A 72,089-nucleotide genomic window follows, 5' to 3' on the forward strand; every position below is an offset into this window, starting at 1 on the left:
TCATTATTCTATTTAAGGCAGCCTTGTGACCTTGGGCTTCCTGTGTTCCTATCAATGGTGTACCAAGGATGGGGTGGCAGGAGTTGCCTGCCTTAGGCAAGCAATCCAGAGCTACTACATGCCTGAGGAGGTTATCCAGAAAGTCAGTAGTGGGTATGAAGATCTTATGTCTATGTAAACTCGTGTGAATATGTGCATGCAAACGTGTCAGTTTGTATGCACATAGGTATGTTTATGCACTTTGGTTTTGCTCTTCAGGGAAATAACTTTTTTCAAGCATTTGGAGAGAAAATAACAAGTTTGCCTTCTGAATTCAGAAATGATAGGAAATAAGAATAATTCAGTAAGCACTTGAAGTCATAAACAATTGAGAAGTATAGTTTACATAAACAAGTATACACAGATGCAAATAAAAACCATTGATTTGGACAGAAAATTACAGAGAAAGACAACAATATTTACAAATGGGTAGGGACCGGGAATGTAGTTATCACTATACAGATTAATAAAGTTTAGTGGACTGCATAATGGTCTCCTTAAATTATCCTTAATCTCTGGCTCCCCAACATATTTTAAAGCTTCAGAAATGACAACTCCTAGAAGTGCTCCAAAGCATAAAAATGTCTGACTTCACTTTAAATAAATTACAATAGCTGTTTGTTAATAACGCCTTTCTGAAGAAAGTCTTTAATCTGCATTTTAAAAATCAAATACTTTATACAGAACAAAATATGTCTTCCAATATATATATATAATTAACAAATTTTACTTGGGCTTTAAAACTGGGTACTTAAATAACCTATTTTGATTTACTAGTGAAACTATTTTTTTCTAAAATGTACATAATCCTTGTTCTTAATAAAAACATATGTGCACATATTAAAGAAATACGTTCTGGTAAAAATTACTTAGGAAATAATGACCTTTCCATTAGAAAACCATTGGCAAAATCCCAAAACAAGAATAAAAGCTTCCAGAAATATTTCATTTACACAGCTCTGTTGTTTTTTTTAAACCTGACGCTTTCTCTGTTAACACAATAAATATTAAACAGTTCTGTTCGTGTATTATAGCCTTTAAACAAGCTTTCTGAATTATGTATTAGCAACGCAACAAATCACATTATCAATTAGCTTTTATGACAGGAATGGCATTTGCCTAATACATTTCAATAAAAGAAAAAAATTGCCCTACTTAAACCTATGTAACCTTTTAAAAAAAGTGAACAAAGGGACTCATGATTGAATTTTATTAATAATATTAAGGGAGAAGGCCATTATTTGTCATTTGTGTGAGAAGTGGTCTTCCCAGAATACAGTAGATTGCAAAATGCCGAAGCTTGAACTGTGCCAGACTGGAACAGTGATCTGAAGAATATAATTTTGAGTATTTTCATGCTGCATTGGTGCAAATGTCCTTATTCTGAAAAAGGGATCATTTAGCCAAGAGGTTTTTCATGGCCTGTTCAAGTATAAGTTAAAGGAATGTACTTTTAGGAAGTAGTCTCTGCTGCAAATAAGTACATATATGTAGTCCTCAACTTACAACAGTTCCTTTAGTGAATGAAGTTACAATGGCACTGAATAAAGTAACTTACAACCATTTTTCACACTTAACAACATTGCAGCATCCCCATGGTCACATGATCAACATTCAGACTCTTGGCAACTGCCACATATTTATGTGTCCCAGGGTCATGTGATCACCGTTTGCAACCTTCTGAAAAGCAAAGTCAGTGGGGAAGCCAGATTCACTTAACAATTGTAGCACTAACTTAACAACTGCAGTGATTCACTTAACAACTGTGGCAAGAAAGGTCGTAAAACGGGGCAAAACTCACGGTCTCATTTAGCAACCGAAATTTGAGGCTGAATTATGATCGTAAGTTGAGGACTACCCGTACTGTATTACTTGAAATGTTAGTGATTCATAGCAACACCAAGCCTGAGAATTTGCTTTAAGATCAGAGCAGTCCCATCACGCAGATGAGGCTGCTCTGCTTAGGTGTCAAACAGTGTCTTGATCTGTACCAGAGGAAAACTTCTGACAATGGGGAGATGCCACAATAAAGGTATCGTATGATTCTAGCCATTGCCTCAGTTCAGATTTTATCAGCAAATTTGTGCATCATTTGAAAGCAATGAGAGGCTCACCACCAACCATAGTCCCTCACTGGGCTCATCCAGCTGGGGAAAAGGAAGGGGATGATTGTTCTTGTCACTTTTCTGGGACAGCTAAAATCCAGGTTGTCCTCAACCTACAACAGATCATTTAGTGAACATTCAAAGTTACAATGGCACTGAAAAAAGTGACTTACAACCATTTCACACACTTAGGACCGTTGGCACATCCCCAGGGTCACATGGTTTACATTTGTATACCTGACAACTCAAATTTATGACGGTTGCAGTGTCCTGGAGTGGTGTGATCCCATTTTGTGACTTTCTGACAAGCAAAGTCAATGGGGAAGCCAGATTCACTTAACAACCATGTTACTAATTTAAGACCTTCAGTGATTCACTTAACAAATGTGGTGAGAAAAGTCATAAAATGGGACTAAGATAAGATAACCTTTATTGTCATTTTTATACTGTGGGCACAATGGCACACATCAAAAATGAAATTTAGTTGCCCGCTCTCAAAGTGAAACACATACATGACACACACCTAAACATACTATGAATAACATATGTATAGACCCACATCCCTACATAGACGTAACAAATAAATATTAAATACTGTCCATCTTGAATATATAACGGAAGGAGGAAGCTTGAGAGTTCGCAAGGTTAATGCTGTATGGAATGAAACTATGGCTGAATCTGGATGTTCTGCTTCGGATACCACGGAGCCTCCTCCCAGAAGGTAACAAGGAAAACAGGTCGTGAAGAGGATGTGTAGTGTCCCAGATAATCTTACGGACCCTGCTCACTTAACAAATTTCTCACTTAGCAACCCAAATTTTGGGCTCAATTGTGGTCATAAGTTGAAGACTACCTCTAGCCAGCTTCTTCCATCTGAAAACAAGGACAATCAAATGTAAAGGCTGCCATACTTTTGAGGCAGAGTTAGTGCAAAGAACAGTTACAGCTTGTTTGTATAGAATAAGATTTGTATTTTTCTTATAAACCATCAGCGTGATGGATTATCCCTGGCATGTTCTTTAAAGACAAACACAAAGTAATTATCCTCCAATGTCATGGAAGATTTATAAGAGGTCAGTTGGTTTGTCTAAGCTGCATCATTAAAATTAAATAACTGACTGAGAAATTGAAAGAAAGGCTGTGGCTCCACAACTCTAATTTAGCAAATTGTAGTTGGCAGCCCCTGCCCAACTTTGTCTGGACTAGGAAACTAAGTCAGGTTGAGTCTGGTTAATACTTGATTAGGATACAGGAAACACAAACTAGGGCCAAAAGAAAGATTAAGATTATTTTTAAAAAATCTTGGAAGAAAGCAACTGTAAATCAACTGATGCGGATATAATAATGATTGGCTTCAAAGACAATATACATAATGCAAAATGGTTTTAATAAATCATGGAATTTATTTAGAGTATATTTGCACATAATAGAAATGTATAAGGCAACCTCCAAAACTGCAGCCTAACTACCAGAAAAAATGGAATCTGTACTGGAAAAGAACTTTATGAGATTTTTTTTTCATGTACTTTCTCTGGCAGCAAAGGAATTGTTCCTCTCCTGTGCTCAGCTAGTAACTTTTAGTTTAAAGGCTGCATCATATGATACCAGTTAGCAATTTCCAGATACGCAATTTTTTACAGTATCATTTAAAGCCGATTTTTTTTAAAGATTGAGTTCTGGTCTTGTGAATAAGCCAAACCCAACTGGAGGTGTGTGTGTATTTTCGAGAAAAGAATTTTTGGCTTATACACGTATATATGGTACTTTATTTCCAGCCTTGCCTGGACAAATCCCTGAATTTTCTTGGTAAGGTTTTTCAGAAGTCATTTGCCATTTCCTCCTTCCTAAGGTTGAGAGAAATCCATTGGCCCAAGGCCACACAACTGGCTTTGTACTTAAGATGAGACTAGAACTCACAGTCTCCCAATTTCTAATCTGTTGCTTCTCCAAATAGCCCATTACTCTCTTCATTTATCAAAAGCTAAAAATCCAGCTGTTGCTTCCAAAATAGTCAAAACGTGCTCACATAAGGCAACTAGTGTTATTTTTAATCACATATCATAACTGGATTCCTATAACGGCTGACTTATTAAGCTGGCAAAGCATTGAGTCAGAAATGCCTAAATAAAGTGGTCACAAGAGGACTTCTAATGTTTTAATTCTAGTACTTTTTTTAATCGTCATTCCTTGTGTGATATTGAAGAAGAGTACAATAAAGTATAATGGTGAGAAAAGCTTGTGGTGGTTTTTTGGTTCTTTGTAAATGGTAATTTGAATTAGTCTGTGTAGAAGCCATAAATTAAATTTGGGACGTGTTGCAAATTCCTCAGTTCAAATAGCATTGGACAGCTGAGCCAAAATATGAGAGTTCCAAGAAGATTCCACAACCAATCAAACCCTGATTCAGGTGTCCTTGAGGGCACAGATAAACTCCAAGTGGCCTCAACAGCTCTCAGAGTACTAACAACCAGATGACTGCAAAGAAATACAATCCTTCCATTCCCCCCCTTCCATCCCTCCTACCATCCAATCTCAACTGTCAGTACCCATTCTTCCATTTCCCCCAACATCAGAACTGATGAAGCTTCTTGGATGAGAAGTGAAATGTTTTCTTCTTCCTCCTCCTCAAGGAAAGAACAGTCCAATTGCCTTTTGAAAAAAAACACCTACGAGACAACTGTGACCTGGATTACTGAGAATCTCCACAGGTTTTATAAGCCAGTTTGTATTAGTGAGTGTTACTAACAGAAGGCATTTCTGTTATCATCCAGGATCACAATGAGTAGCTTCTCCTTCTTGATCAAGGGTGAGATACCTGCAAATCCTCTACCCATTCTGGTCCCAATTCTCCTACTTTGTGGCTCTGGGGAGAAGATTCAAAACTCTCTCCAACCATGGGGCTCACAGATGTTCCTCTTACTTACGCACATGCATTACATACAAATAATTGTGCCCTTTTTATCATTCTTAAGCCTTGTAAAGAATAATGCAGCTGAAAAACACAAGATGCATTTTATTCACCGATGTATTATTTACGGTACATTTATATCCCACTACAATCAGTTCAGATCTGATGGTTTACATGATATGAAAATTTTAAAACATTTACTTTAAGCAGAAAAGTAAAAACAAAAGCCAAACAAATTCATAAATCTAAATGAAAACAAAAAACAAACCAAGAAAATAATAGATGTTTAATTAGACACCTTTCTGGAAAAGCCAATTTTCAGTTTCTTCTTGAACTTGAGCTGAGAGCAAAGAGTTGGATCTGCTGCCAGGAGGCCACCAAAAAGCAATTCCTTCTGACCTCAGCTCCTCATACTTCCCAAAATTGGGGAACTAAGAATAATCTCTCCCTGGATCAGTGTTTTTCAACCTCAGCAACTTTAAAATGTGTGTACTTCAACTCCCAGAATGCCACAGACAGTTTGGAATTCTGGGAGTTGAAGTCCACATAACTTAAAGTTGCTAAGATTGAAAAATGCTGATGGGGGATCTAATACAAATAGTCCTTATTACCATAACTAAGCCTGGAATTATGGTCTTATTGCCAGTCATTAAGTGGGTCACCATGCCCAGAGGTTTATAGGTCAAATCCAGCATTTGAAATTACATTTCAAAGTCAACTGGTAGCCAGTGCCAGGTGCACAGCCATAATTTGCTGCCAATTAACACTCAAGCTCCTGGGTTCTGGACTAACTGCAGCTTTCAAGTGTCCTTAAAAGCAGTTTCATGTAAAGAGTTTCTGGGGTAACAAGGGTGTGAATGACAGTTGTGAAAACTTTGCCACAGAATAACTGAATAACAACAATAATAATATAATCAGAACATCCTCCTCTATTTTACTTTTTTGGGACAATTGCACACGATGTTAGCCAAAGGGTTAAGAAACAATTAAGAAACCTAATAAGAAAGGTATTTTACATGATTGAAAGTCTTAGTACTGTTATCAATTCCCCCACTTTTCTTTCTATTCTATTTTGTATTTTCTAAACTAAAGCTACAATTGTGCAGGAAAAAAACCAGAAACAAGATAGTGAATGGCTAGGTAGAACTGAAATATAATATATATTGCTATTTAAATTTGTAATGTTTGATTTCATTCAACTTTATGACTGAACTTTGCAGAAATGATTTCAGTTTCATAAATAGAGAAGGCGCATATGATCAAAACCACAAAAATTATTGATCACAAACATAAATGTACAGATACATGCACAAATACATTCCTAACAGAACAATAATTTACCGCCAGTTGATATCACACTTTCAAAAACTGGTGACAGTAATTGACTAGGAAATGACATGGCTGGAGACACGGTCTCATTTGATGAAATAAATGATTACTTTGAATTAGAATAAAGACTAGGAAATGGAGGAAAATGAAAACAGCCACCCAAATGAGTGAAGAAAAGATGCTTGAGAACATCTGATCTATTTTTCTTGAATAATAATTGAGAAATATCTTTCATATAATTTATTTTACTTTCCTCCAGTAGATTCTTTTGGAGTCTTCATCTCTGAAATAACTGAAGATACTCTGGTTTAGAGGTTGACTAGTTTTCTCTTTTGCTTAATAAGGTCAACACATACGGACTATTTCATTCTGCTAATTCAGCTTCAGCCAGACAAGGACAGAAGCATCTGAGAAATGATCTCAAGTTCTCTAACCCAGGGTACATTTTCTAAATGCCAAGGACAGATTCAATTATTACAAGAACAAACACATTATGCTACCTTGAGAAATGGCAATTGTCCAATTCTATGTGTTTCTATGTGTTTCTTTCCCAATCAGTGCTCTTCATAGAGGATTTTCTTTTGAGTACTGAAGCTCAGTATTTATTTACTTATTAGATTTTTATCCCACCTTCATTACTTTATAAGTAACTCAAGGCATTGAACATACATAATACTCCTTCCTCCTTCTATTTTTCCCACAAGAACCCTTTGAGGTGGGTTGGGCTGAAAGACAGTCACAAGCACAGCCAGCCAGCTTTCATGCCTTAAGTGGGACTAGAACTCACAGTCTCCTGGCTTCTAGACCAGCACCTTAACCACTACAGAAAGCTGGCTGGCTATATAGCTGGACTTAGTCTGGTTGTAACAACCTGGGAATAGATAAGAGATCAAGTGGATGTCAATTTAATTCTGTAATAAATCCTGTTAGAAAGTTATTTCTTATCTGTTTTCTTTTTGCCTGCCATTTTTGAATGGAAATGACAAAGGAGGGTAGAGTTCTGACTCCATCCTCTCAGAAAGTGAGATGACCACGTTGGACAGATTTCGCTTTCCAAAATGGAGAGCTGAGCAAAAGATTGTCAGCTACTTCTCTCCTCTTCTTTTCTCTTGTTGAAGACAGTAACACCTGCTGCGACTGTGGAGACGTCACCACACATTTTGGTACGTGTTAGCACTCTTCTCTTTGAGATCTGATTCACGTTGGTGTCTGCAGTTTCTTGTCCACTGCACTGGAACAGCTGGATTAGACATTTCCGGAACTTAAAATGAAATAACAAATAGTTATTTGTTATCAATAAATCAATGTTTATGATATCTTTAAAAATCCGTACCTATTTCTCTTATTAAAACAGGTACGGATAAGTTGTAGTCCTCAGCCTTGTTCCAGAAGCCCTTTATTAGAATTGATATAGACCTAAAAGGAGTGATTGTGCCTTTCCTAGCACCATACTTGGGAGAGATAAAAAGGGAAAGAGAAAGAGAGAAGGAAGAAGGTGTCCAAAAAGAAAGGGATAGCAGAAGGAGAAAATATGTGGTCCATTGCACTACGTGATTTAAGTTTCAAGGCGATGCAGGCCCAACAGTCTACTGTATTCCAATGTTTCTCAACCTTTCCAACTTCACAAGCATGGACTTCAGCTCTTAGAATTTCTCAGCCAGAATTTAAATCCAAAATTTAAAGCTGGCAAAGTTGAGAAACACTGGATTATTCTAAAGAGAAGTTACCGGTAGCTTTCTAAAGTATAGTTCATAGCTGCCAAAATGATCCATAATGTCTAGATACTTATGGAACCAAATCCATCTCTGGAAGTTCAGGAATTTCCACAATATGGAGCATCTTCAACCAGATAAGGCTACTGCCTCAGTTGAGGCAATTCTTGGCTAGAAAATTATTTCCATGATTTCAGATTATACTGTTGCAACTTTACTCCATCTTGTGGACACAAAAAAAAAGCTAAATGAAAGGAACTAGAGTGAAAATAGAATGACTAAGGAAAAGAAACTATGAGAAGTATTAGATTAATCCCTCAGAGAAGAAAAGGAAAGTGGACATGAGTGAAATCTATTTGGAAGAGAATTGAAATAATTATGTTACAGATTGCCATGGAGTATTTTAATGGATATTTTTTTTTAAAAAAAGTTTGGAAATGGAAGTTTGGAAGAAGGCTAAGCAAGGACATTCCAGCAAAAAGAATGGAATTAAAAGCTAAAACAGGGTAGGGGGGAAATGTTGAAATTACATGAGAGGTTGAAAAATAGTAAAGCTGCAGGTCCAGATCGTGTAATTGAATGATGTTAAAATATGTGTGCATTTGCTTATGGAATGGCTGTGCAATTTATTAAAAGTGTGTAAAGAGAGAGTGAATGCAAGAGTGAATGCAGAACTATTGTAGGGTTAATTTGTGAAGTAGGCCTAATAAGATATGAATGGTACAGTGAAAGGATACAATAGACAACGGGGACCAACATTTAGAAAGTTCAGTGTGGTTTTATGCTGGGCAGGAGATACAGTATACAGGACGAAAAAGTATGAATTATAAAGGGTATACTTGTTGATTTAGCAAAAGCACATGATAAATTGAATAGGCTTCAATCATGGAAGTCTGTGTGAGTTAACTGTGCATTAGTTAGTTGGTTGAAGATCAGTTGCCAAATAAGAGCAGGTATACAACAGAAGTGACCAAATGAAGGTGAATATACGTGTCCCAGTATAACGTTGCAGGATCCAATCTGGGTCGGTCACCAGGACAAGAAGTTTTGTCTTCCCAGCTTTTGGACTCGTACTGGAGTCCTGTCCTCAGGGGGCTTCTCTGTGTGCTTTGGTTGCCTCAGGGCACTTCTCATTTTGCACACAGAGCACATAGAGAAATTTTTATCTTGCAAGTATGAGAAATAAATAATGGAGAGACAGCTTGGTCTCATCATGAAGAAAGCAGGAAACTGTGAATTCCAATCCTGCCTTAGGCCTGAAAGCCAGATGGGTGACTTTGTGCCAGTCACTTTCTCAGCCCAACCCACCTCACAAGATAGTCGTTATGGGGAAAATAGGAAGAGGAAGATATGTTGGATATGTTTGCCACATTGGGTTGTTTGTAAAAATAATAAAGGCGGGAAACAAATTAAATAAATACATAAAAATAAAATTGGAGGATGCATATAATTTAACTAATGATGCTTTGCAATGACAGGAAGGTATGAATAATGTAGTAAAGGATGTTAATGTGAATTAGATTTAGCTATATTTCCTTTTCCTATCACATGGCTTTAATCTCTTTGGTTTATTACTGCTTGCTCTTTTTCTGTGCTTTGCATAATATTGCTTGCTTCAAAAGGGAATAAGAGCATAATAGATGTATGCATTGAAATGGCACCAGATTAGGGAACACTGCAACATGGCAACAGTCATGGGTGGCTCAAATATGTTCAGAATAAAAATGGATACAACTAAATGTGTTACAGAAAATAAATGGGTAAAACTGAACAAGTAGCCCCTGGTCCAGTAGCCCCTGGTCCATTTATAAGCCTCTTTAAAAGACAATTGTTTCCTTTAGAACTCCAAGCTAATATATAGGCAGTCAGATTCATTAATTTAAAGAATACATAGTAAAACCAAGTAGGAACTTTTTTCATGAATTCATAAGGGTTTGAGTTTTTAATCAGCAGTACCTGGTTGTTCATAAAGACATAGATAACTGGATTATAAACTGTAGCTGTTTTGGAAAAAAAGGCTGGGATTGCAGCAAGGCGAGGATCCAGCTCAATTGAGGGATGGGTGGTGACCAAGATGGAAAAGGCTGCATACGGACTCCAGCAGATTAAAAAAGCAAGAATCATAATCACCACCATTCTGGCAACTTGTCTTTCTGGCTTCTGTACAGACCCTAATCTGCCTTGAGCGTCTGAAACCTAGAAAGAAAAGAGAAACATCTAGTGGGTCAGCAAAGTGATGGCTTTTGCCCAGCATCCTTCTGTAAATGTGGATTAAACAGCACAAGTGAAAATTAGATCCCCTTTACTTGCAAAACCTAAATTAGACTGTGGCCTACATGTCAAAATTTAAGAAGGGTCAGAATAGATCAAGCGAATGATATAATGGCTATCATCAACAAAGGCAAATCAACAAAAGCACTAAATGCAAAACAATCAATAATTTAGCTTCAATTCTAATACGATTAAAAATAATAAATGATTGAAGTTTGCAAGTCCTCATGTTACTTTTCATAAATCAGCCAGAATGCATAAAGGCAAATCAGGATTAATTCTTAATAAGCCTATGAGAAGATTAAGTAGGGCTGAGACTTCTTTGAGCAAAACTAGATATTTCCAGAGTCCTTTTCAAATTTAAGATAATAAACTGAAGAATCCTTGGCATGTGATTTTAGACTTCACAAGAGCTTTGGAAAAAATGTATCAGAATTTGTAATAGTGCTTAAAATGTCAAGCAAAATTGTGAAGGCCCAGGTTCAAATTTTTACTAAACTGTTGTATAGCTTTAGACATAAATCCATCAGATAGCATCAGAGTTTTATAAAATCAAAAAAGGGAGGGAATCAAAGGAAGGAAGGAAGGAAGGAAGGAAGGAAGGAAGGAAGGAAGGAAGGAAGGAAGGAAGGAAGGAAGGAAGGAAGGAAGGAAGGAAATGCAAGGCACTTTCAAATGCATCCAATCATTTTTTATTTCAATCTTTTGGCCTTCCGTTTTACCAGCAATTAAGGATGTAGTTAGCCTTAACTTTGCTGAACTACAATACCGAGGTGTCTTAGGTACCTTGGTCAATGGTAAGGAATGCTAGGGCTGTAATTCAGCAAGATTTGGATGGCAATTGATTTATCTTCTGTTAAGCATATTAAAAGAATATTAATATGGGTAATAAAAGCCACTTAAGTCCATGGAGGTAAAATATGGTACAGGTAGTCCTGAACAAAAGTTCATTTAATGATTGTTATAACAGCACTGAAAAAAGTGTCTTATCACCATTTTTCACATTTATGTCTGTTGCAGCATCTTCCTGGTCACATGATCAAAATTCAGACACTTGGCAACTGGCAAGTCTGACACTCATATTTATGACAGTTCCAATGTCCCAGGGTCATGTGATCACCGTTTGCGACCTTCTGAAAAGCAAAGTCAGTGGGGAAGCCAGATTCACTTAACAACCATAGTAGTAACTTAACAATTGCAGTAACTCACTTAACAACTGTGGCAAGAAAGGTCATAAAATGGGGCAAAACTCACGGTCTCGTTTAGCAACTGAAGTTTTGGGCTGAATTACGGTCGTAAGTTGAGGACTATCCATACTGTATTATTTGAAATGTTAGTGATTCATAGCAACACCAACCCTGAGAATTTGCTTTAAGATCAGAGCAGTCTCACCACGCAGATGAGGCTGCTCTGCTTAGGTGTCAAACAGCATCTCCCCCTGACAATGGGGAGATGCCACAATAAAGGTATCGTACGATTCTAGCAGCTGCCTCACTTCAGATTTTATCAGCAAATTTGTGCATCATTTGAAAGCAATCAGAGGCTCACCACCAACCATAGTCCCTCACTGGGCTCATCCAGCTGGGGAAGAGGAAGGGGGTGATTGTTCTTGTCTTACTAGCCTGAAAAAAGTGGAATATAAAAGGATTCATATTCAGCATTTCCATTATTGCCGCAGAGAAAATATGCATCATCCATCAACACAATATATGTACACTATTAGTAGCTGCTTTGCTGTCTGTGTACATTTGTACATAAACATATACATATGTATATATATAGTGTGTGTGTGTATATATGTATGTATGTATGTATGTATGTATGTATGTATGTATGTATGTATGTATGTTTGGGGTGGGTGGGTGTGATGGGTGGGTGTGTTACTAAGCCATTTGAGCAAGGACTATGACATTGGGAAGACTAAATTTCTCTTGCTGTTCAACCCCAAGTTCAGCCACAGAGCCAAAGCAATCTGAAGGAAAGAAGTATGGAGAAACTCTTCTGTCTTTCACCTGTCAATCCATTTAGCTGCACGGGATTGTACAATTGTAGGAAATTTTGCTTTACTCTGCTGCTGAAATAGAAGCCCATTTGAAAGCGGATTTGGTTTCTATCAGATTATCAACCAAATGACATAACCTGAAAAGCATCAAGTTCTACATTAAAGCCAACAATGTAGAGCTTTCCAGGCTATGTCATTTGGTTTCCAGGTTTTTTTAAAATAGGTGAGTGTATTTATTATGCAATAAAGAATATTAAATTAAATATTCTAATTATTTTCTAGAGACCAAAGGAAATGAAACAGAAAATAATATTAGAATGTTTCAGTGAAGTCACTGCAATTGTCCATTGATTTGATACTTGCCTAAGATGGCATTTATAAAATGAATTTCATATTTAACTTTGTTAATGTTATTGCTATCCAGGGCACAGTAGATGTCCTAGTTTCTAAGGATGACATATTAAAGATTACATATTTACCATTGCTAAAAAATTTCCCCTTAACACAAAATGCCATGTCTTGAAGTTCATTATTTTGTAAGCTCCCCAGAGCCCTTCTGCCATTTCAGTAGTGAGATGGGTGGCATATAAATGTAATAGAAATAAAATAAATTTTTATTTTATTTATATTTAATTCATATTTAATATAATTCGCAAAATATATTACAATGCATATTTCTGATAAACATTTACACCTACCTTTCTAAGTTTCCGCATCAGTTTTCCATAGGATACCAAAATGACCAATAAAGGCATTATGAAACAAGTGGTGAAGAAGGTAATAATGAAAGTGTGATCGTTATATTCTCCAGAGTACCTATAAAATACAGATGCATGTAAACCTGTTAGATTCTGTTAGATGAAAAGTGATCAGAAAAAGGCTACTTCTCTGAATCGCCTTACCAATTGGGTTCACAAGTGGTCCCAATCTTGCTGGGAGTATAGCTGCTCCAGCCCATTGTTGGAGGGATGGTCCATATCAAGGAGAAAACCCACACAAAGGCTATTCCTAGAGCAGCATGCTTGCCCTTGAAGTGCCCATTTCCCAGGGGACGGCAAATTACAACATAGCGCTCAAATGCAAGCAGAGCAAGTGACCAAAGGGCAACTATTCCTGTAATAAGAATAAGAGATATTACAGAACAAGAGAATCGATCATAGTTTATTCACTAAGGCCAGGTTTTTAGCAAGGAAACCTAAGTCCAGAATTCCGTTTAAAGGACCATCTACTCTAAAGCTCTCTTCCTGGTGTAGCACTACATTGTTTAGACTGATAGCTATTATTTTCTAGAATACATCAGCAGTAATACTGTAACTTTGGCCACCCAAAGCATGTTTCTTTAGTCCTGAGCCTTGGCTTTTCCCAAAAACTAATACAAGCGACTGCCTTGACACTGATCCAGGTTTCTTGGCCATGAAGCTCTCTGGGCAATTTGGGGACAAATTTGTCCTAAGATCATTACAATCAATGGAAGAAAATGGAACCCATCTTGATTTTCATCATGGAAAGTTGTGACACAAATCAGTTTACAATATCCAAAGACTGAAAGGAAACATCAGAGCATTCAAATAGTCTCGTTGCTTCAGTCCAAAACAGTGTAACTGTCTGGAATGTGAACTGTTTGACAGTGTAGAGTATAACCTATGTGCCTGGTCCTTCATGACACCCAGAGTGCAACACTGATATAGAGATGAAGTTCAAGCACAGAGGCTTTACTTCAAGGATTGGGTATAGTAGTACAGTAATGATGGTAAGGACACTGGGAATGGAATCTTTATTTTGAATTTCTCTACCTCCCTCCATACTATTTAGACACACTTCCATGTTTACTTACATCATTGCCCTTATCAACTTTCCTGTCTGATGACATCAAATGATATTGATGTAGCTGAGTATGTTATTGATAAGAGAACATGGAGAAGATCATAGGGATCCCTAACTAACTCTGATGACTCCAAAATGATAGACCATGCATTTTGACATCACCACAAAAACTGCATTATTTTATGCTTATTTTGTGATGACACATAAAAATTTACAAGGGGGAACAATTTACATCAAAACAATGTAATGTTTCATCACTGCCTAGCCTTATTCCAATGGATACCAACAGGAGAAACTGTGTGTCCTTCTTCCCAATGTTGACATGAGATCTCTGGAGCTTCTTCCTCCCTCAGTTGTTGGCAAAATCGGCTCCAGGATTAGATGGTGAAATATCTTCCATAGAAATTGAATGTGCTGAATTCAATAGGCTTCCTTATAACTTGCTCAATTGCTCGCCTTACATAGAGTTGTAAATTTTTAAAAGATTTATCTTAACAATTCAACTAAAAAAATAGGACTCCTCTACTATGCATTATTATTGAGCAGGGACATTTTTACAGTAGGATTATTCCTGGTCAGTATGTGAAGGGACGTCCTCTGGGGCAATGATGGCTGTAAACTGGACTGGGAGGTTGGAAAAAATGTCCAGAAAAAAGACTATTGCAGATTACTTCTATATTTTTACCAAGAAATCTACAAAAGTGTATCCATTAAGTCACCAAGAATCAAGCTTCACTCCAAAAAGACTTAATTTACAACACAGGATAAGAATAGAAGAATAGAATAGAATAGAATAGAATAGAATAGAATAGAATAGAATAGAATAGAATAGAATAGAATAGAATAGAATTCTTTATTGACCAAGTGTGATTGGACATATACAAGGAATTTGTTTCTGGTGCATAAGCTCTCAGTGTACATACAAGTAATAGTGATAATCGTGATCGTATACAACATGAAAATACATTCATCATAAATTGTGAAATACACTTCATCATAAATCATAAATCATAAGATGCAACAGTGATAGTCATAGAGTACTAGCTAAGCAAACAACTAAGGATAGCCCAATGCTTAATCGTAAGCAAATATAATTTTATTAAAATGGTACTATGAAGTAGAATAGCTTACTAAATGCAACCTAGGAAGTAACTGCAGTTGCTGAAAAGATATTAAGCTGATTGGAAAATGTGTAGGATCCATATGATACCAAAAGCTTTTTTATGTGTAACCTTAGATGCAAACTAAATGATCAGTACTTGATCAGCTAAAAACATTATCTTGGGATACAATATCATTATTTGACAGGGAGACATACTTCATCATGATCACTTCAAATTATATTGTTATGAAAGTGAGTTTTAATCCCATCCCTCTAAAAAAAACCAGTTTTCCCTCAATCTTTTAAGAGAGACATCTCTTTAAATACATGTATATGTTAAAAAGGGCTGCTTATGTATTTTTCTCTGGCTTCAGAAATGAAAGCAGTTACTAAGAAATCATTTTGTGTATTATTTAATAATCAACATCAGCATTAGCCAATGCCAACTGTGTACACACTGTGAAGTTTGTAGATTGTGCACACCAATTCCTTTTACCCAGCCCATAACCACACAAACTACGGGTACTAAAAATGCAAGTGTCATTTGTTGTAAAGGTTGTGAAGAAACAAACTTTCCACTTACCAAAGAAGGTGACTGCAAATCCTTCCAGGACACATGCCCAATGGCCCATATAAAAATAACCCTTCAGATTAGTTAGAAAGCTGATTGTTCCCCCAACCAGAGACACAAAGAAGTCAGCCACAGAGAGATTCACAATGACATAATTGAGAGGTTGCCTCAATTGTTTGAATTTAACAGTGATGAGAATGACAGTAAAATTTTCAAATAGGGACAAGGAGGTCACCAAAAACATCAGAGCAGAGAGTAGATGGAAATTCCAGGATTCAATGGAGTGCAATGGTTGTGAGAAGGGATCCACCGATGACAAACTTGAGGAGGCATCTATCAGTGAAGATCCATTTTCAGATTCTCTCCTCGCTCCATCCATTTCTATCTTTCACCTCAGAAGAGCAAATAATATTAGGAAACTAGTAGTCCATTCAGATTTTATTCCTAAAATGAATAATTCCTCTCAGCATTAGAAGCTTACTTCTTCATTTTAAAAAACCCTCAAATCTAGTACACTGGCAAAACAAAGTTCCACATGAAAAGATGTTTGGCGCTTCCAGGGGATTCAACTCAAAGGAGCAGAAGAAAACAGCCTGGTCTCCTTCGGCTTCTCTTTTTCAACTGTGCTGCCTCCCGACCAGTGAAGATTGAAAGATCAGTGGGGTTCCTGCATTTGACTCTTTCATGCCAGGCTTAGCAATGCATGGATGTCCCCACCAGCATTTAATCCGGTGGGAGACAGACAAACCACAGACAGAAGGGGGCAATATCCTTCCTGGGGTCTCTCATCCTGCTTCTCCTCCAAATCGCAAAAACCCGTTTGCTTTTATAGTTTCAAACTCTGGTACTGTTAATACATGAACACCAAATGCTCCCAGCTCTACTGCAGCTGTAGTTTTTAATGGATCATCAAAGTAGAAATGGCTGCATTTCCCATCTTTTCTATCCTCTTTTTCTCCAGTCCTGTAGGCAAGTAGTTCTAACTAATAAAATTATTCTGGAACTTTGAGGTTGTTTCATATATATAATCCATCCATTCTCATTTCAATCACCATAATAGAATACACTATTTTATTTGGCAAAGTGTGATTAGACACACAAGGAATTTGTCTCCCGTACAGAAGCTTTCAATATACATGCAAAACAAAGTAATAATCATCATAATGGCATCAATAAGAGGTAGTAGTAGAGACGATGAGAAGATAATAATACTACAGGCATACTAAATGGGTAAATATGTTTAGACATAAGAGAGTACTGTGGGAATAAGGTGTTCAGCAGAGTGATGGCATGAGGGGGAAAAACTGTCTCTGTATCTACGGTAATTGTTTTGCAATGGCGTGACTTGTAGTGGCATCCTGAGAGAAGGAGTTGAAACAGTTTATGTCCAGGATGTGAGGGGTCTGTATATTTTCTCAGGCTTCCTTCTGACCCATGTAATATAAGGAGATTCCTCCAACTTTTCTGTTTAAAAGTTGCATTCTTATTCAAGGGCAGTTCTTGGACTCATAAAATTAGCCTCTGAAGATGAGGAGTTTGATCTCAGGCAAGGAAGCACAAGAATCTAAAGCATCACATTCCTTAAATCAACCATTTTAAACATTAATTGCAATACAGATGTCCCAAAATACTTTCAGAATAATTTACATTTTGTTTATTTGTACCATTTGTAGAATTACCTACTTCGCACCTAATTCTGGTTGACAAAAATCAAGCAGTTAAAAAAAATCAAAACACTGAAACAAATCACATCTGGGGCAGTATGTGTCTCCAAAACAATATGGATTTGAGGAACTTCTTCTTGACCCCATGTTTGTTTTAGAGAAAAGAAATCCAAGTGGCAGATATGGACAACCTTGGATGCTACCAGGAGCCTCAACTCCCCGATGTGACCTTTACATCTCAGATGGGACTCCCAATTATGGAGGGGGTTGGGGCCATGGGGGTTAGAAACTAACCTCATACAGCCTTGACAACCCAGTTGTTTTTTACAGACAAGTTAGAGAAGCACCATCTTTTTCTCTGCCTTCATTAACCATGTGACTATGCTGCAGTAATTGTATTAAAAAATTGTAAAGTTAGCTGTAGTATAGTCATTAAGATGACTGATTTTTCAAGGATGTGTATGATACACATTTTAAAGGTTAAACTATTCCTAGTTGCAATGCTACTTTCAAACATATTTCAAAGGTATGTATTTTAGATTCTTGCACACCTTCCTACGATGCTCGATAATACTAGAAAATTTGTCACATGGCTGAAACAAAAGATGCTGCTTATTCCCACATTAACCAAGTACTTGCTAGTAAATGCACTCCATGCAGTCCATCTTCTCTGAAGGGACAGTACAGGATGGATGTGTCTTCAACAAATCAAGATCTTCTTTCTTGAAATTTTTCTGGAGTGGATATGTGGCCTTGTAGCAACAATGATGGCTCTTAATATTATTTGAGTCACCTCTCAGAAACAAAGGAAGCAATCTACCAAGGGAATATTTGGTTCACTTAGGAGGGCATGGAAATGACAAGCTCAGAAGCATATCAAGAGAAGCATCTTCCAAGGGCTCTGTGCCAAAAATGACAGATGATGATGCCTTTGGTTGCTTATCACATGGAGAATTGTCATTTCCACTTCACCAAGCTTGGGTAAGGGCACATTGGGTTGCAGCTAAATCCACCGAACATCAAGTCCATTTAAGAGTTTCAAACATTCATCAGTCGTAGTGTATGTCTTTAAAATGTTATATTTTAGCTGGAACAAATCCAAACTTTTCAAAAAGGCAACAATATAATCTGATGGAGTTTATTTATCATTTACAGCCAATGATCTAACAGGGAAGTCCTAGTTCAGATTTTAAAGTTTCATAAGGAAATACAGATGGGATTCCTTCTATAAACTCACTCAACATAGCATAAGCAGTATAAAAGGAAGTTGACAGACAGATAAATGCTCTGTCTGTAAACAACTGGATGAAAATATTAGCAAAAAGCTGCAGCTGAGGTCCGACAGGGAAGGGCAATGAGTATGAGGAAGGGAATGGCTCTCAGCATTCATTGGTCTGCACAAAATAGAAAACTTCAGCATTCACAGGGAGCAGAGAAGCCAATCTAGACAAACAGGGTGTTGTACTGGTTGAGCAGGGATGAAGGAAGCTTGTTTTCTTCCACAGAAGCAATTTGACCATAGCTGAGTTCATGTGCAGAGTGCTACCTAATCACCTTCTTTAGTATCCTCTCTTAAGGCTGCTGAATCTCATCAGCCTGAAGATAAAGCTAATTTTGAGTTAATTTCATGTAATGGCAGCAATAAATAGAACATTCTGATGGAGTTTTCAGTTTCTCTTTATTTTTTATTGTTAGTTTTCACAAAAACCCCTACATTTTATCCTCACTTGGCTGATCTCTGGATGGATGCATGGATGGATTGAGTTACATGACATGACATTATGTCCTTGCTCCACTAGTAAAATCCAGGACATACATACTTGCTCATACTTTGTGGAATAAAGGCTTCACATTTTGGGTACAAATAATTCCTGATTGTCTATCCTCCAGTAATGTCCTCAATAATAAGAATCTATAAGGTCCTTGTTTATTGATCAACAGATTAATAGACGGTTTAGTATATCCCATTTTCAAGAGCCAACTTTGTACATGTATCTGTTGATTCTGGATGTCTGATTAAAGGTCATCTGAATAGGACAGCAACATACTGTCAGTGAACAGATTATAAATAGTAATGTCTACAATTGAAGAGAATAACAATATAATGTTCTTGCTTATTACAGCTATAAGACAAAACTTAATGAAAAAAAGCTAAATTTCATAGGAAGAGGCTATAATAAGACAGGGCATAGAGTTTTTATTTGCAGATAGTCCTCTAAAGTTCTAATTTATTACAAAACCATTATTCTGAAGTGATGTATTTTTTAAACTGAAATTGACCCAATATTTTAAGGAAAAATTGATTTTGAAATGCAACTTCCCCACACTGTTTCATTGTGATCTATTAATTTGGTCTAAGTCCCATTAATTTCAAAAGAACTTTACAGTGTTTGTGATCAGAAACATATTAGATTACATTATTAATCTTTGTATTAAAGGGATGGTATGCATTCAAAGTGTTTCACCCTTAGTAGTAAATGCAAAAAGTGATTATTCACTACTGATTGGGGAGAGAAAGATCACTTTTTTCCCATTGGCTGTTGGGGTACATAGTGAAGAGAGACTACTAAAATCTTAGCTTTGTGCAGTAAGGTGTGTTCCAGCACTGAATTACACACACACCAGGTCTCCTGCCTTGCTTCCTCCTTTTGGCACTCAGCTGAACAGAAGAACAAAAGAATAAAAATGAGTTTTCAGGGGAAAAAATGTGCAAAATCCTGAGTGATTGAAAAAAGCTTAGTAATGAAGAATGAAGAGAAATTAGACATAAGAAAAGATTTGAGAGTGTTATAAATTATACAAAAAAATAAGAACAAGTAGAAACTGGTTGGAATTAAGTAATAAACTTTTTAGGCAATGATCCACTTCATTAACTCACATCGGTTACTGAGTCCCATTTGATCAAGTGGATGGTTGGCCAAAAAAGTTTATGACATTTGACTTTTTTAAAAAAATTAACATCAACAAGTTTCATTTCAACAGACTATATTTGTCTCTGGCTGTGACAGAGAGCCCCCTAGTGGATAATTATAGAATTAAAGAATTAAACTATAGAATGACAAAAGCAGTTTCAAACCTAATTCTTTTTTGATCTGCTTTTCATAATTCACAAATCTCTCAAGCAAACAAAATGAACAGCGTTTCTTGTCTGGACAATTTCCAAATTGCTACCAAATGTTTTTCATATGTGTGTGTGCATTTGTGTGTTATATAAAAAAAGCACTGAAATATTTACTTAATGGAGCACTGTTAAAAAAAAGCATCCTATTAATTTTTGTGTTTCCTGAATTCTTATAATTTTAGGGTGCTCCCTAGGATCACATATTGGTCAATACACCTATGGATATCTGTGACTATTACAGCTCTGTCTTAATGCGTATCAGAACTGTCCTTCATTCTGTTGATTTCGGGATATTACATAAAACCAATTTACAAAGTCAGTTGGCAAAAGACCAGATGTTGAATATACATCATGTATTCAAACAAGTTTAGAAGGCCATCCACTGGCTGCTGATTCCCTGCCATCACTGCTTCTTTCTCCTCCACAATCCTCCTGCTGCCTCTGCTTCCCTCTCCATCAAGACTTTCTCTGCAACTCATGCACCTTTATTGGAGACTGAAGCATTCTATATGTAAGACAAGACATTCCCAAGACCAGGAGTTTGACCTAAGCAATGACTAGTGAAGCCAATTTTATAATTATAGCCTCAAAGAAGATATTTTTACAGGAAATAGTTTATAGAGATGGGCTAAACTTGATACCTAGCTAGTTACCAGCTGGATGGAATTCATGCATGCACACCTAAGAAGAAAGACAGAAGGAAGTGAACTCAGATTAGCAATCTATCAGATAAAGATCTTGCAGGCAGATATTCAAGGAAGAGTAAATCCCTAACTCTCCATCAACATCCTGTGGCCTCCTTGTGGCTAGTAGGTCACGAAATACTGAAGAGTTCACTGCCACAGACATGAACTTCCAGCAACTTTAAAGTCAGCTAGTTCTAAAATAAAATCTTGACCATTTCTTCAGTAGTAGTACCTTCTACACTCTTCTAACACCATCCAGCCATTTGGGAAACAGCATTACTATAATATTTACAAAGCTATGCTGGATATTCTAAAATATTACAAATCACTAATGAGGAGGTTAAAACCTAAGCAGAGGACAAATAAGCTAATTAGTTCCTATGTTTGAAAATTTTCATCCAGTCAAGATGGATAAACAACACGGTGAGATTTTCACTGGTCCTGAATTCTCAAAGGTAGCATCTGACTGGTTCAGCTACCTGATCTTTGATCTTGGACAATTTTTTTTAAAGTGGTGTGCTGCTGTGGCAGCTTATAATGATGGATAGGCAAAGCAATACATATTCAATTCTGGTCTTCATGAGTTGCTGAAGACTTCCTAAACTGGGAACATCTTGTGCTAACTGTGGTCTAACTTTAATTGATCAGGATAGGTGAACTCCATGCACCAGCCAGGTGTTCCTCTAACATGTGAAATATATCGTTTCAGCTATGATATTCTGGAGAGTGGATTTGGGTGGAAGTGACTAATCCCTTCAATGTGACTTGTATCTTAAATAACAATAATAACAAGCTTTTCAGATATTGTGCTCTTTAAAAGAAATATATATATAACCTCCCCACACTCTTCTCCCAAACTCATCCTTTTCTGCTCTTCCTTTTTATATATTAAAATATGTAACTCACATTTGCACCTCGGAATGGGTTCAAATATTTTCTTCATGAAGTCAATTCCTATGCTGATAGAAATTAAAGAAACATAGTAAAAAAAAAACCAGCTGTAAACTTCCTCATTATAAGTGAAGGGAATCACCTCTCCACCAGATTGTCATAAGGCTGTCATAAGGCTGCCATAGTTTATATGGAGATATAATGGTTCTAAACCAAAGATAGTTTAGCTGCTAGAATTCTTGTAACTCTATCCTATTCACCTTAACAAATCTTGCTAAAAACTCTGAGAATCGTTCTTAGAAAAGGCAATTGCTAAAAGCTTGATCTGATCATCTAGAATATCATAGGTGTCAAACTCACCATGTCACGTGACGTGTCGCGATGTATCGCAACTTTTTTGCATTGCTGGAGCTGGGGTGATGCAACCGGGCCGCGGGTCGGCAGTTTGACACCCCTGGTCTAGATCTTTGCAGCCCAGAATTGGGCAAAATTAATTGATTGATTGGAATAGGAAAAATAAGCATTTTCCATGGCAATATTTTGCCATACAGTAACTTACTTGTAATAGTTATTGTTGTATTTCACATTTCAGTAGAAAACCTCCAAGATCAAACTGTGTAGGTATTTAAAAATAATAAACTACTAACCAACACATTGAATGTTATGCAAAGACTGGAAGAAATAATTTGTTTTAGATTAACACATTTTTCTTTAACAAAAAGAACATACTGTTAAAAACAAACAAAATTAATGTCAAGAAACTACAGCTGATTAATTTCTCCCTTCAAGAGATTAACATTGTAGTATTCTTCTGTAGGAAAAGGGGGCAGACCTGTATTCCTTTTATTCATAAAAATAATTTACTGCATAAAAGGAATAGAACATAAGCAACTCTTTTGTTCTCCTTTAATTTAGTGGAAATAGACCACTTACTAAAAGCTGCAAAACAATAGTGAGACCAAGAAAATGCCATTACACGGGAGGTTTGAGATACCTGACATATGATATGATACACAGCAAGCAATCTCACAAAACCTCTGTAGGAAGGTTATTAAATTATTGTTTTTTGGTGAGGTTTCTGCAGTTCAGGATGATAATCAGCAGGTGGCAGTACCTGCCTCTTCTATTGATTCCACTTTTTCTCCAGAATTCAGCGATCAGAATCTCTTAACTGGACGTTTTCAAGTGTGTAATCAACAGAGTTGCAACTGCAAATGACAACAATCTGGAATAAAATCATTAACAAAAAGGGCAGATTAAGGACCCAACTACAAGTTACTTGAAATGCATCATATGCAGCAAAGGATTTGTTTATTTTTTGTTTAATACTTAGTGCAAAGTTAGTCTTAATTGGACTACAAGATGCAGGGAAAGAAACTTTACATTTTCCCTTCTCTGCCAAAATCCCAAGAAAATGCTATTTTAAAAAAAGGTTGTAGAAAGGATATCATGGTGCATCTTCTCATTGCCTTGCATAAAAAGGGGTAACTATGAAAAGTAATCCATCACGGAATCCAGAAATAATATAAAACATTGACTCGATTTAAACTTAGCATTTCTTTTACTTAAATTGATATTTCACATTGCATATGTTATTTTTAAAGGCTTTTTGCAACCATCAAATTGAAGGTTTGTATATATTGCATACATTGTATATTAAGTATGTATTAAGCATTCACAGAGCAACGTGTGCTGCAAAGAATGCTTGGGGATCTACTAAATATTTTAGCCAGCTTACCTTTTCTCATGCAAAAAAAAAAAAAAGATATGGGGGGAGGAGGCAGACACAGCATCTCTCTTTCACTTACTCCTTCAGAGTAGGAACTTTAAATTCCCACCAGCTGCCCCAGCAGATTAGACCAGATGCTAGTACTACTACATATCTTGTGTAGATACTAGGAATAATTAAATTAGTTATATATTGCTCTTGTTGTAGCAATATCCATGAAGAACGAATAATTATTAAGCAAACCTCCTTCTTTCAGATATGAAACTACCCATGTTGGTATAGTAGCTAAATCTTATATTACCACAATAAAAAAAAGACAAAAGAGAGAAGTCAGCTACTTACTTGTCCAATAGGGAGGAGGCAATGAAGTCCTGCTGGCATTCTTTTGCTACAAAGAATCAGGGTACATTAAATTCCTGGGAAAAAGCAGGAAGGCCCTTGATGAATCAGAAGGGTGATCTCTGATCAGAGTCACATTTAAGGGCACCTGGCAACTGGCCCCCATTTAGGATGGTTTACAGCAGGGGTAGGCAACCTTGGCTCTTTTATGACTCGTGGACTTCAACTCCCAGAATTCCTGAGCCAGCTATGCTGGCTCAGGAATTCTGGGAGCTGAAGTCCACGAGTCATAAAAGAGCCAAGGTTGCCTATCCCTGGTTTACAGCATCCTGTCGTCGTGGGACCATCACGTTTTTTGCCAGAAATCAGTGTTTATTTCTGGTTTCTGGCTAAAATGCCCATTGTGGACAACGGATTATCTTAACAATCACTGCAAAAACGGATGTCAAAGCAGGCAGAGTCACATGGTGACCCACTTAATGACTGGCAAAACGTACCCCTATAATTCTGGGCTCGATTACAGTCGTAAATTGAGGACGATCTGTATTTCTCCTCTTTTAATCCTATTTAAGAACATTATTCAGAGTTGGCAACAACTGGAGTGGCATATAAGCCTAGTTAAATAAATAAATGACATAAATTCATGCTAATGATGTAAATTCACACTTTAGGAATACAGTAATTGATCCTTCCATTCCCTGAGGTTTTATTACATTGTACTGAGCGTTATGTCTCTGATTTTTAACGTAGGAGCAGACAAACTTGTGATTTTTATAAGCCTCCTTCACTTCTAAGATATATAGAAGCAAACAGAAGAAATGCAGTGAAATATGCAGAACCATATAATATTTTTAATCATAGAAATTCAATATGTTTCTATAATAAATTAAAGTAATTTCTGGGCTTATATACATATAACACAATATTCATCAACATAATATAAAATATGGTCCTGTTCAAGTTTATCCCTATCATAGTAAATTATCCATTGACAGTAAATGTGTTGAGAACTGCAGCTGTTAAAATCTTATACCTCAAGCTGTTCATGTCTACTCAGAAAGGGTTTCCAAAGAGAAAATGGAAGCTTCAGTCAAATGCTGGTCATTACTTTTAAAGTCCAACATAGTTTAGGGTTTGGACACCTAAGAGGTTAAAAAGTACTTATTATGGGGCTCCTGCAGAACAACTTACTCTGAAGCAAAAATGGCCCATACTTTAGTTTAGAACATAGAATAATAGAGTTGGAAGGGACCTTGGCGTTCTCCTAATCCAATCCCTTGCTTAAGCAGGCAGCCCTATATCATTCCAGACAAATGACTGTCCAGTCTTTTCTTGAAAGCCTCCAGAGGTGCAGCCCCTACATACAACATCCAGAAGTAAGTATTCCACTGATTAATTGTTCTCAATCAAGAAATTTCTTCTTAGTTCTAGATTGGATTTCTCTTTAATGGTCTTTCACCTGTTACTTCATCTCCTGCCCTCAAGTACTTTGGAGAATAGGTAGAGCCCCTCTTCTGTGTGACTGTGGACTTTTGGAAACTGATCAAAACCTGCCTTTCCCAGAAGGCCTTGGGGATTGACTCCAAATCAGATTCATTAAAAAGCAGGACTAATTTCCCCATTTAATACAAAAACAAAAGAAAAGGGAGAAGAAATTTTTCATTACAGCATTGTAGATGGACTGGATGGGAGATGGCAGCAGGAATGTGGACTCCATGGAAATATTGGCCCAAGGTCAGGAGCCATTTCAGTCCTGCAGACTCTTCATGGCTGATTGCTGGACCCAGTTGGCTAAAGCATTTCCTCCAACCATGTTCTCATGCTATGCTATTGAACTGGCACAGTTCCAAGGACAAACGTGGTTGGCCTCCTCTACTGCCCAATGATACATTTGGGTGAAAGGTTTCTAGGTCAGAGAATATTGAGCTTTAAGCTTCAATATATTTCTTCTTTAGGATAAGAATAGTGGATTCTTGCCTTCTGTACAAACTGCCATAGTTTATTCCATCTGTTCTACAATCAGAAAGTATAAGATGAACAAAGAAGTCTCAGGAATGTAAACTCAGGTCTTATATCAGTGGAACGGGAACTCAGAGATAAAATAGGGAATATTTTATGGAAACAGAAACTATTAAGAGCCATCTCTGGAAGAACTAGAGAGAATTCACAGAACTTAATACATCAGTGGTAGCATGCCTAAATTCTTTTAGCAAAAAAATGTGAAGATTGTATTTGTAAACTTCTGCAAGAAATATGATCCTGAAACAATCCAACTGGCCATTGGATTGGATTGGGAATCAGTTTTTAGGGAATTAAATAACATCTCTAGACCACCAGGTTTAGCAATATCAGAACTTTGTCCTTTATCATAAAAGAGAAAATGAAAAATAAAGATGGGATTAAATTGGTATCTATAGCCCCAAAACGAAAAGAGACTAGTATACTAACCTGAGGCATTTAATAGCCCAAATTGTTAGAAATAGGAGCATCAGCTTTAATTCAGTCAGGAAATATTTTATTCCATTTGCCAAAAATTCAGTAACAAAAAAATTTAAAAACTGATTAAGGAGGGAGGAAGAAACCTGTTGCTTCTTTTTTTTCCCCTCATGAATTTAGAGACACAGAAAAGTGGCTAACAAAATACTTCTTCCAGTCTTAGTTAATACTGCCTTGCAATCTCCGCAACATGTATTTTGTAGCCTCTTTAAAATTATTTAAAAATACAACCAGCATCTCTTGTGATGAGTTTATTTTATTCTAGTGAAGTGGGAGAAAAGGGTGCTATGGGCAAGCCCTTATGATGTCATCATATACTGTAAATGACAGGAACTTTTTTTAGCATGTTTCTCTTGTCATTCTGCCTTCTTAAAAGTACCAAATTGCTTCTTGTGCTCATAGTAGCACTGTGGCCAGCAGCCCAAATCAACAGCAACATTTTTTGAACAGTTACTTGCTTCCCAGAAAAGTTTGTTTTATTTTGAAGCCTTCAAGGTACTGCTTTGTCAGAACTATTCCATATTCCAATTCAACATCTGGAGAAAATGTCTAGGTAGGACTGGAAAACTGAATATGCAGGACAAGACATATAGCGGAAGGCACCATAATTTTCAATAAGGCCTGTATAGCAAGGAGAACTAATTTGGTTTCCTATTTTACAGGGGAGATGGGGGGGGGTGTTCACAACAGAAAATAACTCCACTTTCTCTCAAGACCTTCCAAAAGGTACTTTTACTAGGTTTGTATGGCAGCTGTATTTATTTAAATGTCAGTGATTAATTAATCAACTGAAGGTCAACCCATCGAAAAATCTTAAGGTGGATGATAGACCTACTAAAATTATTATATGTATGTCTGTTCATTTTTGATTGATGTTATTAAGAGAGAATTAGAGCAGAAGATCACAGAAATAATTACAGGACATATGGCATTTGATACTGCATCCTTAAAACCATTCTGTAACTCAGTGAAATTGAAACCCACGTGAAACTAAATTTGTATTTTAACTTCTCTGTAATGAGATGCCAACTGTGGCCCATCCAGAAGTATCTTATCCTCTCTGAAGATGCATTGAATATTTCTGTGTTTTCACAAGTTTGTTTTACCTTAGGCTTAGTGGATCTTAGGTGTAATAATCATAGGCATTCCCTGAGGTGGATTTTTCCTTATTATCAGCATCTATTTTTATTCACTGCAGTTCTTTTATTGACGTGTTGGGTTTTTGAACACATAAACCGCTCAAGTGGTGAGCAGCTAAAAGTACTTTTACAAAGAACAAATATGTTAATATTAAAATATTATTTTTAATATTTTTTAATAAAACACAGCCTCAGTGAAAATAGATTGTTTTTGCTTTGCCCAGACAAAACTCTTTCTCCTGAGCCTGAACCATTTGCTCGTAGTGCCTTAATGCAGGGGTCCTCAACCTTGGCAACTTTAAGACTTGTGGACTTCAACTCCCAGAATTCCTCAGCCAGCAAAGCTGGCTGAGGAATTCTGGGAGTTGAAGTCCACAAGTCTTAAAGTTGCCAAGGTTGAGGACCCCTGCCTTAATGCATTCTGACATATTCATCAAGAAAGCATGTTTCAGAAATGTTGGCTGTCCGGACATCTTGAGACAGCAACTCTGTATAATTTGCCAACAAATCCCTATGATTTGGTGTTAAATCGTGAAGAAAGTTCCTGCTTGGAGAAACCATTCCTGCAGGAAAGAAAGCCTAGGAAGCATTGACTTAGACGTGCTTTGGTTATACAACCACCTTTCGCAGGGATGGCCGGGAGAATGGCATTCAAAATGACCTGAGAAAAAAGAATTGCATTAGCTGGCACTGGGCCATCACAGTGAAAACTGGAGAGAAAGGGCAAGCAAGAGAGGAAGGGGGCCAGATAGCAAAACGAGTCAAACTATGGAGATAACCTTGCTTCCTGCCTCGTTTAGCGACTTTCAACCTTACTACAGTACAGCTCTTAAAAAAGCTTAGCAATCAGTCCTCACATTTATGATCTTCCCTGTGTCCTTCTGCTCTTATTTTCTCTTGCTTATTTATTTGTTCCACGCCAAGATGTCCTCAGAGGGAAAAAGGAGGAAAAGGGAACATAAGGAAGTAGCAAGAAGTAAAGAAAAGCTGAGGTAAAGTCCTAAGCACGGTCATGAGATCTTCACCTAGTAACTGCTTTGTTTAACAACTGAATTGCTGGTCCCAATTGCAGTTGCTAAACAAGGACGGGCTGTAATTCAGTTCAGCACACAGCTGTCTTTTCTTCCATAAGAGATAGTCTCATTGTTTATGTATTCCTTTTCCTACATTTCCTACAAGAAAATGGCACTTGCTTTCACATAAACTATGTGTTAGTCCTGCATTAATAGTGTTAGCATAATGTAAGTGATTTTTAAATACACTTTAAAAAAAAAACAACCCACTATTGATGTGGAAATCTTTTTCTTTTTGCTGTTTTTTCTTATTTCTTGACTTTTACAGGAATTGAATTACCAATATCCTTAAGAACATAGAATTGTGGAATTTATGAGGGAGAAGGGAATGCTGATTGTGTTAGGTGCTTTGCAGCTAACACACAAGGCCATTTGAACAAGGATTTCCATTAAATTTACTTAGCTGTACCACTGCAAACAGTTAAACCCCAATTTTACTTCCACAAAGAAGGACCAACACTTTACCAGAGATGTTTAGAGCAGGAAGCAAATAATCCTCCTGGAGACTGTATAAATATATCACGAAACTCAGTAGTTGAAGTGCCTGAAAAGTTCTGCATGCCTTCCTGGGATACTTTTGAGCTTTAAACTCCAGAATGACTTCTCAGGAATTGCCTACCTGGCCACGGCTGTGGATTAGACAGCTTTCCAGCCACTCCGCTCTTGGGAAAACCACCCTGTGGCTTGCTGGTCTCTCATCTTCCAATTCGCACAATAAAGTGGCCACGCTCCCCTCGTGGCCCTGCTCTCCAGCACTCCTTGGGGAAAGGCAGAAGGTGACTCCATCTTTTCCTGGGTCACAAACAGAGGACCCCTTCGCCTTTCCCACTAAGCACTCTCCACGTGGCTTGACCATGACACCCTCCATCTCCTGCTTGCTGAGTGATATGATTAGATATCCCAGGAAGAGGATAAGTGGTGTCTTTCTCCCTCAAACTCATGTCTCGACTGTCCTTCTGGGACGGTAAGGGCCCCTCAAAGTGGCTAAAGGACTTCATCCTTGGGCGTCCAGAGCTGGGATACAAATTTACCTCCACTCCAACCGCTGGTCAACTGAGAGGCGTGCATGGGTCCCCCAAATCTGAATCCTTCCTGGGTCGGCTCTCTCTCCCCCCCCCGGTTCTGACCAGTCCAAGCCGTTGGATTCTCCAGCAATTCTTCCCTTCACCGTCTCTCCTCGTGGGACGCCCCCGCCTCCCTCTTCCTTCGGCCTCTTCGGAGCAATCGCGGGGGTCGGGGGGGGGGTTCCGGCGTAGCTGGCGGGAAGCAGCAGGAGACCCTCTGTACCTGCTGCAGCTAAAAGCACAAAATTAGTGGCCGTCTGAAAACGAGGAGTGACTCTTCCCGTCCGGGGGGGGCACTTTAAAAACGACGGGGAACTAGGCGACCCCCCCTCTTTGCTCTCGGGGTTGCATACCCCCAACGAAAAAAACCTCTCCGGGCAAATGAATTGCCAGAGAAGATACGGAGCCCCTTCCTGGTGGGCACGCCCTACACAAGCTGAGGCGGCTACGGGTGGGGTCGACGAATTTTAGCCTTCCCGAGATGAATTGCGCCCCCTCCCCCCCCCAACCTCCTTCCCAGCCATTCCTTGGTCCTGTTTAGGGATGATGGGGATTTGCAGCCCAGCATGCCACGAAGGGCAGAGAAGGTTGGGGGGGGGGGCTGTCGCAGGAACCCCGCAGGCCAAAGTGAAAGTCGCCTTTGAAGTCTCCCGCCCCCACCCCAACCCCCAAAACACTTTCTTTTCTAACGAAGTACCGAGATTCCTGATCAGTGAGCCCCCGTCCTCTTTTGCTTGATTTGCCAGGATTTGCCTGATAAAACACATCTAGAAATCTATTCTCTTTAGGTCTGGCTTGTGCCTGTTTGGGTTGGCCTGTTGTATGCATTTTGTAGAACTTCGTGTAGGCGTGTATTTTTCTTATTCTTACTTTTTCTCTCTCTTATCTTATTCTTATACATAAGAGAGGCGTTGTTTGCTGCTGTAACCTGGTTTTGTAAAAAGAAGAACTCGGGAAAGAATGGGGGGAGGGGAGAAGGAACAAAAAAAAAAAGGATCTTTTTAAAAGAGGGAAGAAGTCATTTCCAAGCAAGCTTTGGCTCCAAAATGCGTACTTGTTTGCTGAACGCTCTAACCTCTGTTCCACACGTGCGAATAGCATTATGTTGTAACTGTGAATGTGCATCGGAAAGGCATTAGCTAATAGGAAAACGTACAGCCACGTTTCCTTTGAATTGTTTCCTGGCAGAGTCCCATTGATTTTATTGGTTGGAAGTCCCGTGGAATCGTCCGGGGTCCTCTTTCGATATTTCCCCAAAACTGATCACCTCCGTTGGCCCGAGATCGGAGCGCCCAATAGGTGAAATCGCGGAACTTCCTCCGATTCTGAGTTTGCCTCGGGCCAGTCAAGGCTCATAAAAGCCCCCCCGGCCCCCCGGCCCCTCCCCAATTCTTCTACAAGATTCCGGCTAAACGAATAATTCAATAGGTGGCAGGGCCTTCTATTGGAAAATCAGCTCCACTGAAGTTGATCCCAAAGCACTGTGAATAGCATTTCATTGGAAGTATGAATGTGCGTTGGAAGTTAAAACTAAGGGGAAAACGGACACTCTCTAGTACAGGGGTCCTCAACCTTGGCAACTTTAAGACTTGTGGACTTCAATTCCCAGAATTCCTCAGCCAGCAAAGCTGGCTGAGGAATTCTGGGAGTTGAAGTCCACAAGTCTTAAAGTTGCCAAGGTTGAGGACCCCTGGAATTCTGGGAGTTGAAGTCCACAAGTCTTAAAGTTGCCAAGGTTGAGGACCCCTGGAATTCTGGGAGTTGAAGTCCACAAGTCTTAAAGTTGCCAAGGTTGAGGACCTCTGGAATTCTGGGAGTTGAAGTCCACAAGTCTTAAAGTTGCCAAGGTTGAGGACCTCTTTTCAGAGAAGCAATTTATCTTTCTTTTCTTTTCTTTTTTCTTTTCTTTTCTTTTCTTTTCTTCTCTTTTCCCTTTTCCCCGAGAGCTTTTTCTTTCTCACCACCACTCACGCCCCAGGATTTAAACTCCAAGAAAATGTATAACCTTAAGGTCACAAGAACAGTGGCTTCCCAACGTTGCTTCTTGCGAGGACTCATGCTATGCAGGCAGCTGCGTTTGGGGGGGGGGGGGGAAATAATTCGGATTTTGGAGACGACGACACCTAGGATACAAATACAACTTTCTGAGTTGGAATAGTTGGGATACTGTGGGAGAAACGGAGAGAAAAGGAACCAACTAAAATATTGGCCCAAGTACTATTAGTCACCCATTGGTCTGATCTAAAGAAAGTATTATTAGGAGAAGGGGAGATAGAATCCAGAAAGCTGAATGGCATTTAGAAGCAACAACTCTGCGGAAATTATAGCAAAAAGGAGTTCTCTATTATGTGAGACACGTATCTAAAAATGCTCTTTTCCATGCAGGGGAAAAAAAAAAACCACCTTGCGCATATTCACTATCCCAGATTTTGTAGCAATTGGATCTCCGCTTCACAGGATATAATATTTGCTTCTGAGACTGGCCCGTGGAAGGCAACAGGTTTAATGTTCCCACTCGCCCACAGTCGGGATACAACTATGGTCGGGGGCTTGTTTTCCTCTGCGCTGAAGACCACCAGCAAGTCCAGATAGATCTGCTACAGAGAAGATCCCTGAGGATGGGATCCTGCACGAGTCCGAGAGCTCGGAAGACAAAACCCCTGGTTCCGGTGACCGACCCAGATTACATCTCCAAATAGATCTGGTTTTATGTCGCTGTCGCCTTTGCACAATCTTTCTTTTTTTTATTTTATTTTATTGGTGCAGCTTTTTTGTTTGTTTGTTTTTTTGCTTTTTGGCTTCTCCTTCGTCTTGGCCTCCCCCTTCTCAAGTCCTTTCCTAGCATTCACAACTCTTAAATATCCCGGAAGGGTCAAGAGAAGCTGCTGGGTTTTAATGTTCCACTTATGAAAAGCAAGGCTTTGTTGATCCCGGCGTGGGGCTCTCGGCATAATTCGGTGGTTTTTCTCTTCACGCCTAGAAGTCCAGGTCTGTTTCCCAGAACTTTGGTGGGGAGGGGGGGGGTGAGCGCCTCTTGGGCCTTGATATGTTTCGGATTCCAATTAGTTCGTTTTAAATAAGTGCCACTATTATTGCTGGTTGTGCCATCCTGGATGGTTTAAGTGTTATTAGGCCGCTTCCGGATCCAGCCTCTAATAGGGAGCGCCAGCTGAATGCAGTTGGTTACAAAACTCTGGCAGAAAACCTCCAAGAAACCAGCAAGGATCATTTCTGAGTAAAAGAGGAAATATTAATTGCTTTCGGAACTGGCCTAAGAAACTACCCCTTGCCTAGGAAGAACAAAACAAAATTTCTTTAAAAAGTCAAACTATCGGAGGTTTCCCCAAACATCAGGCGTCGTCGGGTGCACCAATTCGAGATATGCTTCAAGCTGGATCGGAAAGTTCGCTCGACTGATCCCTTTGTGACCTTTTTTTTTTTAATAAGAAAAGTAACGGGCAAGGAGAGATTCATACTAAGCAGTAAAATAAACTCTTGACTCAAAGGATCGACCAAGAGGAGCTTCGGAAAAGATCTCGCCCGCTCTCCCTGGCTTCCTTTTGGACAGTCAGGCTGAAAAATCGAGCGCGGGAGGCGGCGGTTCCAATGTAATCAGTAGGGACACGAAATCTGCTATAAAAGGTATTTTGCAGGATAAGATTAAGCACCCTCGGAAGCGAGAGACAGAGACAGACTTAGAAACCCCTCCAGATCAAACAGAAGACAATTTTGTCTGGAAATGGAAACAAAAATGAAGGGGGGAAAAAATGGAAACGGCAAATTCACAGAATCCGTTTATGTCGCTCCGTTTCTTCTGCCGTGGAAAAAGACGCCTTAACGTGTTTTTTTTTAGTTGTCTCAGAAAAGCAGAAAAGCGGAATGAGCCGCCGTGCGAAAAAGGAGCTTTCATTGGTAAAAGTGGCTTTGAATAATGGTGCGAAAAGGTCTGGAGGACTTCAGTGACATAAACGCCGTACTTTATTAATTTTTTCAAAATTTATTGCTTAAACCCAGAAGGGGGGGGGAAAAAGAGAAGCTTACGCCTAACTAAACTCCCATTCCGCGGGATTTATTTAATCGTTGGCAAGATAAATCAGCTGGTAAATTTACAGCCATTTAAAGTACCTTGACCGACTTTATCACAAAACCTTCAAGCAGCGTCGCTCCGGCCCCGCCCCCTCCCAGCCCTGGCGCGCCTTTCCCCGCCTCCGTCCGGCCCGAAAGAGACGCTGGGCGGGCGGCGGATGCAAAGCGGGAGAGGAGGCTGCCACGCCATTGGCTGAGAGCAGCGGCCTCGGAAGAGATCCCGGCCAATCGAGGAGCGCGGCTGGCAGGTGGCTGCGAGGTTATCAGCGCATCTTGTCCCAACCGGGGACTCTCCTTCGCCGAGGCGTTTTCGCAGGCGGGGAAGCTCCGCGGAGGCCGGGAAGAAGGGGCCGCGCGGCCAAAGCCAGCCGGGGCCAAGTGGAGGAAAGGGCTCCGGCTCCCCCCCCCCACTGCAGGATTTCCAAGCGGGGCGCCGTCGGTGCTTTTTTAAAAGCAGAAAAGCCGCGGCCGCCAGAAAACTGGAGCGGGCCGCTGGGCTTTCTCCCGCGCCTTCTTTCTCGGCCACCGCCACGCCCTGTTCTTCCTCCACCCCTGGCCCGAGAACGTCCCACCCCGGGCGATCGCGGCTGGGCTGGCCCTCCTCGGCAAACGAGCGGGACTTGGGACGATCGCGGCCTCGAAGCGGGGAGTGCCAAACTTGGGCGACTTGTCTTGGTTCTCGGCTGCTACTTTCTCCGCGCCGGCGGGGAGGCCGAGGGTGCCGCCTTCGCTTTCTCCGAGTTGGAGGACGGGCGGCGGCGGCGGCGGCTCCCTTCTCTCCCCTCTCCTCCCTCCCCCCCCCGGTCTCTCCCCCCCGCCGCCGCCCCCGTTTGATGCTCCCCAATGTTAGCCGTGGGGCAGATGGAGGCTAACCGCCAGGGCGCCTTCGTGCTCAGCAGTACGCCGCTGGCCGCGCTGCACAACATGGCCGAGATGAAGACCTCCCTCTTCCCCTACGCCTTGCAGAGCCCGGCCGGCTTCAAAGCGCCCGCGCTGGGCGGCCTCAATGCGCAGATCCCGCTGGGCACGCCGCACGGCATCAGCGACATCCTGGGGAGACCCGTGGCCGGCACCGCCGCCGCCAACCTGCTCTCCGGCCTGCCCCGCCTGAACGGACTGGCCGCCGCGGGGATGTATTTCAATCCGGCCGCCGTCTCCAGATACCCCAAGCCCTTGGCCGAGCTGCCCGGCCGGCCTCCAATTTTCTGGCCCGGAGTTATGCAGGGATCGCCCTGGAGGGATCCCCGGCTCGCCTGTCCCGGTAAGGCGAATTTCGGAGCGCGGGGGAGGGAGGGAGGGCGCAAAGGAGCGGAGACGGCGCGAGCAGGCAGAAATCCGAGGGGACCGTTTGCATCGGGGTCCCTTTCGATGTTTACCGCCCATTGATTCGAGCGCCCGTTGAGGGTAGAGGCTCGCTTTACAAACGCCAGCTCCCTGCTTAGCGAGGGCTCTCCATCAGCGCTCTGCCCATGCTCGGCTCCACCTCGCCTTGAGTGATTGCCCAGTTGCGCGGCTGTTGCTGCAGCCGTTTCTAGGACATTTGAACAAAAAGTGGCTCAGAGCCATCCCTCTCGGACGGGAGGTCGCCGGGATCGCCCGGTAGCGGACTCCCTCGAGAGTCCCACCCCGCTCCGAGGCCCGCCGATTGGGCTTCTCTTGCTGTTACCTCTGCCGTCCGTTGAGCCAGGCGGGGAAAGCGAAGGGGGTGGCGGCCTTTCCCGAGGCTGCGGGCAAAGGTTTCTTTTCGACTCGCGCGACCGAGCTGCTCGGCCTTCGTCCGCCCGTGGAGTCGGCGGTTCCGTTTCCTTGGGGTTCCCCGCCGTGGGGATGGAAGGGGGCTGTCGCACTAGCGTGGGTCCCAAGTTGCCGCTTCAGGATTCCGGTCGAGGCCGAAAGGCAGAGCTGAGCAAGCGGCGCGGTTTTCCTGCGTAGCTTCTCGAGGCGCTGATGGGGCTCTTCCTCTCCCTTCTCTCCCCCCCCCTCGTTTTCAGCCCAGGCTGGGATGGTTTTGGACAAGGATGGCAAGAAAAAACACTCCCGACCGACCTTCTCGGGCCAGCAGATTTTTGCGCTGGAGAAGACGTTCGAGCAGACGAAATACTTGGCCGGTCCGGAAAGAGCGCGCCTCGCCTACTCGCTGGGGATGACGGAAAGTCAAGTCAAGGTAGGGCGCTCTCGGCCAGCGGGGCGCCGAGCTCGGCTTTCCGTCGTAGCGACTCCAACGCAGGTTCAGACCCAGGAGGGAGGGCCAAAGGGCGCAGCAAGTTGCAAAATCCTAAATCTCCGGAGCCGCTGGTGTCAGCCGCGGGGAACTAGGGCGGATGGTCTCCAAGGAAGCCGGCAGCCTCTTAGAAGTTAGTCTAGAGAAAGTGTGCCCAGATTAGCACTAGCTAGGATTCAAAGCCTGGTTTAAGTTTTATTCGGGTTGTGCCAGTTTTCTTGGCGATACCCCTTTGCCTTGCTGCTGTACTTAATGTGAGTGAAGGCAAGCTACAGGTTCCTTAGAACAAAATTAGGTTTCCTGTCAAAACCTTAGGTTTCCTGTTAGTCAGACAGCTCATATTAATGCACACACAGTTCATTCCTGGATGTCAAAAAAAAAACAAACCAAAAAAAAAAAACCCACAACCCAAAGCAAATCTTGAACTTTGGGAAACTTTGATATTTATCACAGATTAAGTTCTTCCTAGCATACTAAAATAAAACAAATGTCCATTGCTACTATTAAATAAGAAATAAAATATTATGAAGAGGTTAAATGCAAGGATACTATTTTCAGCCTTTCTTTTTGGCTCCAAACTTACTCTGCTGCTCCCCCACCGGTGCCTGCTTCACTTTTTCACTCATTTCAGATTCTAGCAATGAGGTAATCTGAAATGTTTAAGGTCTGGAGGGGAAAAAAAGATATTCCTGGCAAGATGCAAATTATTTAAAAATGAGAGAACCTTTTTGGAAATAAAAGCTAAGCTAATTAATTGAATATTTGCCCATAGCCAAGTTTGAGACATCTTTTGCATTATAAATCCTCTCAGAGCTTTTCTTTAGATGGTTCAGAAAGGCAATTTCACCATTTTCTCAGGAAGCAAGGAATTCAGAAGTATTTTTGCTAAACGCAGGATTTTGCAATAAGAACCTGTTGAACTGAAAATAAAAAAAGTAATATGCCAAATCTAAAATATGGATTGGAACCAGATGCTTTACAAATTTAAAGATTATCTCTTCTTGAATATAGAAAGCCTCTTTTTAAAAGCAAAGTTAGTGTCTATGAGTATTGGTCTTTCTAGAAGGCTGGAATTTCTCTCACGACTCTGTACTATGGCTTTTCTGTGAATTAATTGTCTTGAAAACAAGAGAAATAGTCTTAAAGGTTGCATTAGTTTCTAGTGTTACAGAAGGCCAGAAAGATATATTGATACTAACATGTCCTATGCTCTTAAGAGGCCGAGGGATTTGCTTAATGTGTGGCTAACAGCTTGATGCACATTTATTCTGGGTGGACCTCACCCAGAATATCCATATTCTGAGTGAGTTTTTTCTTATTTGATTTATTTAGGAGAAAGAAAGAAAAGCTAAGTTTAAATAAAGTTAAGTTTTCAATTGGAAGTTATTTAGATAGTATTAGCACCAAGCCAGTGATTAATACCAAGATATCCAAAGAATTTAAACAAAAACCAAAACAAAACCTAGGACTGCAAAGTTAGCAATTAATTCCAAAGGGACTTCTTGGAAAGTAAGCTCTATTCAGTTCAGCTGGCTTTTGTTTCTGGTGAAAGTGGTTCATCTGTATTTCAAAGCTGCTTGCTGGGAGTGCTCCTTAAATCAAAGGGGACTTTATTTTGGAGTAAATCTGCTCATGGCACAATTGAAAGCCCTCCTACTTGAAAGCAGGGTTCTTGGAAATTTCCTTTCTACAAATGACTAATTGCTGGTGGAATGAGTGAATGGTGTGACGTGGTTTAGAGGCCTGTGCCTATGCACCTGCACATAGACAAATTGTTCTGCAGGAGTCTTCTGCAGGAGGATTGCAAGGCAGTCAGTTGAAAAATAATTATACCAAGTTCCAGATTCCAAAGGCAAAATGTGAATTTTTTAATGTACACAAGCTTCACCTAACCATAGGACCCTAAACTAAATTTTCTTGGAATTGTGCAAGGACTCAGAAAAAAAAGACATAGCTGCACAAAAGTGATATTGACAAGTTTTTTTGTGTATACCAACATCTGCCCTGAATTGTTTTGATCTTCAGACTGCTGCACTATTTAGCAGAATCCTTAATGTTAGGGCACTCAAAGTGGGATATAGGGAACCTATTTTAGGTGGCTCTCCAGGAGCATATTTGCATATTTGCATGGACATGCCTATTTTTGCGGCCTTAGAGTGGTGAGGGATTTAAATAACATATATATTTTGGAATAAGTAGGATATTAAGTGGCATCCTCTGCCTTATGTTCTTCTTAAGTATCTATATATCTAAATCCCACTCAGATTCTGGAATTCTAGTTGTGCCCTACTTACAGTTTTGGGAAATCGACAATTTTCAGACTGGAAATCCAAATTCCAAACTAAGGAAATAATAGCTCAAATTAGAGGGTTTTTTTTAAAAAAAAAAAACACATGCTGTTTTAAAAACAAAGAAACAAATGGCAAAAATTGCAGAAGGATGGGGTATGTGCAATTCTACTTTGAGGATGTCAACTCCACGTCTTCTCTCTTTCTCTCCCAGAATCTTGGCTGGGTGAAGTTGTTGTTTTTTTAAAAAAAAAAATTCTAAAACGGTTTGCACATTAAAAAAAACTTTTAATAAACGTTTAGTAAAAGTCATACCTTGACTTTTTCTCTATCCTCCCTCCCTTACTAAAATTTAAAATAATTTCATTTACATTTTTAGGAGTTCGTTCATTTCTAGCTATTTAGGTTGCTTTTTTTTTTTAAAAAAAAAAAACAATTCTATTGGCCAATCTTTATACCAAATATCTGTGTCGCTGTTGAAGACACTGAAATCCGGAGAACCCGAATATCACCGCCGAGGAGTTTCCTCCCATTATTCTCCGGATTATTCCCAATTCACAGGATCCCACTGCAAACACCAGAAAGTGAGGATGGAAATAGGATGGCTAGCAAAGGTCGACGTCTCCCTCCTCCCTTTCTTTGGGGACTCGCGTCTCTCTTCCCCGCTCCCCACCCTCGCCAGCCCTGCCACCAAGGGCGCTTTTGCTGCGGAGCGACTTCGAGGCTTAAGTCTTCCCGAAGGACGGAGGCGCTCGGAGCGGCAACCTTTAGCGCGGCTCCCTTCAGCTGCCCTGGGGCCTCCTTTGCCATCTCAGAGGGGGCGGGGAGGGGCCTTCTGGGTCACTTAAGGGCTCCCCCCTCCCGGCTTCGTGCGCGAGAAAGAGCGGGAGGCGAAGGGAAGCCAGGCGGGGGAGATGCCACCGACGGCTCCTCAGCACTTTCAGAAAACGCGGGGCGGGGGGGAGCGGGGCTTCCGACTGGATTTGGTTGAAGCCTAGGGACGGAGAAGGGCCTCTCCGGATCGTCCCCGTCCTCGGGAGGCAACAGGCGGCTGACTCTGACCGTCTCTTTCTCTCTGGCCGGCCCAGGTCTGGTTCCAGAACCGGAGGACGAAATGGCGGAAACGGCACGCGGCCGAAATGGCCTCGGCCAAGAAGAAGCACGACTCGGAGACGGAGAAGCTGAAGGAGAGTTCGGAGAACGAGGACGACGACGAGTACAACAAGCCGCTGGACCCCAATTCGGACGACGAGAAGATCACGCGGCTCCTCAAGAAGCACAAAGCGGCCGCGGCCGCTGCTCCCCTGGCCCTGCTCAGCCCCTGCAGCAACGCCTCGGACCCCTCGTGACTGCGGCCCGTCCCCCGCCCGCCCCTCCTCTCCGCCGCCGGCCAAGCAGGGTAGTCGACGCCAGCCCCGGGACTGGCCGCCGCCACGTCGTGTACAGCCCGCACGTCGGGAAAGTCCTTTCTGTATATGTATATATATATATCTATTTTTACCGAATAAGTTATGGCCGTGAATGGCCGCCCTTTCTCTTCGCCGCTGTCCGTTGCGCAGGAAGGAAAGAAGGAAGCTTATTCCGGCCTCCGTGGGGTAACGCCTGGGTTTCTCTGCCGTCCCGCCTTTTGCCCCAGCCCAGCCCCTTCCCACGCGCCCTCTCCTGACCTCGGAAACCGGAGCGGTCGGTGCAACTCGAAAGAAAGTAACGCTCAGAGCAAGCCGGGCTGGGCTGCTGCCGGACCACGTGGCCTTTAAGCGGGATTCGCGAGGGCTCCGCAGCGCGTGTAGCCAAAGGGCAGAGGTTTAGCTGAGGCCTAGCCGCCAGGCAAAGGGCGGTCCCTTCTATCCGGGACTTGCTCTTGAGAACCGGCTCTCTAGTGCAGGAGTCCTCAACCTTGGCAACTTTAAGACTTGTGGACTTCAACTCCCAGCAAAGCTGGCTGAGGAATTCTGGGAGTTGAAGTCCAGAAGTTTTAAAGTTGCCAAGGTTGAAGACCCTTGCTCTAGTGTCACCCTAGACACGCTGAGTAGGGAGCAAACCCGCCTCCCTTAAGGGGACTTGTCTCCAGTTCAAAAGGAATGTAGGGTTGCAGATGATTAACATAATTGATTTTGGCCAAACTTGATTGCAGGGTTATGCATTGGAGGCTCCATCACCACGGACTAAATAGGTAGGAGGTTGAGCCTCACCTATCCCAGAAGAGACCCAGGCTGCATAACTCTGGTCTAGATCAGGGGTCTTCAAACTTGGCAACTTTAAGACTTGTGGACTTCAACTCCCAGAATTCCTCAGGCAGCCAGGGTTGGCTGAGTAATTCTGGGAGTTGAAGTCCACAAGTCTTAAAGTTGCCAAGTTTGAAGACCCGTGGTCTAGGTGTATCTGCACTTAGTTGAAGCCTGTTTAATTCCTGGGATGACCTGCGCAAAGTAACTGCTTTAAATGTCAACCATAGCCTAAAACTTTCATCCCATTGGATTCTAGTCATTTGGAAAGGGGGGGGGTCCTGTAAATGCTGCTGGGATGTCAATGGCCTAAGGATGGAGTAGCTGCTGCCTTTGAAATTGTGATTTCCACTCCTCCATCCCCCCCACCTTTCCTGCTCCTAACAATCAAGCTGTTGTTACTGTTTTGTATATGATTGGAGGATACCAGCTCAGCTGTGTATATAGAAAATTACAGATTTTTGTCATGTATATTTCTAGTGTAAAAATGAAAAGGTTTCTTTCTCTTTTTTAAATGTTGGGTTTGGATGGCTTCACTTCCTTTGATTTTGTTTTGTTTGTTCTAAGAGAATGTAAAGGGAGAGAGAACTGCTTCACTTGATTTTCAGTTGCTTTCTGACTCCTACAGTTGGAAAGACTTTGTATAAATCAATAAATTATTTAACAAGCTTTTCCTCTGGAAAATATCTGCCCTTGAAGTGTGATGGAATGATGGCTGTCTTGGGCTTATTTCACTGGAGGTTTGTGGACCAACTCTTTCTTATGTACAAACATCACTTATTTGTAAGATTTGCTGTTTTAGTGGAAAGATTTTTGACTTGGATTATTCTTATAGAACAAGAAGCATAAAATTGGTCTTGTTAATAGGCAGAACACTTTTCTTTTTAGAAACAGAAATAAAGAATACAGTACCAGATAGTTTTAAAGCCTTAACTTCCATTTCAGTGGATAGTTCCACATAAAGCTACAGTCTTGATTTATTAGAGCTTCAGACATTTTATTTGTTAAATATTCAGTCCTGGAAGCTTGTTTGCTGTGAAAGGAAACTTTTCTGGACAATTTTCCCCTGATTAGATGTTACTTTTAAACAACTTCCCATTAGAAAAATGCTTTACTTATGGAGAATAAGTTATTTGGGTACTTGAATATTTGACATATTTCTCAGATCAAAGCCATACAAAACTTTTAGGTGTAATATATTACCATTGGGAAGCCATGCTTATATCACAATCTAGCATCCTTAGTGAATCTGTAAATTGTTGTCCAAAAGTATTGCCAGATGAAACATTTTTTTTCCTTTTGGGGAAATTCAGGATGGCTAAATATAGGATCATCCTAATGAGAGATGCGATTTCCATCATAATATCAGCTATTAAAACATTTATCATGCTGAATCTCTCACTTATTCCATAATTATGACAGACACAGCTGTTTTAGTCAGAACTATTTTCATTCTGATAGTATGATCTGGTCTTTGGCTAGCCACTTTACATAATATCAGTGGACCAGGACAGAAAAGTGAACAGAATCAAGACAAAAACCAAAGTTGGATTATCTCAAATTAATTTAACTTTAAATGCTGGGACTACACCCGGAGTTTTCAGGAGACACATACAGAACACATGAAGCAGGAAATCTCCCAGGAGATTTCAGTCAGTGTAAACAACTCGGTGTAATTCAGGCTAACTATCATTCTCAATCTGGCTTGACGTCCACTGGGAGTTCGAATATTTTGATGGGATCAGTAAGAAGAACAAGTCAAACAAGGCATGTTTCAAAGAGACAAACACTGCTGTATGATCCAGTCATCTTAAATTGCAATGTTGCTGTAATATGAATCTTATTATACTCGAAGAGGCAGCATCAGCTTCTATGAGAAATACAGGTAGTTTTCATGCAGGTAGTTCCAAAACAATATAGCCCTTTAGTCATAATGCAGAACTATTAATGCTGTTTGATTAGACAACAAAGCACAAATAGAAATGGAATGAAATGTGAATACATTTTCTGACTTTAAGCTACTTTAGAGCTATAGCTTCAAACGTGTCACTACAGGATTTTATGTATACCTACAAATAATATGAGAGAAATGATACTTGGAGGTTTTGGGTTGCAGTGCTGAACATGCTTATATGGGAATATGTCCCCTTAAAATATGAGAAAATAACTTCTGAATAAGTTACATGTAGGGTGCATAATCAGTTCTTTGGTGGAAAGTGCGTAGACTTAAGAAAAAGTTAGAAATTGCAAACAAAAAAATAGAGTTAAGGCCAATCAGAGTGAAGCTGTTTTCTGAGTTACCACACTTAGCACTGGGCAGAATGCATGATAGCAGATAAGCCAGATCACTTTTCAGCGAGAACAAAGTTGGTTTATTTCAGCATTTGATAAACTGTGCCTTCCATAATTTGTGACTTTAGGCAGGTTACATCAATGATTTTTTTTCAAAGTCAAAATGTAAATACAATGCAGAACCAATATAACAAATCATGTCCAATACAGTGTCAAAAACAGTTTCATGTTGGAGGCAGAAAATCCAAAGTGGTAATTCCAATAAGAGTGGTGAAACCAATAATAAATTATTTTCCCCAAGAACTGCTGCCTAAGGTAGCCCATTTCACCCTTCTTGGTGGAAAAGTGGGGCAAAACATGAGCATTTTTGCTCAGTTCAAGCCTAGTTTTAGTTAAAGATTTGTATGAAAAAAGCAGTTAATATTTGTTGCGGTTCCATTTTCATAATTTCTAATAATGCTATCAACAACAGATGATGTTTGTTTCCCCTGTTTTTACAAGAGCACTCATACCTATGCATTTCTAACACAGAGAGCTATTTAAATTGAACCTATTCATGCTTATTCAGAAGTAAGATCAACAGGCTAAAAAGGAGCTCTGAGGTAAGTATATATGGATAGTAGGTTTAATTATTCATTTCACAAGGCTTTAAGTATATAACACCATTAAGCTGAACAGATACATTTGTGAAGAACGCAGTTTTGTTTGCTTGAGGTATTTTTATAGCAGCAGTGAAGCATATTCAGGGCACAATTGGAAAGAAATCATTGAAATATAACATAATAAATTAAAGGAATACAAAAATATCATAAAGTCTATGCAAAGTAAGGTGCAAGATTAAAATGTTATTTTTAAAAGGCAGTGAAAATGAAGATTGATCTCATACAAAATGACATGATTTTATTTATATCTGCCTGACTCTAAATAATACATATGTATGATAAAAGCAGAATATCATTTTTATCTGAATAAATAGGAACACAATGAACCTTTCTCCTAATTGTGAGAATTTTGTTTAAGGAAAAAAATCCACCCATCTAAATAAAATAGGGCATTAAGCTACCTCAAGTGTTGTAAAATATGCAAGCTTTTCAGATATACCAATGTCTTCATCAGGCTAAAATTTGAAAGAAAGTTGGAAAGGGGACAAGGAAAGATGCTATAGTGAAGAACAATAGCATAGTTGGAATGTCACTACTGGGACAGCTAGTTTAGGTGGTGGCTCCATCTTTGAAAGCAGACAGAGATCTGACATGAAATCCACTAAAGCAACCTGTGGTAAGATGGGTGGCCAATAAATTTGATAAATAATTATTATGGTTGATGTGTAATTATCTTATGCTGGCTTACTAATTGTTTCAAGTCTAGTCATCATAATCCTTATCTTAGTTTAGATCAGAATGGCCTTTTGAAACTTCTAGAATCACTTATTCCCACTCCTTCCTTCCTTCCTTCCTTCCTTCCTTCCTTCCTTCCTTCCTTCCTTCCTTCCTTCCTTTCCTTTCCTTTCCTTTCCTTTCCTTCCTTCCTACCAAAAAGCATCACCAACATCTAGCAACTGCTAAAAACAGGTGAAGTAACCAGTAAGAAATGTAAGTTGTAACTGTTACAAAATGCTGTGCAGTTTCTAGTCCCTCACCAACATGCATGGGGCCAACTTCAGCCAACTGCTGCCTCCTCTAAAAATATGTGGCTTCATGGACTCCAGAATGATGTCTTAGGCTGAGCTGTATCATGATAAAAAGCTTAAAACATTTTCCCACCTACCCAGTATTTGGGGATTGTCACATCCTGGAGACCACTATATTTTTCAGGCAAAAATAAAATAAAATAAAATAAAATGCTCCGTTCTCCCACAATGGCTAGATATGTGGCTCAGGAATAGTGCTAAATTTCATGCTGAAAGTGCTGTTTTTTGATGAGAAAGCTACATTTTAAGCATCTGCTGGATGTCAAATATATTAAAACAATCTTTTCCCTAATGAGGCTCTCTTTAAGATTCATAATTGCCTTATAATATCTAAGAGGTTAGTTTTCCTTTTTTGTTTCTGCTGTATTTGAAGTAATGAATGCAAATATGGCCCTTGGGAGGGGTAATTATTCTAGACCAAGGGTAGGCAACCTTGGCTCTTTTATGACATGCTGGCTCAGGAATTCTGGGAGTTGACGTCCACGAGTCATAAAAGAGCCAAGGTTGCCTACCCCTGTTCTAGACGAAGGGGCAAAGATGCAGTACTGTTTGGACTGTGTAGAAGCACTGAATTAAACAGAAGGAGACAGCCCACGTTTTCATTATTTCTGCACAAAACGAAAATATTTTCACTTCCAGTAACTTTTTAGACCTGGGGGGGGGAATCACACTTCAGAGGAAGATTTTATGCAGCACTCATTTGAAACCGTGTGTGTTACATTTCTTCCATAACCTCTTCCTAATGTTTTCTCCATGAGTTCCAGTTTTATCAACAAACCTATGAATTTGGTTGGATTGCAAGACAAGAACTACACTGGCGTATGGCCCAAAGGCTTTGTAGCTGACTATGGACAAATACTTGAATCTCCCCAATTGTAGCCCAATACTCAGCACTACAGTACACATATATTTTAAAAGGCCCCTCCCTCCCTTTAAAAGAGAAAATTTATTTTGCAAGAAATGAATTATTATACTGAGTATTACAGGTGAGATGGTATATGATGTAGGAGATTTCTTTTCTTTCTCCAATTCAGAGTAGCCACAGTTCAGGCTATATATAATTCCTCTGGCATTAGATCCCATTGAGACCAATTGCCAGGATGGTAGTTTAGTAGCATGGCACAACATTGACAGGTAGAAATTCCTATTTTCCAGCCCTATCTAAAAACAAGCAGAACATCTTCCAATTAGTACAAGCTATTTTACACTAGGTCAGGGGTGTCAAAATGCTGCCCCACGGGCTGGATGCTGCGTCCACCCCAACTCAAGAGGGAAAAAGTTACCATATGTTGCAACACATCACGTGACGTGGCAAGTTTGACAGCCCTGCACTAGGTGAATCAACAGCCTGATATACCTTCATTGCTCCGTATAGGTTGGGATATTTTTCAAGGTATCTATGCAAACAGACTGTATCTAAATGTCTCTTTAACACTAGGGCTCAAAAGCACCCAAAGTTGCTCCTATACTGTGCAGCACTGGAACTTACAGTAATATTACTCATAAGTTTGAACCAACACCATATTACACTAACAGAAGCTAACTTAGGCTACCTTCTCTTTAAAGTACAAATATGAGCTGTAAAGCAAGAAGGGAAACACTTTTTATATCTTCCTATATTTTGAAGCTAAAACATGGAAACAAATTGGCACTTAGCTCTCCAGCAATTAATGATTCCTCAGAAGAGCTAAAAACAATACAGCCCCTGTCCGGCAGGAAAGCCCAATTTTATAAGTCATCTTAAAACTAGTATTTGGCTCCTCTAGAAGTTACTATTTTTCAGTTATTCAACTCTGAATATGCTGTACACATTGCTGGACTTTGTAGCTCAACGTCCAAGTTGGGAGGATTGCTTTGTTTGTTGGTTTAAGCAATGGAAATTTTAGATCAAACTTTAGGCCTGAGCAGGCCTGGATAGGCAGAACTCCTTGGCCAAGCCCATCCTCATCTTCCAAATTTAAAATATGATTTTGCAATGATTACCACTCCCTTTTCTCAGAGTCGACCAGGTCTAACCCAAGCTTCTAGCATTCCTCTCAACATTAGTTAACCTACAACCTAGTTTCAGCCTTTCTGGCCCTTTTCAAAGGCTGAGAGCCCGCCCCTTCCGGAAAACCTGACACTGCGGCGCTACAGGTCTTCTGGGAGGGCTCCACTTCCAGGGACGCGCTGGTATACGTTGCTCCCGACCTCTCCTGGAGGAGGGGAAGCTGCTGCCCGAGCGGAGGGAGGCTGCGACTTAAGGGGAGGGAGAAAATGGGCATCTCCGGGGCAAAACATTTCCCTCGAGGCCTGGTCCGGTGCCCCCGATGGTGAACTGGAGGGAGCCGAGGGAAACCTGCTTAGGAAGACGCGGGGGTTTCTCATTCAGCATCAAGATCGCCTCTTCGGTCGGGAACTTCTTGGCCGGACCCGTTAACTTGGATTTATATCCATTGCAGAGGAAGATGGAGCGGTGACGTGGCGCGCGTAAAGGGCGCCGGTTTAGGTGGTGTAGTAGAGCAGCCTCCCCCAATCGTTGAATCTTTCAGGGGTGTTGGGACTACAACTCCCAGAATTCTCAGCCAGTCTTCGGCCACCCCGGGGAAATGAAATCCAGCACACCTGGGAGGGACACAGTAGAGCAATCGTGGTCCGGGCAGATCAAGAGGTTATCCAAAGCTGCCTCCTGCGGAAACGTGCAAAAGGAAATGAAAGGAGCAGAGATTCTTCCTGCCGCCGTTTTAGCCGTTCTCATGCGCGTCTCTCCTCGTGGTGAGAAAGGCTGGCCGGGCAGCTTTAAGGGCCAGCGGTGCCATTAACGCTTTTTATTCCAGAAGGAGCCTCTCCCGCTCTTACCCGTGGTTACGCAGGAGGAGGGGGTGTCAGAGACGCGTCGGGACCGGCTGCCTCCTCTCGCTGAAATCCAAGAGCGCCGCAAAGCCACCCAATCCCTGGACGGTGATTATCCTTCGGGGGGCTTATAGGGCTGGGTAAACGAGTGGGGGGGAGGAAAGCGAAGAAATGTAAGCAGTGATGTGGGCGCGTCAGTTTGGAGCGAGCCCCTTTCAAAGCACCGGGGCAGGATAAAGACCTCGGCCTGGAGCGCAAGCTTAGTTGCCCAAAGGCTCAGCCGCTCTCCTTGGCAGTAAGCCTCCAGCGGCGGTCATTCCCGAGGACTGCAGGGTCGATGGGTGGGACGGGTCCGTGTCCACATCAGCTGAAACGGCTTACATCCAGCGGCTCTGTCAGCTGCGTCCCCGCGTCCGTCAGAGCTGCTGGACTACAGCTCCCCTCTTTCCCGGCCACCTTGATGTCGACGGTGGGAGCAGCGCCGGGTGGGCAGGCTGCCTCTGCATCACCTCTCATGGTGGCCGAGATTGATGGGACTTTGGATTTTGCAACATTGGCTGGGAGAACCAGGGTTGCTCAGGCCTGGCTCCGGAGAAGGGCGATGCTCACGTTCCCTCCTCCCCCCCCCCCGCTTGCTAGCTCGGGGGCGCATTCCTCGGGCTCAGGCCATTCATCCCAAGGAGAGGTACCAGCAGTGCCGATGGAGGCCATTCGTCCTTCCTTAAAAATGGAATGCTGCGAACCTCATGTGCAAAAAGTAAAAAGGTAGGTAGGTAGGTAGGAAGGAAGGAAGTTGCTTCTCTGTAATCCGTGCCTGGGTTCAAAGACCCTGCTAAGCCAAGGAGGCGTTGCTTTTAGCCAAGATCTTGTGTCACAGGCCGTAATGGCCTGACTCACACATAACGATTATCCATACATCAACGGATGGGTTCTGGCAAGGTACAGTATGTTTAAAAAAAAAAAAGTTGGCGGCCGTGACAGTGCGAGCAAAGCTCTTAAAAACAACGGGATTCAATCGCACCGTCGCGGCCAGCATTTACTTTTCTTGACCTTAACTCTGAACACCCCTGAAAGACACAGGCTAAAATTAAACACATGACTTTAACGTCCAGACAAGCCAGCCGCGTCCCAAATTCTGATGACCAGTAAGCCAGAGACGGGCCGCGCAAATCCAGACTCAGCACGTTTTGAAATCCGGACAGATTCAGCCTTCAGCCCTTGGCCTCGTTTGCGTTGACGAACCGCAGGAAAGTGGCCCTCATTAGGTCGTTGTTCTCTGTCCGCATCTTAGCACTGGCTTTTATTTCCCGCGTTTCCAAAGGGTTGGAAGCCAGATTCGTTTATTCCCGACGAGAATCAAAGAGAGAGAAGCTTTTATGAACTCTTTCCCTCCCTTCCCCCCAAAGGTGGCTGTGCTTAATCGCTTCCCCTTTGGCAGGAAGCGGGACCGTTTCCTCGCCATTCCAAAAACCGACTTAGAAGGCAATCCCTTTCCTTCTCAGCTACTCGGGCTTACCGAGACATCAGTCCATATGTGATGGTGGCTAATCGGGATCTAGAGGCGGCTGGGCGGAATGCGTTTTGGCTTCGCCTTTTCTCTCACATTTGGTAGCTGAACGGGCTGATAATTCCAGGACACGCGGGGCGCAGGTTCGAAACCGCAATCCCCTCAGCCCAACCCAGTGCGACAAACGAGGAGGCGGTTAAAGTGAGCGTCAGGCCTTAGGCTTCCTTTGGGGTAGACCTGTCCTTTCAATTCAATGCAAACTTTCTCTGGAAGAGTATGTAATAGGCATGTAGACGGTTTGCCATTGCTTTCTCTCTTCCCAGGGAATGAGTTCCATCAAGCAAATGCTTGATAGGCTCCGAAAAACAAAACTTCTAAGGACACCACTCACAATGACTGAATCTGGTGTAATGGTCGAAGTGTCAAATTAGCAGGGAGGTCACCGGAGGTGATGTAGGAGATATCTCCCCTTCCCCATTTTCTTTGGCTATGACTCCCAGAGACAATTTGTAGAGAAGGAAGGAGAAATTGAGTGCAAATCAAAAAGTAAAACATTTTATATAAATTGAAGCAGCAACTTCTCCTTGGCCTCGAATAACGAAGACTGCAGTTGTGTACTTGTGTCCCATCGATTTTATTGCAGCTTCCTTTCCAAAAGATCTGTGCTAAGTCGCATTCATTGTTGATCAACTGAACTGGCCGGTGACCAATCGATACAAACCGACTTAATCAGGACTCAGGCAGGTCCTTGCAGTGGAAACCAGGAACAAAAGAAGCAGCGCATCTAGATCACTCAAGTCGTGGGGAAAAGGGCGTTTCGGGTTCGGTATTACTTTTGGGGTAACAGCGCGGAGTCAGCCCACAGCGGAATATAAATGCAGAATGAGATTTACTCATCATTTCTGCACTGAAAGTTTTGCACTGCCTGAGTCGAGACTTGAGTTGGACTAATCAGCATACCGTGTGAAGACAGCCATTGCTAGTCCATAAAGAGGAGTTAATATGATTGGCAGACTTTCTTAATTTTTCTACAGCTTTAATGGAAAACCCGCAGGCTGAAAGCATTTAGGCTGTAGCCCTTCCCCGGTGGACAATCGTACCCTCTAAAATTGGGCACTGCTTTCGATCAGAGATAGGGGTAAAGGTCGGGACGGAGTCTAACGCAGCGGCACTTACATTTCAGAGCCACTGAAAGCGAGGCTCTGCTGGGGCTGTCCGGCTGGAAGAACCTGGGAGCGACCGGTAACTTTAGCCATGGGGTTAGCAAAACAAGAGGTGCATTTTTTCCCATCCCAGTCAGACTACCGGGTAACACTAGTCAGTTTGTGGGTTGTGCTTAAAAAGATAGGAAACGCCTTAAAAAAAACCCAGCCACGCGGTCTCACAGGAAGCCGCTTTCCTCAGGCTTGGGCCACCTGCCGCCGAGCCGAGTTTGGGTCTTTTGAACTCTTGACAACGTTCCCCAATCGGTGCAGGGCGACGACCAGCTTGCGCAGAGGAGGAAGCACCGGGCCCGGCAGGGTGCTTTGAAAGGAAGGCTTCGGCGCCCTTTTGCAAATCGATTATTTTTCCACCCCAAGACACGACAAGAGACGCGCGGAAAAAGCCAGGCAGCTATTTAATCATGATCATTTTTTTTTATTGCTTGAGAACCAGAATGCTCATTTCGCAGTGAACCCGCCACACACAAACCCCGCCAAGCCTTGGGCGGCTCCGCGTCCTGTAGGATCAGGGACAGAGGAGACGTCCCTCCCTCCCTCCCTCCGTTTCCTCTTCCTCTCCCTCTCCCCACCCCACCCACCCACCGCAAAGCTGGATTTGTTCTCCAAAGGCATCTTCCGACTCCCGCCCCCGCCCGTTCCCTGAGCTCGGTAGTGTTCTCAATAAAATCAATAACTCTCCCCGCGTGTGTTTCTTCAACAGACTCGCTAATCACCTTTTAATGCTGTACTCCGGAGGGGGGGGGAGAGCTCTCAATGAAGCTCCAGCTTTCCCGACCCTCCGCGAGTCCGAGTCAACAAGTGGTCCCTCCTCTCCCCCCCCCCCATTCCCGATTCTTGGGTCTGCTCTTCACGAGCGTGCTTTGGCACCTGAGCTGCTGCTTAGCTGTGTGGTCGTAGCGCTGGACTGTGGAGCGCCCTCGTCGCACCTACCACGGGAGGAGAAGGCCCGTCGGCCGAGCAGCTGCTAACTGGCACCACAGTCTCTCTGTGTGTGTGTGTGTGTGATTCACACACTCGCCTCCTGAAACGCGTGTCCACGCTGCAGGTTTGCTCCGAAGCAAGTGGAAGCAGGCTTGCAAGGAACTCGGGACGAGTCGCCGCCACGCGCGCCCAGTGGGATCTCCGTGTCTCCTCCAAAGTTGTAGCTTTCCACGCGGTAAGAAACGTGTTTCAGAAGGGGTGTGAAGCGTCCGACAGCCTCTCCCCATCGTGAACTCTGCCTCCCTTTCCTCGGTTTGTAAGTTAATCCCGAGTTGAATAACCGGTGGCAGAATTTCCTGCCGAGCAACAGTGATATTATTTGGGCTTGCTGGAAAAGTCTATTTGTATCAGGAAAGACAGGCCGTTTGTAATTATAAATTATTTCTATATCTGTGTATATATATATATATATATATATATATACACACTCACATACAATATATATATAAATATATACACGTATAGAAAGCAGCTGCTGTTGTGTGATTCAGAAACCATGGAACATGGCAGTATAGTAAATAACATGAGAAAACAAGTCTATAAAAAGGACAACAAAACAAAAAAACAAAACAATCTTGGATCCTCTTTCCCACCCCCAAATATCACAGGATCAAACAACAATAACACAGCAGGACTTCTATACAAGGCAATATATAAAACCCCAACCTGGCATTAAGCTAGGGAAGGGTGATGAAAAAAAACGGTCTTAATGCTGAAGGTGTGTCTACATATATACATATACATATACACACATTCATTTCACACTGACCAACTAAAAACACAAACCTCACAGTGAAATCCAAGACGCAAAACATTGTAAAAAAAAAAAGTGAGGATTTTTTTTTGTTGGTATGTTTTGGCAACCAGACGTAGCATAATATAGGCATAGCCATATAAAAATAAAAAGTCCACTTTTGATGACACGAGAATATACAAGACAGTGAGGTATAAGAGATTTTTGGGGGTGGTGGGGACTTGTGTCCACGCCAGAAATAAGCTAGTGGAGCATAAACAGCCTAAAATAACAAGAACGGTAATAATAAAAGAAGAACAGGGCACGCAGGACTTGGATGGATGGCTAGAGCTGTCACGATTTTAAGCGATGGGTGGGAGTTTGAAGCCTTCCTCCTCCTCCTCTTCCTCCTCGCTATAATGAACTTTCCCGAAATATCTTCTCATGTCGGAGGCATCTTTTTCCTGTTGTAGAATTGATGAACAGCTATTGTTTTGTTTTCAAAACCAAAAGATTAAAAGAAAAGCAAACAAGCCCCACAAAAAAAGAGGGGTGGGCGAGAAAGGGGGAAAGGAAGCATTGAAGAAACCAGACCGTCAAAGGGAGGGAAGGGAGAGGAAAGAGCAGGTAAGAAAAATCTAACGTGATATTTACCACCACGTCACTGCACGACACAACACTTGTGCATATTGGCAATAGGTTTACCTGCCCCAGCGGCTATTCGAAAGGACAGGAACACAGGCTGCAGAGGAAAAAGGAGCAGGTTAAAAGGCAAAGCTGCCACAGGCTGCAAGCACACTTGAATGCTTCTAGGGCAGGGGTAGTCAACCTTGGCTCTTTTATGACTCGTGGACTTCAATTCCCAGAATTCCTGAGCCAGCTTAGCTTAGCTTAGCTGGCTCAGGAATTCTGGGAGTTGAAGTCCACGAGTCATAAAAGAGCCAAGGTTGACTACCCCTGTTCTAGGGGATGGCCCTTCCTGAGGTGAGGTGCTAGACGGCTTCTCCCAAGCTGGACCCCGGAGGCTGTTGGGGCCTACAGTCCTGCTATTGGGTCAGGATTCAGGAGAAGGGGGCTACTAAGCTCAGGTCCTCTGAAATCAAGGACTGTAATGGGTCCACTCTAGACATTCCTGAGCCTGGATCCAGGTTTCTGGTTTGGCCTCCACCCTCTGAGGAGAAGGAAAGAAATTCCCAGGCTGTTTAACATCACCGGAGGAGACTTCATTCTGTTATTAGTTTAAACCAGAATTTTCCAATAATGAAAAAGCCTCCTTTGAATTAAGGACCATTATTGGTGACTTCATGGAATGTTCAGGTAGTTTCCTTGGCAACAATATGGAAGTGGTTTACCACTGCCGCCTTCTGGGTTTCTGTTCCCTGCCCTCATTATCTCCCTAGGATTCTCTTTCAAATACCTGTAAATCTTACCAAAAGGTGTCTTTTGAAGCACATAAGGCTGCTTTCTGTCCCTATGCAGTTTTAGGCAAAAAGTGCCAAGTGGCAACACATTCAAGGATGCAGGTAACTCTATTTTTATTGCTTTCCGAGATGCTTCAGAAAAACCAATGCTTTTCAGAACTGGGAGAATAGTTTCCACTAGGCTGTTTTTATCATGTTTCTTCACCCTCTTCTCTCCCTTTCCAACTTTATCTCGCTATTCTATCAACTGTTCCATAAAACACTCTGAAAAGCGAAGTCTTTTTGCCTCACCACTTTTTTTTCACCCTACAGGTTCCCTCGATTTTTTCCATGCAGATCATATTGAAACATACCCTCAAATAAGTCCCAATTCATTCCCTGGGTTTTATTCCTTTTTACAAGGATGCACTCTTCACAACAGCCCTAGACTGCTTCTAGAGTGGCAGTTCTGATCAAACGGCAGCCTAGAACTTGTATTTCACATGAATTAATGCTTAATAGAAGAAAAGGAAGAGGGAGAAAGAAATCCTTGGTCTCTTGTAAAATTTGCACTATCTGTAAAATTCCATGGGCTAGTTTCTAATAGTGTATTAAACAACAACTACAGAAAAGCCATAGCATAACTAGACTGTCCCCCCCCCCCCCGGTTTATTTTCTGTTTTAAAAAAAATAAAAAGTTGTTTGCATATTCAGGACAATATTACCTGCGTTTTTTCATAAAAGGTATGAGAATAGTTTATGCAGAATAATTCTCATGAAAATAAATGTGTCTGCAGGTAATTTATGAGCGAGGCTGGGCAACTGCACAAATCCCTGCCAAGAATCCTGTTCGGCTTTCCTTGTCCCACATATTCTGCCAGAGTAATCAGTATTTTGGTTAATGCCAGAGGTCAGTGTCTTTCCAGCTCCAACTTAAAAACCTTTACCAGTAGCTGCCCACCCCACCCGATCTGCCATAGATGCACTGGGATGTCCATAACAGAAGTAGAAAAGATTACCTTGTGGTCCCCCATGCAGACGTTTGGTCCTATGTGGTCATACACCACTTGCCGCTCATCATTTTCAGACTGAGTGAAAACAAAAAAGAAGCTTCTAGTCATTACTGATATTTCGTGAAAATCATTTGCCCAGGGTTCAGAAACATAGTTACGTAAACCAAATTAACGGAAAAATAGTTTTTTTTTACTTATTTACAATACATATTCATTTGCAAATAAGGTTCATTAAAATTAACAGCATCATTAGAATGCAGTACTCTGACACTATTATTTGACTTAAATATTACTTTAGCTATAGATGGAGAAAACAGTTTGGTCAGTGAATTTTTTTAAAGATCCAGGTCTGGATATCAATCTACTACTATTTAGCAACTTAAGAGGGTAGGTCATATTTTGACTACAATCCTGGAAATTTGACTCTAGAACTGAATATTTACTTCTAAAGAGGCACACACAACTTTGGACTGCTAATATTAAAAATGATACACTTCCAAACTTCAAAATGAAACAAAGAAACTTGCTGCATTCAAAGAAGTTCCTCAATGCACCCATTATTCTTCCAAAGTCTACAGAGCATAAACTTAAACACCTTCAGTTCTGTTACTGCACTGCAAACAATCTCTACTTATCATTATTATTTGACTTAAGTCAGCAAATGCAAACAATGAGAAGGTGTAGAACTGGGGATTTCAGCAACTCCTCCTGCATTCCGTGCTTTTGCCAAAATTAGCAAAGATTATTGGAGCATCCAGTCAGAAGCCCATTTCAATGTTATTTCATTGAGTGAGTTTTTAAAATGACCAGACTTAAAACTGTTAAAATTAGCTAAATTGAAATCATATTGGAAATGGTCATGCCTCTAAGGACGCAGTCATTAATTCATATTCTATAAGACACTGTCAACAGATCAAAGCTATTAATCAATTATCTTTTAGATTTTTACTGGTGAATTAATTAAAATAAATAGGTTGTTATCTTAATCCGGGTAACTCTGCTTAGCATGTGAATTAAGGATGAAATTTCATACACAATACACAATAAATTGAATTCACTTTAGCATAAAGGCATCCACCTCCATTGAAACCAAGTAGAAAAACTTATTGAGTTCAACTGGTTTGAATGGATTAATTTTAACGTAATGTTTAAATTGACACGGTCATATAGAGCTGGGTTTCCTAAACCCTAGTCCAGGCTGTGCCAGGGTGTGACCCATTGGGAACCAGGCCATGCAAGCGGCAGGTAAGCATGTGAAACTGCATTTATACAAGTGGCGCTCACATAAAACCATCCCCTCTCCCCCCTCACTGCCACTACTGCTAGTCTGCAGAGTTGGAAAGGTTGGAGACCGCTGATCTAAAGTATTTTCAATCCTGTTGACTTTATCTGAAACATCTGTCAATCTTAGATTTTTAAACTCCAATTATTCATTCATTATTAAAGCAGTTAGTGAGTGAGATAGGAGCAGCATTTGAGACCCAAGAGCTGACATGGGGCGACTTCACGTCCCCTAGCTCATGCCAAGGACATGAAAGGAGCCCCCAACTGGGGGTCCCCAGAGCAACATTGATGTCACCAGCTAATCCTTTTAAACAGGAAGCGGTTTAGTGCTTCTGACACGAATGCAGCAACTTAAGTCAGATGGGTGGTGTAGAAATTTCAGTAAATAAATAAACAAATAAATAAATTAAAAAAAACTTAATTGATTAGGACACTCATAAAACTTGTTTATGCTTCCAGTTTAAACCTTTTACCACAATATATATTTACCTATTAAATTTGGTTAAATTTAAATATAACCTTGGTTAAATCTCTATTGAAGAAAAAAATGGAAATAACATAGAAGCAGGAGAAAAGGAACAATGTGACACACACATACACACACACACACACACACATATCATATTTCTTCATCAAGACCTATTTCCAAACAAAGTTATTTGGAATTAAGTTTTGATTTTTGTGGTTCTAGCTTTCAACTAGATGTTAACATAACTACAAACTTCAGAGTGAAGAGTAAAAACATTAACATCAATGACGATTGTGCCATTGACTTTAGTAGATTTTAAAATTTTTATACACATGTCTCTATCTCAAAATGAGTAGCAGCCGAACATTATTTTTTCCCTAACCAGCTTTATTTCCATTTGGTACTGGCATTTTTATTCCCTTCTTCCTTTCAAACAAATAATTACATTGACACAGCTTTTGCTACTGCATCGACCACTCCAACTCTGCTTTGTTTATCCAGCTTAATGACCTTGCTAAAGCAATGACTTAAGAGAGAGACTTGCAATTTCTCAGGCTGGTTAAACTGGGAGATAATTAAATCTGGAACCCACAGTCTCTCCCCAGATCTTTCATACATACGTACATGCCATGCGCAGCTGTGCTTGCAATTGGTTTACCACCCTAATTTATTTCAAATGAAAAATGGTCAAGCTTTCCCTCATCTGTAATCAAGTCAAGTTTGACTGGGTAAGAACTTTATATATAAACAACCACATTTTAGACTATAAAGTTAAAACTGAATTATTTTTAATGCAGTAAGGAAGCTTAAGGTCACATTTGCTTCCTAGCATGCTTGCCTAGAAATCTGTATCTTTATCTATCTACACGCGCGTGCGCACACGCATACACAACCTTAACCTTCTGCATTGCATGCATGAACACTTTCTAATATTTCAAGCTCATAATGCCACTGCTATCGGAAGTGGAGATACATTCATCAAAAACGACTTGATAATTTACAAAGGCAGCATCAAATTGTAGATTTTCAAGTGCATAATCTTTAGACAGATAAACAAATTACACCAGCGCATGAACAGAAACACGCTCCACTCAGCTGAGCATTCATTACGCTATGCTCTCAGGCAGTTCTGTGACTCCAAAACAGCGGGCAACCTTTGGTGTGTTAGGGCTCAGCAAGCATAAAATAACATGCTAGGGAGGTAACGGACCATGGCATGATAAATGAGGCTGTGCTAAAGCTGTTTACAGCCCATGTCTGTACAATCTGTAAAGCCCACTGTGTGGAGCTGATGGTTATGGCTGTCAGCTAATTTGGGCATAGATAAAAACCCTCGCCCTCAACAAACAAATATGAAACAAAACAGCAGGGCTCACATTGCAGTTGTAAAATCTTATTTCCACTACTTCCATATAGTATTTCAAAGCTAGAAAGTGCTTTAAAGCTTGTTTGTTCATAAATCACCAGATCCCAATTTATTTCAATTTACAAATGTGAAATTCAAATTGAGAACAGTGACTTTCCCTAAATTTTAGAATCAGCATTCATATGGTAAGGTTTTAATAGTAGATTTCTCCACATACAAGAAATTTAGCAAGTGAAACTTTTGACCAGTACAGACAGTCCTCACCTTACAACAGTTCATTTAGGGACTTATGACTGTTTTTCATAGAATTGCAGCATCCCCATGGTCACATGACCAAAATTCAGAGGCTTGGCAACTGACTCATGTTTATGACGGTTGCAGGGTCCTGGGGTCATGTGATCACTTTTTGCAACCTTCTGACAAGCAAAGTCAATGGGGGAGCCAGATTCCCTTAACAACCATGTTAATAATAACGGCAGTGATTCACTTCACAACTGTGGAAAGAAAGGTAGTAAAATGGGACAAAATTCACTTAACAACTGTCCCAGTAACAGAAGTCTGAGGCTCAATTGCAGTCATAAATTGAGGATTATGTGTACAAGTCTGGGAAAATTCTCCATGATAATTTTTTATCTAGCCCCAGCAGTTAAAAGGGGTGCTTCTGGAAAAAGAAATCCATTCTATGCATTAGTTCCAAGAAAAGAAAAATGTCAGATCTGCCCAATACCAACAGATCTGCCCTGGACTAAATTAGCAGCTCTAGCTATATCCTGAATCATTCCAGCATCTTAATCATATATTGCTGCCATATTAAATATTAATGCAAGAAGAAATTAAAAACAGAAAGTTATTGCATTAAAAAAGAGAGCAGTTAAATTTTGAGCTTCAAAACGAAGGGTAGAAATAAGTACAAATATCAATTAATTAGAAATTCAGCTGGTGCAGAGTACAACCACATATTGTTGAAGTAAGGTGGCTGCAATATGACTACCTGCTGCAGTATCTATGGAGATTCTCAGTCATCCAGGTCATGATTGTCCCAAAAGTGCTTTTTCAAAAGGCAACTGGATTTTCTTTGTTTTTCCTTGAGGACATTTTGCTTCTCATCCAAGAAACTTCTTCAGTTGCTCAGAACTGAAGAAGCTTCTTGGATGAAAAGTGAAATGTCTTCAAGGAAAAACAAAGAAAATCCAGTTGCCTTTTGAAAAAGCACCTTTGAGACACCTACTGCAGTGGTTACCTGTTTGTTTCTGAGCCAATCCAAGTGATTGTTAAAGCTTGGGTCAAACTGCCTTCATCTGTATCAAATGTTTCAACACGTTAAGACCAAAAATAGTGACCTTTGCCCCAAAATGCATAATCCATGTTTATTATTGGTTTTATTAATATTAATTTTTATATGTAGACCTCCTTGATATTTTTATTTAAAAGTTGCCTAGGAATATTTTAAATAGCATAAGCAAAGATATTTACCATTTAATTAATGCTTCTACTGAGAGTGAAAGAGATTTGCAATCTACAGTATATAAATGGCAAAATGTTTGAGTAACAATTCTTGTAGAATTGGGATAGCCAGTAATCCCCATGAATATATTTCTCTGGAAAAAAGTTCACATGGTAATGGCAAGATCTGGTAATCAGAATTCTAGAATTGAATGTCCAGAATGCACCTTGTGGTTACAGCAGAGGAAAATTATTTGTGTGTGTATGTGTATGTGCAGATTAGGTGAAGGAGAACAGGAAGGGAAAGTTCAGCTCAATTTTATGTATTTTAATTACTTGAATAGGTGTTTGGACTATCTGGAAAAATGTAGATACATTATTTACATAAGACTGTGCTGACATAGAGTCCAACATAGAGTCATATACAAAGAATGTTATACAGAATAGCCCAAGATCACTTCTAAACAATGGAGTTCTGAAAGTAGTAGATGTTTAAAATCAAGAACTCTTTTTTCAGGTACACACAGACAGCTTGAATTCCAGGCTTTGTTTAAATTACTGAACAAAGAATAATACCCTAATCAAAGGAAATGATTGTTATCATTGGGGCTTTAGCAAATGAACCTGGAAAAGGAAAGAAATGCAGCTACCCACCTCAGGTGCCTGTAAATTTCTTATAAAAGTCTTGGATGAATGATACTTAATAAATAGTAATATGTTTTGATGTCTCATTTTGACAAGAAATCATAGTTGCCACCTCTTGATCTTCAGAGTACTATAAATTCCTTGTCACAGAGCTGCACTCAAAAATGTCCTGCACTATATGGTGCTTATGATATTCTAGTCTTAACAAACAATCACATCATTCATTTGTTCTCTGCTATTATTTCCAAATGCATAAGATTTGAGATGTGCTTTGAAATCAAATGGTGCTATGTTCACTTCTAGGATGAGAGTCAATGCCTTCTTTAGTCAGGCCTTTCGAGTACAACTTGGCGTTTTCTAACTTTTTAAATCAGATTTTTCACTTGTACGCTCTTCCTCTCTCCATCTAAGATGTAGTTGACTTTGATTAACTTTAATCAGCTTATAATTATATTAAAATTGGCACCAAAACAACAGAAAACACAGTGTAAACACTATTGCACTGCATTATGAAGTTCCTAATGCCTGGTGGGAGAGCTCTGTTTTTAAGGCTTATGTAAGTGATGCCAAGGACAATGTTATCCAAATCTCTGATTTGGAAAGCTGCTCCATAAGGTGGAGGCCACCACACAAAAGCAGTACCTCACAACTATTGAGTATCCTAAATTTCCACACCAGGGATGAGCATATCCTCCTGAGGAAAGCAATCAAGAAGATATCTAGGTGTCAAGCTATATGGTGTCTTAAAGATTAAAACCAACACTTTGAATTGCACTCAGAAGCTATCTGAAAGCTACTGCACAGTCTGCAACACAAATATAGCTGTAGCAGCTTTCACTAATCAGCATGCAGTCCATTGTTTTCTCATCAATAGGAACTTCTATGTGGTCTTCAGAGGCAGACCCACTGCACTGCAAGAGTTCATACATCTTGTGATAAGGGAATGAGTCAACCTTTTCTATTTGTTAATTATCTTGAGCACTCAGTGAAAAAGTAGGATATAAAAGGAATGAATTTGAAGAGAGGCCCACAACTGTTTTTTCTTGGTCATAGTCCTCATTATATGAAACATCTTCCTGTCTGAGGTTCATGTTTTTGGAAGGCTTTAAAAAATATTGTGTTGACATGCTTTTGATGTGGCTGATGGAGCTAGGCTGCCTTGATACATGGTTTTTTTAAAATTCTCCATTTCCCTTATTTATAAACTGCCCTGAGGCCATGAAAGTGAATAGAAAACACTAACTGTATAAGAACATACATATATACACACATATACATGCATCCCCAATTGTTTCAAGGACATTTTTACCTTCAAAATGAGTTCTTTGGCAGAATGTGACATAAGGATTCTGTCACACCAAGCTGGACATCTAGTGTTCATATATTGCATTCCCTGGCTACAATCTTCACTATATGGATAGCTGGAAAATAGGGAAAAAACAAATGGAACATCTGTTAGCAATTTACATCCTTTTAATTGCAAGACATCTTTATCAGCCCTTCATTCTATTAAACTTTATAAAAACCAAGCAAATATGCAAATGTTTTCCAGTGTATTTATTATTCAGTCTCCAATCTTAAACTCTTTTAATGATCAGCACTATTTGGGGTTATTTAAATAAACAAAAGGTCTGCTGCTATGGAAATACAACATACCAATATAACCCATGTAAGACAGAAAGGGCTATCTTAACATGCCAGACAGGATGTAGCTGCTGGGTCTGGGCCATTGGAGAGCATGAATTTTCCTTTCTTTCTGGCAGCAACGCTTACCTCTCTATAGGAAGGTACGCACATGCACATTGCTGGAGGGAGGCTGTTATCCTGAATTTGAGACTAGGGACTGGAAACTGGTGCTTAAAATCAGAAAGTAATTTTAAGAGTGTGAACATTTGCTGAATCTTGGCAACTTTTAATCCCTCAAAGCTTGCCAAAAGGACCTTCCACAAGTTCCTTCACTCATTATCTGCAGCAGTAATATTTTTTTTCTTATCTCTTAGGTAAGGAAAGATAAATCTTGTGGTAACTGAAGGCTGCTTTTAAACATTTTTGGAAAGGCTGTGGAGTGCAGGAAACATTGTAATCATGTAAAGTTACATAGGCATAATAGAGATTTTGGATTTGCCTTGAAATTGAGAGGGATGGTTGGATAGTTCTTTTTTTTAAAAAAAACTATGTTAAGCCAGTTTTTAAGCATTAACTCTAATGTTATAATTTTCATGTACTTCCTTCTTCAATAAATAATACTGTTGAGGTCACAAAGATTATATGTGTGTATGGGGGGGATGCACACACAAAGCAGGATGTTTTGTGGCTGCAAGTGGGTCTATGATCTCAGGTAATATCATTCAGAATTCATATATACACAGCAACCAACTATGACTTATTGTGTTTCCTTTACATTTTTGCTCATCTTTATTTTCAGGATATACAATCAATTGCACATTTTTCAAAATCCTTTGGACAAAGTTAAGGTAAAGCTTTAACAATGTCACAGAAGTAGTTTCCAACATATTTAATAAAATTTCACATTTTGCTTTATCTGCTTTTAACCTACAAAAGCAACTTAAATTGAAGTAGACATAGAAAACACGACACAGTTTTAAGTTGCTATATTAATGCTAATATTTATTTAAAAGGAAAAAGGCTGGAAATTGCATTGCAAGAGGACCAAATAAAAAGCATTTGAAATCTAAAATGACATCTTCATGATTCTTGGAGAATAACAGATCATACAGAGTCTAATCAAACCATGATTTTGTTTTACTTTAATTTTATTTTGTATTGGAAAATGAATTCCTTATGAAGAACATATTAAGGCTTGAAAGTTTGCAGTACTTTAACATTTAGTTTTTATTCCAGAATCATTTTGCATAACTTGGGCTTTCACCAAATCTACATTCAGGAATTTCATGGCAAAGAGACATGTCAGCAAAATGTTAGTTTCTTTCACATTTTTCAGTTTTAGATCAAGATCTTTATTATATTATTTTGTCTTTACTCAATTTAAATCAAGTTGTATTGTAAGTATTTCTTGACTTATGATCAATTGCTTACTGACTTTTCAAACCTACAATAGATCACCCCAAAAAATACTTATGATCTGGATATGAAGTTACGATGGTCACCTCCCCCCTATAGTCACATGACTGCATTTTGAGCATTCAGCAACTGGCTCACATTTACAGCAGCCAAGGTCAATGATTGCAATTTATGTTGTTTTTGTCAGAAATCAGCATTTACTTCCAGTTTCTGACAAAAACTTGGTTTGTTTAATGAAAGAAATGGAGTTGTTTTGTATATTCACTCCCAGCTACATCAGAACCTATAATGACTGATGAATATGGTTGGTATATTGAGGTGAAAGATAATTTGCATGGGGTTAATTAAGGCTCTGATATTTAGAATTTATGCCTCAAACAAGAACAAAGTAACATTTTATAAGAATTTATGGATAGATTAATGGATATTTGGTGTTTTACGAGGGGTTGGAGTGGAGTGGTTTTCCCATAAGAAGAAAGAACTTCTGAGAGAAATATTAAAATTACACAGGATAAATTACCGAAAATTTTCTTTGACTGGATGTGACTTGACTTGATACAGAGCTTATCAATATATGGAGACACAAATTGGCAACTCAAAAGAGTATACTAATTTTTCTGAAAAACATAGATATTTTTCAAGAATAGAAATGATTTGAATTTTAAATAATTTGGCTATTAATGTTCATAAAGTAGACATATTGTCAAAGACTTTTTCAGACCATAATCCAGTGAGTTTGTGCAAAGAAAATTAGTTCCTTCAGATGGAAGTCAAATGAAATGCTGTTACAAAAAGAAATAAAAGCAGAGGACTGTAAAGAGAAATTAAAAGAATTTTAAAGATGGCAGACAGCTGAAAAGAGGCCAATATAGCATTAATTTAGGAGAATGGCAAAACCTGAGGGTGGCGTGAAAAGGGGGATCAGCTAGAATCCCTACATTCATAAGCAAAGTCCTAGCCTCCTTGAGTGCAGTTGACGCTTATCTAACTTTAATCAGGTGCTAACCATTAGTTAAGAAGATTTTTATGCATAAGCTTTTAGCAATAGATCAGCTTAACTGAACCTTCACATGTGGACCTGGTGTTTTGCACCAATTAATATCTAAAGAAGGCCAAGATTTGATTTCAACAAGAAACTATTGGCCAAAATCATTCTGGAATAGCGATTATAAGTGGTTTACAATGGTTTTGGCTGAGAGGTTGAAAATAATTTTGCAAGAATTTATTTATGAAGATCAATGTGGGGTTTTATCTAAAAGACAGTTAAGGATAATATTACAAATGTGTGGGAAATTTTGGAATATTTAGAACAACATAATGAAAAAACAAGCTACATTAATTTTCTTAGATGCAGAGAATGCCTTTGACAATTTGAACTGGGTTTTCCTGTTTAAAGTTTTGAAACATGAAATTTGAAAAGAATTTTATTAAATAGGTAAGATTTAGACGTGAAAGAGAGCACAAATAATTATTAACGGAGAACTAACAAAACCCTGTGAGATACAAAAAGTGACAAGACAAGGATCCTCATTTAGTTCTTGAAATATTGAACAGAGATATAAGACAAGGTGAGAGAATTGCAGGAGTCAGGATTAAAAGAGAAACTTAAGGATAGTCCTCAATTTATGAACATTAGCTCAGAACACTGGCAATTACAATGGCACTAAACACAGGGACTTACAACTGTCCTCCAGGTTATGGCTGTTGCAGTGCTCCTGCAGTCACATTATCAAAATTAGGGTATTTGGCAGCCTGCCTGCACTTCCAACTGCAGGGTTTCTTCAACTCTGCCTACCCACCTATCTCCCTCCATCTATGACCTTTTGGACTCCTGGCACCCAGCGCTCTGTCACCCCAGTTGACATTTGTCCTCTTGTTGTTCCTGCTGCTGACAAGACATGCTCAGCCTGGTGACTGGGCCAGGCTGAAGCAGGTCTTTGGCTATTAAAAAGAAAAAAGAAAAGTCAGAGCAGTCCCAGAGCTGCAGCTGATTTCATTTTGCAAAACTATTTTTTAGTAAAGATTAAGGTTCTGGTAGGTACCATATTGCCAATCCCTATAAACTTTAACCATTAGAAATATAGACAAAGCTCTAGTTTAATGTGGACAATGATCTACACAATTCCTATAATAATAGTTAATGTAATCATAACATATTTTTTCTTGATGACATTGGTTTGCAAGAGCTTTGGCCTCAGGCAATAACTATATACTTTGCCCAAGATCAAAGTAGATATTATATAAAAAGCATATTAAGAAATCAGATGCCCCCTTTGCTGCTTGAAAAACTGTTTCAGTAGGATATTAGCCAAGAGAGGGTGTACTTTTGCTGCTGTGCTCCTGGTATTTCTCCAAATGAAGCTCTATGATAAAGTGGGATTGTTACTGAGATAAGGAACTAAAAAATGGAATCTACATGAATGGAACCAGGCAAGGCTTCTTATCTGTTAATTTTTCTAGTTTTCAGAATTCTTGGCAAATCACATTTGAATTTCTTTTGGTGATTGTTCTGAACTTCATTGCTGGAAATGGCAGTGGGTGTTATCATTGCTGTTGTTTTCTCTTGTTCCTTTTTCCATAATGCTGAAACCTCCATGCCACCTAATTTGAAAAATGGTATTGTGAGGTAGTCCCTCATAATGACTTCCCTAAAGTGTAGGAAGGTAGGGATACTGTAGACTGCTAGAAAGATGGATGTACAATGGAAGATTAGACACTTACAACCATCTGTTGAACATCTTATTAATAAAATTGTGCAAGAAAAAGCACATTCTTCCACTGAGAATGTAACTGAATGTTTCTTCTGCTTTAAAATAAATGTTGCAGTTAGTTCTCTTTCACCAGGATGAATGAGAGCCAGTAGGAAAAAATGCAGGGAAATGGTTCTGCCTGGCATTGCTTATCAGATAAGAATGCAGTGGGTTTCACCCAGAGGACCAATGACTCTTAGGGGTAATGCAAGTTTAGACTATCTTCAGTTAACCACAAGAAGAACAGATGAGCAGAAAGATGCAAAATAATTCAAAGAAATCTGCAAACAGTACGTAAAAAAGGGCTACGTATTTGTGAATGGTTTCAAGTTGAATTATATGCTGTCTATTATATTTTAAACTCTGCTGTTATTAGGTTTTATAAATGGAATTGCTTTATTTAAACTGCCACAGTTTTAATTGTCACTTAGAAGAATTTAAATTTTTAAATAAAATCATTAAATATTTCAAATAAATAATTAAATTGGGGTTTACATTAAAGAATGCTACTTATTTATATTAGCTACTTATTTATATTATATTAGCAAGTGTTTACACAGCAAATTTATACGAAAACTAAGGATAATTGGGAAAATAGAACAATAAAAGTATAAGGATTAAATACATGTGGAAAAGTATTCTAGTTTTTGCTAGATTTGAAAAGAAATCAAGGCTTTCAAGATGAAAGTTTTAAAATAAGATTTGTGGGATTGAAAGCAAATGCTTTCATGCTTGAAGAGAAACTTATTTACCACCCTACTTGGTGTGATATTCTAAAACTGAGATGCATAGCTCTCTACCAAATGGGTTTACAAGCTACACTGCCATTAAAAAGATTAGTTGTGGCAAACAGCCAACTAAAGTGTACTGAACGTATTGGAACAAACCAGTGAACTCAATACCTTTTCCACCTCATCAAACCTAACAAGACTCATTTTCAAAACATATTATGAGAATTCAATTTGCTGCTTCACTGCCATACAGAAGTACAGCTTATTTTCTGAATGTTCGTGGGAGGCTTTGATGATGTAATATTCTTGCTAGCAGAAGCTCTTTGTCTGCAATTTAAGGCTTGACTTTTGCAGAGAGCCTATTAATATAGTTCTGCTTTTAGGTGGTGCATGAACCTGATATAACAAGCCTATTCTTTTATGAGAAATTATTCAAATCCATCATATTTGATATTGCTCATCCTTTTCATAGCACTAACTTTCTAAGCTTGCTAGTGTTATGCTCCAGGTATAGTGCATAGGCCTGCCAAGAACTGTAAAGCATTTAATATAAAGTCTGCAAATTGGTATTCTGAAGTTTCTTTTAATGTTCATATGGTTTGTAAAATTGGTGTTCTTAATGCATCCTTAGATCTTCTAGTAACAATGGCCATACGTAGAATTATTGAAAATAGGTATAACGAATAGAATGAATGTCACCAGTTGAACAGGATTCGTGATTTCTGCGGCAACCATGGACTTATCCAAAATAATAGAGGGCCTGTGCATACTGAGGACTGAATTTTAGATCTGTGGTTTATTTCAGGGCAGCTGTGATATGGTCTGGTGTTGGAGGATATTACCATTGCTGAAGACAGATGTTCTCTTGCTTGCTGGTGCTATGGAAAGTTGGGGTCTGTTCAACTGGTCAGTCTCAGAGGACTGATGGATCCTGTTGGGTTTCTAAAAAGAGCTTAGGGTATTTCCTGAAGATCTAATGTGCAGTCCAGCCAATGCCTTGGTTGCAACCTGGAATAGGAGGATTACCAAGGCCTTGGTCTGGATTGTTTTTATGTAGTCTATTTCTATGCATTGATCCCAGGATGCACCTTCAGAACATTAAATGTCAGAATCAACAACTGGAGTACCACCAAAGGAAGACAAAGAATGAATCCAAATGAACACATAAAGAGTCCATATTTGGTTTACATCGTAGAGATAAGGCTGGCAAAACATTATCTTTTCCACCATTGTTGCCTTCTCTGTGAATTACACCACAGCCATGTCTAGAGTGGCCTGTTGTCTGCTGGGGAGTACAGATCATAAATCTACCTACAGGCCATGCTGAGGACTACTAATAATATGTAGCAGATAAAGTTGCTTGGGTTTGCTCGGAGTTGGACTGGGCAGAAGCAAATAAGTTGGCTAGGACATGATCTTGTAATGTTATCAGTAATGTTAATAGGGGTCAGCCTATTCTCTAAAGCACTTGAAGGCAGGACAAGAAGCAATGGATGGAAACTAATCAAGGAGACAACCAACCTAGAACTAAGGAGAAATTTCCTGACTGTTAGAACAATTAATCAATGGAATGACTTGCCTCCAGAAGTTGTGGGTGCTCAAAAACTGGAGGTTTTTAAGAAGAGATTGGACAACCATTTGTCTGAAATGGTATAGGATTTCCTGCTTGAGCGGGAGGTTAGACTAGAAGATGTCCAAGCCCCTTCTAACTGTTATTCTGTTATATTTTCTTTTCTAATCACTTTTGGAAATTGTTTGTGAACTGATTTTCAGTATTAGGAACCTTTGGGACAACTGTAGCTATGGATAAGTTTCCTTTAATCCTTAGCAAAAGATGTTTTAAATACATGTTTAAGAACTTAAAAATACTATACTTTTTAATAAACAGCAAAAGAGTTGGATGTTGGTTTTGGAAAATTGCAAATGGACTTAAAGATCCAAATGGATTTGAAATAAGATTTTGAAATTAATTATCAGAATCCTTCCTGTTATTGTTTTGAACTTTTTAAAAAACATGATAGGATGGAACTTTGAAGATTGGACACCTGGTGAAGTGAAGGAACACAGAAAAAAATTAAGATTACAATTAAAGGAGAAGAATATTTAAAGGTGACTTAGTAATGCAGAATGAAGCAAAATGCTTTAACATTGGATATACTGAGGGATATTTGTGGACATGGACCCAGAAATTAGTTATAACATTGTCTGCCATTATAGACAGACTGTGTTTAGATGATGTGATAGAAGAAGAACAAGTTTACCGGACAAGACTGATACAGATCTAAAGTGAATTTAAAAATGACATGTTACAAGAATGATATGGAAGAAGATGCTACACTAGATAAATAAATGGAACAGGTTGATGTCTTAATAATTAAAAGGCATAGACAAATAATAAAGAGATAACTTTATTATCTGGATAACTTTCCTATTAAGTTTTGAAGAATTTTGTTAGAAGGGACAAAGAAAAAAATATGAAAATAAATATGGCACTATTTGAAAGGATTAAAGATCAAGATTGTTAGAAGGAAAAATATAAAGTTGGTTTATTTGATCAATATTAAAATAAATATGTTGTTATCTCTGGTAATTTTAATAGATTTGCTGACTATGAGGTTTTATGGATTTGTTTATAAATAAGTAATGGGACATGGGAAGAAGACATCATTTGTTGTACTTACCAAATCCTGTAAAATAATTGTTCTAGGAGCCCTGGTTGCGCAGTGGTTAGAATGCAGTATTGCAAGCAAACTCTGCCCACAACCTAGAGTTCGATCCTGACGGGGCTCAAGGTTGATTCAGCCTTCTATCCTTCCATGGTCAATAAAATAAAGATCCAGATTGTTGGGAGCAATATGCTGACATTGTAAACCACCAGAGAGTGCTGTAAAACACTATGGGGCAGTACATAAGTCTAAGTGCTATTGCTAGTGCTATGTTCCATATAAGACAGGCTTCACTGGAACAAATTCATGGAATAATGATGAGAGAAGCATAAGGATTTCTCAGTGCCACTTTAGAGGGAAATGCAGGATATCAATTGAACAAGCAAACAAATACTCTTTCGCAGCCTTCCTTCAGCTATATAATTTCATTTGGTTTAGCTTGCAACATCTCTCTACAGTCTGTTTCCCAACTCTCTCAAACACAAACACAATAGGATTCTTCAAAGCACATGAGAAAAATTGTCATTTTTGAGTGCACTATTATGATAAAGCCCTGTTCTGAGATAAACAGTTCTATCTGGAAGGAAGAAAAAATGAAAATTTTCAGTCTTTCTTAATTCAGAACTTAATTCAGAACTTAACATTCACCAGAAATCTCTTCAATCTTTAATAAATCACATTGTTAAAGATGTCCATTCCCTCTTAATACTGCCAAAAAAAGTTGTACAGATGTGCCTTGCATTCACCAGAAGTTGAACTTTTCTCAAGGGCATCTTTAGCTTTTTCCTTAGTCAAATCAACTTTGACCTCTCATTATTAAACTTCCCTGGGGAAAAAAATGACACTGGACTACTTGGACTGGACAAAGTTGTTCAAAATCATTTTTTCTTCCTATGGATATAAATAAGGTGACATTGCAAGACCTGAATAATTTATAATCTCTCAGCTGCTCCTACAATACATATATACATCAATGATAGGATTTATCTGCATGGACTGCAGGACATTTAAACAAATCTAGAAAAATATTTTAAAAAAATTAAGTTATGAATTTAAAATATTTCAAATGCCTCTCTTTTCTCGTATGTTTTTGTTTTAGGTATACCTCTGCCAATTCATAGTTATAACACCCAAATTTCTGAGTTGATTTTTATGAGGCAGCAATAATTTCTCACTAGGGAAGATTCTCCAGACAGGAAGTAGATTAATCACTATTTGAACTATTCCCTCATTGGTTAAAAATACCGAAAAGCAGCCTTAAAAAAAAGATTTATAATGTTTCTAGGATCCTTGATAGCCACATTTAGGTCAGAGCACAAAACCATCTATCTTGAATTTTTGATAGGTATTAGGGTAGCCTGCATACTTGAAAATATATATTCTGAACATCTCAATAAGAAAATATTAAAAATCCATAGAAAAAGCATAGAAAAGTAATTGTAATAGAGATCTATTAAATATTATCCATGGAATAAATAGATATATTCTAATATACACACAAAAACATAGCTATACTTCATAAAATTCCTGGTGCTTTACAGCATCAAAATAAAAATATCCATAAGCCAATATATATATATATAACCCACCCCGGGATTCTGAGTCCAAATGATGGCTATTACAGATAAATAGTTTCACAGATAGACCTTTCTGAACACTGAGAAGACTTCATCCAGATGTCTGGGGCAAGCAGTTCCCAACAGCTGGAGTATAAAAATATCCTTCATAGAAAAAGACCATAGACACACAATCCACATATTTGTCTATTCAATGTACCTGATAGTTGAGGTTTCCCTCTGGATACCAAGCTAGTAGAATTAAATTGGTTAGTTTGCATATAGAAAACTATAATAGCCCTTTCTAATGCTCTGTGAACCAACTGGTCAAGATGTATATCTCATTTCATCAAAATCAGGAGGGTAAACATGGCTTGCAAACATGGAAGTTAAGGTACAACGTCTTAAACAGCTGCTGCTTGCATAATATTAAAACACCATGGTGACTAAACTAATAAAGTCAAGGGTCATAAAAAGGTCTGTGTATATATAAACCACACAATTCAGTAGCAAAGGGAAATTAGGGTAAACACAGTCAAAGCTGAATATAGTACTTAATGCAAAAATAGAGAAAAGATATGCACTGTGAATCTTTCCTGTTTGGTTTACGACTATATACTGTATTTTAATAAACTCTTTCACAGACATTGAAAGTGATTCTTTTGAGTAGATCTGTATAGACTTGTAATTTCAATTTGAAAGTGGCATAGGTGATAATAGTAAATATTTTTCTACCATTTCAAGTTATATGACTTCCACTATGTTGCAATTACCTCAACCCTGCAGTCCCTTACAGAGTTAGCTGCTTTAGCGTCATGGGTGAAATGATAATGTTTCTATTTGGCTAACAGGTCAAAACTAGTATATTTTTTATTATCAAGTAACAGGTTATTTGTTCCCAAGTAAAATATCCTTGAACAGATTGAAAAATATATCTACCACTAACACATGGAATTTTGGGAGTGTTAATGCAATACATTGATATATCATATATTTTCCTGGGTGAATTTAATTGCAATGGCTATTATAGAAAGAACAAGAAATGCTGACTATATTATATTTATTATATATTATATTTAGAAAATAAGATTTTGTATTCAACAAAATACAAAATACTATCCAATGTGATCTATATACACAGTATAGTTCCAGTTAACTGTATTCCAAGACTTACAATTCAATTAACGTATATACTCATGGGTAAGCCCATCCATGGAGAAGCCAATCCCAAGTTTTCGGGTGTATTTTGGCACCTAAAATTCCTGGCTTATATTTGAATATATATGGTAAGACAAGTAACTAAGATATCGTTAGATACACCACTACAATACTACCTCTTATAGAAGAAATAAACACTTTCCTAATCTAATATAGTAAAAATCAACTCAGCCAATCTACATGTTAAATAAACTCTGGACAATTTGTTATACTCATTTTTTCCATCATTACTTTGTTATTGCAAAGTTGATTACAGGTAGTCCTCGACTTACAATCATTCATTTAGTCAGCATTCAAAGTTATGACGACACTGAAAAAAGTGACTTATGACCATCATGGTCACATGATTAAAATTCAGATGCA

At 39.8% G+C, this 72,089-nt stretch overlaps 2 protein-coding genes across 2 annotated transcripts; one reads left to right on the forward strand and one right to left on the reverse strand.

The window, feature by feature from the left end:
* Nucleotides 1–7,462: 7,462 nt before the first annotated feature.
* On the reverse strand, nucleotides 7,463–16,242 carry LOC107285737 (vertebrate ancient opsin-like). The gene is made up of 5 exons (XM_015813972.1): nucleotides 15,876–16,242; nucleotides 13,269–13,479; nucleotides 13,065–13,182; nucleotides 10,050–10,289; nucleotides 7,463–7,642 (listed from the first exon to the last, which is right to left on the reverse strand). The coding sequence occupies exons 1-5, from the start codon at nucleotides 16,240–16,242 to the stop codon at nucleotides 7,463–7,465; spliced, it is 1,116 nt and encodes a 371-aa protein (XP_015669458.1).
* Nucleotides 16,243–34,994: 18,752 nt separating this feature from the next.
* Nucleotides 34,995–40,009, forward strand: NKX6-2 (NK6 homeobox 2). The gene is made up of 3 exons (XM_015813971.1): nucleotides 34,995–35,412; nucleotides 36,143–36,315; nucleotides 39,749–40,009. The coding sequence occupies exons 1-3, from the start codon at nucleotides 34,995–34,997 to the stop codon at nucleotides 40,007–40,009; spliced, it is 852 nt and encodes a 283-aa protein (XP_015669457.1).
* The last annotated feature ends 32,080 nt before the right edge of the window (nucleotides 40,010–72,089 follow it).

This window comes from Protobothrops mucrosquamatus, unplaced genomic scaffold (genome assembly GCF_001527695.2).
Source record: "Protobothrops mucrosquamatus isolate PMUCROS unplaced genomic scaffold, P.Mucros_1.0 scaffold209, whole genome shotgun sequence".
Classification (NCBI taxonomy): domain Eukaryota; kingdom Metazoa; phylum Chordata; class Lepidosauria; order Squamata; family Viperidae; genus Protobothrops; species Protobothrops mucrosquamatus.

Excerpts from the sequence above, each read along its gene's own strand:
- LOC107285737 (XM_015813972.1), bottom strand. The coding sequence starts at position 16,242 with ATGGATGGAGCGAGGAGAGAATCTGAAAATGGATCTTCACTGATAGAT. Across the intron at positions 13,480-15,875 it reads ATTTGCAGTCACCTTCTTTG|GAATAGTTGCCCTTTGGTCA; the intron begins GTAAGTGGAAAG and ends TTCTTATTACAG. Across the intron at positions 13,183-13,268 it reads ACCACTTGTGAACCCAATTG|GTACTCTGGAGAATATAACG; the intron begins GTAAGGCGATTC and ends TGTATTTTATAG.
- NKX6-2 (XM_015813971.1), top strand. The coding sequence starts at position 34,995 with ATGTTAGCCGTGGGGCAGATGGAGGCTAACCGCCAGGGCGCCTTCGTG. Across the intron at positions 35,413-36,142 it reads TCCCCGGCTCGCCTGTCCCG|CCCAGGCTGGGATGGTTTTG; the intron begins GTAAGGCGAATT and ends CCTCGTTTTCAG. Across the intron at positions 36,316-39,748 it reads TGACGGAAAGTCAAGTCAAG|GTCTGGTTCCAGAACCGGAG; the intron begins GTAGGGCGCTCT and ends TGGCCGGCCCAG.